Source organism: Gossypium arboreum, chromosome 4 (genome assembly GCF_025698485.1).
Source record: "Gossypium arboreum isolate Shixiya-1 chromosome 4, ASM2569848v2, whole genome shotgun sequence".
NCBI classification, from domain to species: Eukaryota; Viridiplantae; Streptophyta; class Magnoliopsida; order Malvales; family Malvaceae; genus Gossypium; species Gossypium arboreum.
The window spans coordinates 2,866,890-2,938,978 of NC_069073.1; the positions used below are offsets into that span (position 1 = coordinate 2,866,890).

Below are 72,089 nucleotides of genomic sequence, written 5' to 3' on the forward strand. Positions count from 1 at the left end.
CAAAATAGAGTCCCTTTCCCACTAAAATCCAAACTCTTACCGCCATTGAACAAGACGAGAATGTGACTGTTTTCTATCTTTCCCTGAATTTCTTTAAGCTACTCCTTTATGGAAAAAGTGATCAATAATACCACAAAGGTAACACACCAAAAGGACCCGCTCGTAATTGAAGGACACTTCGAAGAAATTATTTCATTGTCTTCTAATTTTTTTCTTCTTCATAGGGGGTTTCGAATATATAAAGAGAGACTTATCCTCATAAAATCACGGACAGAAGAGTTTCGACTAATTGTTAAATAGAAAGAGAGTAATTCTATACCGATTCTATTTGTGCAATAAATGTCAAATAAAAAGACAAATAATTCTATATAACTCCCCTATTTTGTGACTGTATTTTATTTCTTTAATAAATTTTTGTTGCTAATATCATAATTTAGAAATGTGCTCATGACATCACGCAAACTTTTGGTCAAGGATTTAGAAGCGAATCCCGAAAAATAGATCATATACGTGAGTTTCATATTCTCCCCTATGGGTAATTGGTGAACAAGGAGGCAATTATAGACCCCTGTCATCATCTTCTTGAGATCAAATAAGTGGAAGAATTGGATTAGATAAAGGCCACCCTCAGCAATTGGCTTGATGGATGCTCCATAGCGATGATAAAGTTCACTCCATCGCAGGGAAATTAATCACTCTGGAACTTCGCTACCAAACAGATCATAAATGACGTTGTGTGTTGGATTCTCTCCTAGCTCTTCTTCTTTGTCTTTAATTGACAGCTTTTGAGACATAATGCTTGGAAACAAGACCGCCAAAAACAAAGAAAGAAATGAGTAGCAATACCAAAGATCCACTACGGCATGACTAGAAACTTGGGGAAAATGAGGCAAGACATAAATTTTAGATTAGTTACTTTTAAATATATAAGTGGGCCAAAATAATTTGAAAACCTAGAAGCGCTCTTTCTCGGGACGGTTAAAATTTCCTCATTCGCCAATTTTAAGACCTACTTATATTACCAGCCCACTCCATTCCTTAGAGCCTGCTTTCATTCCCAACTGCAATGTCCGCATCTACGCTCTCCATTAGCGCCAACCCTGCCGTGTCCGCTCGTCGCCGGCCTGTCCTCCTTGCCGAAAATAAATCGAACTTCGAATCATTGCCCGCCGAACCTAACCCTAATGGCGTTAATGTTGGCGAAGATAAAGCCACCGGCGCCGCTAACAGCAGAGATCTGGGCCACCATTCGGTCCGGGCCGAGGCGTTGAAGGACTCTGGGCAAGCCAGAAAAGTCACTGTGGCTCAAAACTCAAACGTTCCGCTGCGGCGAACACGGAAGGGAGTGGTCAACAAGACGGAGAAACCCCGGTGGCAGACTGTGGTTAGTATTTTTATTAAGAATTTAGTGCTTTTACTTGTTTTGGCTGGGTTAGTTCAGATGGTTAGGAGATTGGCTTTGAAATCGGGGGAGGTTAGCAGGGCTGGGACAGAGGTCAGCTTAACCGAATTTGAAGGTAGAGTTGCTGAGGTTGAGAACTTTTTGAAAACTACTGCTAAAATGATACAGGTTCAGGTAGAGGTTGTTGATCGGAAACTTGAAAATGAAATTGGTGGGTTAAGGAGGGAGTTGAATGAGAGAATAGACGATCAAAGTGTGGCATTGGGGAATTCATTGAAAATATTGGAAGAAAAGAGCGAGGGATTGGATAAGTCCTTGCGTGAATTGAAGAGCGCGAATTTGTTGACCAAGGAAGAATTTGAGAATATGTATGAACAAATGTTAAAAGAGAAGGGTGGAAATGGTAAGACTGAAATGGCAGTGAGTTTGAGTGATATAGGAGCCTATGCAAGAGAGATTGTCAAGAATGAGATTGAGATGCATGCCTCAGATGGGCTTGCCAAGGCCGATTATGCGCTGTTTTCGGGTGGAGGAAAGGTTGTCAGGCATTCTGAGCCCTTTCTTGCTGGAAAGGGAAGCAACTGGTTTTCAAAAGGTAGTCAAAATGTGGTTCATCCCAATGCAGACAAGATGTTGAAGCCTAGTTTTGGGGAACCAGGACAGTGTTTTCCGTTAAAAGGAAGTAGCGGGTTTGTTCAGATCAAGCTGCGTACGGCTATTATCCCTGAGGCTATTACTTTGGAACATGTTGCCAAGGTAACCTTTTAGTTTCGCTTACATTGTTGTAAAGGTTTTTATTTTGCTAGTTCAACTTATGCATTTGTCTTGCTTTTAGGTTTTGGTTGGTAGGGTGGAAAAAAAATTGAAAAGGTAAAAAAATTGAAAATGTAGAAATATAAAAGGATAGAAAATATTTTTTTTTCATAGAAGTGCCGTGTAGGTCAGATGGAAAAATTGAAAGAAAAAGTAAATTTATTTCTATCATTATTTGATAGAGTTGAAAAATAAGATGAGAAAAAGTGAAGGACAAATGTAAACACCTTTCTCTCATATTCTCTCCTCTTATCTTTTCAACTTGAAAAGATTGGTTTTTATGCATTTGGATAGAAAATTGTCATCTCAACTTTCACTATTCTTTTCTATCAAGGACACTCAAAAATTATTTTCTTTCTGGTAATTATGCTATTAGTCCTTGTAGTTTTGCGAAAATTGTGAATTTAGTCTCTATACTTTAATTTGATCGATTTTAGTTCTTGTACTTTTTGAATTTTGAAATTTTAGTCTTGACATAAATGACAGTCATTAATCTATTGATTGGATTTTTAGTGAGTAATATGTGGAAATAACAAGCTGACATGACATTACACATATGATAATATGTTTGTTGCATTAGATTTTGGAAAATGGTAGAACTTTATTTAATAGCTATTGTCTGGTGAGAACTGAAATTTTAAAATTTGAAAAGTATAGGGAGTAAAAACGATGAATTTAAAGTACAATGACTAAATCACAACTTTTATAAGTAATGGGACTAATGGTAGAATTTAACATTTTCTTTCCACTTTTCTATTCAACCAAGCACACCCTGAAGACCATGTAGGTGTGACTAAATCACAATTTTCATAAGTAATGGGACTAATGGTAGAATTTAACATTTTCTTTCCACTTTTCTATTCAACCAAGCACACCCTGAAGACCATGAAGGTGCCACTTTTCATTTTGTTTGAAATACCTGTGTACAAGATATATTTAGACATAGGTGAGGGGATACAATACTCTAAGAACCCTCCAAATGTATGAAAAAAGTTAGAAAAAAATGAACATATCCATGTTGGATACAAAAAAAAATGAACATATCCATGTTGGACGCATTTGTACCCAATACTTGCACCTAAATCTGAGCAATATAGCTTAGAGGAATGAGTATATGAAATTCTTTTCTCATCTCATGTATGATCTAACTTGCCACCAGAGGAAACAACTATGCCATTTTTCTTTCCCTGTTTCCGAGTTCTACAAACGTCTACCATATACTTTTTGTGCGATAAAAACATATATTTTTCACTTGCTAAGCTGCGGCATTTTATGATTGAAATGAAAGGCAGTTCCATTTTATCTTTATTCTGTTGGCTTCATTTTTCATTTAAATTATGGCCGACAAAAATAAACTATATTAACTTGGACTTGGGTGTATGTGTCGGGTATGAGTATGTTTCCTACACAATTATGTTTAAAATTTTAAAGTTTTTCATGTATTTGGAGAGTACTTGAAGGATCATATTCTCATATTCATGTGTAGATATGCGTATGACTCAAATGTTAAAAGCATATACATTGAGAAAATGAAGAGTTGTAGTAGCATTGAAAATAAACCAAGGGCTGATTTAGGACTTAAAGGAGAGCGCTCGTTTTGTTTCAGCTACCTATCAACATTTTTTAAGTGCTAAATTTGTTGTTGTTGCACTATGAACAGAATGTGGCATATGATAGATCCAGTGCGCCCAAGGACTGCCGTATCTCTGGTTGGATGCAAGGTCGTGATCTGGATTTACCAATTGACCCCAATAAGATGTTTGTTTTAGCAGAATTCATGTACGACCTTGAGAAGAGTAGTGCTCAGACCTTCGATGTATCAGATGCGGGTGGTGTTGGCATTGTGGACACAGTTAGGCTAGATTTCTCTTCCAGCCATGGAAGCACTTCACATACCTGTATTTATCGATTGAGGGTGCACGGTCATGAGCCTGACTCTGTTTCAATGGTAAAAATGTAGCCTTGAGGTACATCCGGTCATGCATTTGCTATCTGCATTACTTGTGTAATTGTTATTCTGTGTCTCTGTATTTAGTTAAATAGTATGTAAGTTATTGGACTCACTAGACACAGATTCTCTTCTCCTATTCTTTGCGTAGCAAATGAGTGTGAATGTACTCGTAATTTTCCAGATAGGCACTACTTGAACTAAGAACAATGAGCGAAAATGAACCAGAACCAGAACCAGAGTGTTTTGTCTGATAGACTTCCACTGATCGTTTCGGGAATTCAAGGCTGCTCTTTCTTGATTAATTTTTCTTGTCAGCTATATTCATTTAGGCATGAATGTCTATTCTGTTCACAAATCAAGACCACATTTTTTTTTAATTAAATGACTTGGATAGTTGATAGCCCGAATTTTTTTTATTTTCTATTTTCATTTTACAAAATAAATTTCATTTTCTATTTTTTGAAAATTGGTAAACACTTCTGATAAATAAAAATAAATAATAGTTTTAACAATAAAAATGATTAGTATTTGGTACATTGGTGATATATATTTTTAAATTGTTATTTATTTTTTTAAAAATATTTTATTATATCTTTATAGACATTTGTCAGCTTCTTGATCCTACTTGTGGAGTTAGAAAAACTCCACTCATAGTCCATCAAATATGGATCACCAACTCCTTTTTAAAAGAAAGATTGAAAAAAGATTGAAAAAATTACTCCTTTGCAACATTTGCTATTTCTTTATTATTTGATATAAGCTGTCCATCACTTGTGTAGCCCCTGATATGATTTGTGTGTCATCTTTGAGAAGCAAATCTGTTAAAAGAAGTCATTTTCCGGTCACTCATTTTAAGTCAGTAGGCCATTTCTCGTTGCTCCCAATATAATTCTTCTTTTTCAATCTCTATGTTAAGGTGCAATTTAGTATTACTCAGCTCCCCAAGGGTCTCATCATTTCTTTCTTCATTTTTCAAGTGAGCAATTCGCTGATGAAGATCCCTCGATACACCATTCTTTTGTTTCTTTAATCAATATTCCCAACTTTGCAAACCTGCACATAGAAGTGTAAGACGAGTTGGGGCGTTACCATAACTACTATCCCACAAACGACGAATTTTTTATTTACAAGAATATTCCAAAGTCCACCATGTCTCAAATCGGAATCTACTATTTGTAAGTCTCTACTCTTCTTGATCAGTGATTAAAAATAAGGGACAATGATAGGAGAAGGAATGCAACAGATGTCTAAGAGAAAAATTAGAAAAAAGTAGCCACCAAGCCGAGTTAGCTACTCCACGATCTAATTGAAACTCAACCAAGGTAGTTCGAAAATCCCCCATTCCTCCTTCATCCTGTGGCAACCCTCATTTCTTCCCGAACGAATACAATATCTCATTGAAATCTCCGCAGACCAACCAAGATAATCTTTGATCTCGCCCCAAAGGTTTTAGAAGATTCCAGAACTCTTCTTTAAAGTACACATCAGGGGAACTGTAAAATCTAGTCAGCTGCCAGTTCATACTATTTTCATCGTCCTAAATCTCCACATATATATCATTTTTCAAAAAACTTCTAAGAGCTATTGTGCTCCCTGTATTCCATCCAAGGCTAAGACCTCCTCTTGTACTATCAGCCGACACATCAATACAATTATGGAAGCCACATCTCCTACACACTTTTTCAGCGTATGCTGAAGTCTTTTCATAGCCAGTGAACTCCCCAATCAACGAACATTCCAACACATGATATTCATTGCTTAAGTATGCTTAAAAACTTGATATTTGATTAAAATTGTATGTGACGATTTGAACTTTTTTTACTAGTGGAAGTGAATTAATCAAACTACATTGTACTCTTGTAGTTAAAAAACCTCTTTTAAATAGTTTTATTTTTTTTTGTTTTCTATGCACGCGTGCATGCGGTTAGCTGCACACAAAAAATAAACAAATTCGCACGTTGAACAAAAGAGCTCAATCTTGTTAACATAATATGAAAAAAATACATATCCAAATTAAACATATAATTTATAATTTCATATGTAACCATTCAATGTTAACAATCATTGTCTCATGTTTATTTCATTTATACTTTCTTATGAATTCTTCATTAGATTTAAGTTCTATATGACAATTTATTGATAGGTCATTCAAACTTTGCACTATCATATTTGGTTTCTACAATCGAAACAATCATAAACATCAATACAATCTCAATATAATTAATACATTATGATGTCCTGTAACATTCCGAAATAGGGCCTAAACGGAACAATGGTTGCGAAACCACAAATTCAGGGTAGAAAAAAAATTTATTTTATTATTATTCTGAGGTTCATGGTATGATTACATGATTGTACAAAAATTTCGTGATAAAATTCTATGCATAAAGTGCTTAAATTGAGGTTAGGGACTAAATCGAATAATTTGCAAAACTTGTATTCTAGAAGTTTTTAGTATGAAATTATTTTGGAATATTAATTAGGAGATCTTAAATGGTAATTTGACCAATTTTAAGTTCATGGACAAAATTAGGACATGGAAGGAATTTTTGAAAGTTTAGTAAGGAGGGGTGTTTTGGTCATTTGGTTATTAACATTAATAAAAAGATAAAAAGATGATAAAATTGTATCATCTTCTTCAAGTTACCAGCCGAACCTTACCTCTCTCCATAGCTGGGGTTTCTTCAACTTTCAAGCTTCATAATCAAGAAGAGCGAAATTCGGGAGTAGATCGAGGAAAAGAAAAAGTAAAGGACTAAATTGTAAAGTTTAGTCACATTTTGTATCGAGGTAAGTTTACAGTAAATAAATGAAATATTCTTTTATTTTACATTATTATTGTCAATTTCCAGCATTTATATATTTATGTTATGAAAATATTTAAAGTCGAATTTAAGGTGAAGTGACAGAGGAAAAGTGTTAGAAAGCCTCGGTTGAACCCTAGGAATGTTAGGATATTAGGGTTGTGAGACGAACGAAATGAGCCATGTAAGCCCATATTAGAAATATGGCTTTGGAGACATGATTGAGCCATGTAAGTCCATATTATATATGGCATTGGAGACAGGAATAATTCATGTAAGTCCATGTCAAAGACATGGCATTGGCGAGATAATATTGATGAGCGAGGAGCGACCTAGTATCCTTAGTATTCCGAGTGGTTCAACGAGTCAAGATCTGAGTTAAATTACAGTGAATTAACAGCAAAGGAAAGTAGATTATATTTATGAAAAAGGAAAGGTCAGGTAAGAAAGAAGGTAAGGGAATAAAGAAGAAGATAGAAATTGAGAAGTAAAGAAATTTATGATATTAGATGATATTATGCATAATTATCCATTATGTTGAATGTTGTGATTTATTTGCTTGTAAGCTTACTAAGCCTAGTGCTTAATCTCTTTATTTTCTTCTTCTTATAGTACTTATCTAGCCACTCGGGATCGAAGGAAGCGTCGGAGGCCGATCACACTATCAAAGAAATAACTCGGTATAATTAGATGTTTTGTTTTGTGTATGGCATGTATAGAAACTTAGCTACTTTTGGTATAATATGAACAATGAATGATGTGTAAATACTTTCTAGTGATTAGCTAATAAAAATGGCCGATGATATGCATGTTTATTAATATGTATGATTGAATGGTGATTATCACATGAAAATTATGAAAAATGTGAAAGTAACCTAAAAATAGATTCAAGTAACAGAAATGACGTAACTTTGAAAAATCACTAAAAATTGTAGAAACATAGTTTAAAGATGAATAATATATGAAATTAAAGCTTATTATGTATATTTTCTTATGGAATAAGAAAAACAGGTAAAGGTGTTATATTTTATGATATATTTGAGTTTTAGTAAAATAGGGTCAGAGCGATTTTTGGATCCCCTGTTTCAACTTTGGAAATTCACCATAAATTGTACAAAACTAATTAGAAGGTATACTTTATATGGTTATAATCCTTGTTGAGTCTAGTTTTAAGAAAAACAAACGACTTAGTGATATGAATTTTGTACAGGGAGAAACATGGTTCTTAATAAGAAGAGGTTAGTGTAGTCTAGTTTTGAAACAGGGGAAACTTTAACTAATAAACTGTACTAATTGGCCAAGTAAAAAATCTATGAAAAAAATTAATAGATAGATATATGAGTCTAGTTTCAGGAAAAATTTACGGATCTTAATTTCGAGTTTTGGAACTCAAGATATGAATTTTTAGGCGACTATGACGCAGAATGGCAGCACATTCCGAAATGCTTAAATAAACAATTTAAAACTATTTAAGTGATAGATTAAGTTTAGTAATGCCTCGTGCTCGATTCTGACAACAGTCTCGGGTAAGGAGTGTTACATTTATTAGTATCAGAGCAGGTTTAGTCGGTTCTCGGAACAGTTAGTGTGAGAAAAAGTCTAGCTATACATGCCATACTTGTATTTTGATAGTGTGACGACTCCTGACGATTTTTTTTTAAATATTTTGTTTTATAGTAATGGATCTGGGCGAGCGGTGATGATGATGTAGAAAGTAATGCTTTGCTTCTACAAAGGGCAGCGCCATCGAGAATAGGCCGATAATAGTTGATCGGGGAGGAGTGACTCGAGAAGCTCTCTTCCGAGCTTTGAGTGATTTGTTTGCCGAGTTCGTTAAATGCGAATCCGGCAGTTAGACCTCCACCCCTCATGATTCTCGGGCTACCCATGTAGCTCAAGCTTCCCGATCCACAGTGCAGTGGTAAGAGAAAAACCACCAGTTGATAGAATCAGGAAACAAGGGGCAGAAGAGTTCCGAGCAACAAAAGATGATGATGTAGAAAGAGCAGAATTTTGGTTAGAAAATACTATCAGAGTCTTTGACGAATTATCTTGTACACCTGAGGAATGTATGAAATGTGTAGTATCACTTCTTAGAGACTCAGCCTACTATTGGTGGAAGACACTTGTATCAGTTGTACCAAAAGAGAGGGTCACTTGGGATTTCTTTCAGGAAGAATTTCGTAAAAAGTACATCAGTCAGAGGTTTATTGACCAGAAGAGAAAGGAATTCCTGGAATTGAAACAAGGCAATATGACGATGACCGATTATGAGCGTGAATTTGTCAGGCTCAGTAAATATGCTCAAGAATGTGTGTCCACAGAGGCTATCATGCGTAAAAGGTTTGAGGATGGGTTAAATGATGATATCCGACTGTCAGTGGGTGTCTTAGAAATAAAAGAGTTCGTTATTTTAGTTGAGAGAGCACTGTAAGGCGAGGAGCTATTAAAAGAAAAGGCAAAGTTGAGACAGAGACACAAGATACAAAGAAGAGACAGATGAGCGAGATCATTTGGGCTACATCCAAGAGGCCCAGAGAGTTTTCTACGGATCTAGCTTTTCGGTAGGGCAATCTAGTCGAATAGAGGTAGCAGATTTAAGGATCCGAAGGCTCGGACCACCTCGACTACGAGTGTAGGTAATGTCGAGACGAGGTAGATCGAGGTGTCCACGATGTGGTAGACTTCATTATGGTCCTTGTCGGTGGTGAAAATGTTTGCTATAAATGTGGTGCTCGAGATCATTTTGTACGAGAATGTCCGAAGTGGCTAGCCGAGAGGTAACACAGAGTGCTAGATCCGAAATGCTCCTACTAGAGGCGAGATCACCGAGGCAACCGGGAGTAGGAGCAAGTGTGAGGTACCTCTAGAGATTGGTGTGAGACCGGATGTTAGAGCCCTGCAAGGACTTATGCTATTCGTGCACGCGAAGAGGCATCCTCCCCCGATGTGATTACGGGTACATTTTCTCTACATGATATTAATGTCATTGCTCTGATTGATCCGGGTTCGACTCATTCTTATGTTTGTATGAAATTGATGCCTAGTATAAGTATGCCTATAGAATCTACAGAATTTGTGATTAAAGTATCGAATCCATTAGGCAAGCATGTATTAGTAGATAAAGTATGTAGAAATTGTCCTTTAATGATTAGAGGCTACTGTTTTCCGGCCGATCTCATGCTATTGCCATTTGATGAGTTTGATGTGATTCTTGGTTTGGATTGGTTGACTACACATGATGTGATAGTGAATTTTGGAAAGAAATTCATTGAGTTGAAGTGTGAAAATGGTGAAATTCTTCGGGTTAATTCAGAAGAGTCAGATAGTTCATTTCCCATAATTTATGTTATGTCTGCTCAGAAATACTTGAGAAAAGGGTATGAAGCTTATCTTGCTTTTGTGTTGAACACTAAAGATCCAGAATTAAAAATTGAATCAGTGCCTGTGGTATGTGAGTTTCTCGATGTGTTTCCGGAAGAACTACCAGGTTTGCCTCTTGTTAGAGAAGTTGAGTTTGGTATTCAGTTGATTCCAGGTACCACGCCCATTTCTATTGCTCCTTATAGAATGGCTCTATTGGAATTGAAAGAATTGAAAGCTCGATTGCGAGAATTAACAGATAAAGGCTTTGTAAGACCCATAGTTCACCATGGGTGCACCAGTGCTATTTGTGAAAAAAAAGACGGATCAATGAGATTGTGCATAGATTATCGGCAACTTAACAAGGTAACGAAGAAAGAACAAGTATCCATTTCCTAGAATTGATGATTTGTTTGATCAATTGAAGGAGCTCTGTGTTTTCCAAGATAGATTTGAGATCCGGATACTATCAGTTGTGAGTTAAAGAGTCAGATGTCCGAAGACGCTTCCGGACTAGGTATGGTCATTATGAGTTCCTTGTGATGCCATTTGGCTTGACTAATGCTCCTGCCATTTTCATGGACTTAATGAACCGAATTTTTAGACCATACTTAGATAAGTTTGTAGTTGTGTTCATTGATGATATTTTGATTTATTCTCATGATGAGGCCGAGTATGCGAGCATTTAAAACGATTTACAAATTCGAGAGATAATCGGTTGTATGCCAAGTTCAGCAAAAGTGAGTTACAGTTACGAGAAGTTGGTTTTCTTGGACATATTGTCTCGGTGAAGGTATTAAGGTTGATACGAGTAAGATTTCAGCCATTGTTGATTGGAAGCCTCCTAGAAATGTATCAGAAGTTAGAAGTTTTCTTGGTCTTGCGGATATTATAGACGATTTGTGGAGGGATTTTCCATGATAGCTACCCGTTGACGAGGCGCTACGGAAGGATGTTAAGTTTGAATGGTGAGAAGTGCCAACAAAGTTTTGACAAGTTAAAGGTATTGTTGACGAAGCTCCTATCTTAGTACAGTAGGAACAGGGTAAAGAATTTGTGATTCTGATGATGCATCCTTGAATGGGCTTGGTTGTGTACTCATGCGGGAAGGAAAGGTAATTTCATATGCCTCTAGACAATTGAAGCCACATGAGAAAAATTATCCGACACATGATTTAGAGCTAGCTGCTATTGTATTTGCATTGAAGATTTGGAGACATTATTTGTATGGTGAAAGGTGTCGGATATTTACCGATCATAAAAGCTTGAAATACTTGATGACTCAAAAAGATTTGAATTTGAGGCAAAGAAGATGGTTGGAATTGCTTAAAGATTATGAGTTAGTGATTGATTATCACCCAGGTAAGGCAAATGTAGTTGCTGACGCTTTAAGCAGGAAACTTTTATTTACATTGCGAGCTTTGAATACCAATTTAGCCATGTCAGATGATGGTTCTATTTTAGCTGAATTTAGAGCTAAACCGGTATTTCTTGAAGAGATTTGTGAAGCTCAGAAAGATGATAATGAGTTACAAGCTAAAAGAGTTCAATGTGAGTCAGGCATAGAATCAGATTTCTGGATTGGTTCTGATGGTTGTTTGATGTTTAAAGACAGAATTTGTGTACCAAAGAATGATGAGCTTATTCGGAAGATTTTACAGGAAGCACATAGCAGTTCTTTATCTATTCATCCAGACAGTACAAAAATGTATAATGATTTGAAGAAATTGTATTGGTGGGTAGGAATGAAAAGAGATATTTCTGAGTTTGTTTCTAGATGCTTGATTTGTCAACGGTAAAGGCGAACATCGGTACCCTCGGGATTATTGCAACTTTGTGCTAGTTAGGAATGGAAATGGGACGAGTTACTATGGATTTTGTGACGAGATTGCCGTTAACACTGAAAAAGAAAGATGCAGTATGGGTTGTGATTGATAAGCTAACTAAGTCGGCTCATTTTATCCCAATTCGTATGGATTATTCACTTGACAAGTTGGCCGAGTTATACATTTCAGAGATAGTTAGACTACATGGAGTGCCATTATCGATCATTTCAGACAGAGATCCAAGATTTACTTCACGGTTCGGAAGAAGTTACAAGAGGCTTTAGGTGCGAAGTTGAGTTTTAGTACGCTTTTCACCCTCGGACCGATAGTCGATCGGAGAGACTTATTCAGGTACTTGAAGATATGCTTAGATGTTGTGTATTAGAATTTCAAGGCGGTTGGGAAAAATACTTACCATTGGTAGAGTTTGCCTACAATAATAGTTATCGATCAAGTTTGAAGATGGCACCTTATGAAGCTTTGTATGGACGTAAATGCCGCACACCTTTATATTGGAATGAGCTTAAAGAAAGCCGATTTCTGGGGTTGATCTAGTTAAAGAAAGAAGAAAAGTGAAAGTTATCGAAATTGTTTAAAAGCGACTTGAGACGAAGCGAAGTCGTATGCGATTTAAAAGAAAAGAGATCGAATATCAAGTTGGTGACAAAGTTTTTTAAAAGTATCCCGTGGAAGAAAGTTCTCAGATTTGGCAAGAAAGGCAAACTAAGTCCACGTTTTATTGGACCGTTTGAAGTGATTGAGAGAGTCGGACCATTAGCATATCGGTTAGCTTTGCCGATTGAGTTAGAGAAGATTCATAATGTATTTCTTGTGTCTATGCTACGTCGTTATCGTTCAGATCCGTCACATGTGATTTCTCGACGAGAGGTTGAGATTGACCAGACATGACTTACGGTGAAGAACCGGTAAAGATTCTAGCTCGAGAGGTAAAGCAACTAAGGAACAAAAGTATTGTACTTGTGAAAGTACTATGGAATAGACATGGGGTAGACGAGGCTACGTGGGAACCCGAAGAGGCTATGCGAAAATAGTACCCATATCTCTTCACAGGTAAGATTTTCGGGACGAAAATCCCTAAAGGGGGGGAGAAATGTAACATTCCGAAATAGGGCCTAAACGGAATAGTGGTTGCGAAACCACAAATTCAGGGTAGAAAAAAAATTTATTTTATTATTATTTTGAGGTTCATGGTATGATTACATGATTGTGCGAAAATTTCGTGATAAAATTCTATGCATAAAGTGCTTAAATTGAGGTTAGGGACTAAATCGAATAATTTGCAAAACTTACATTCTAGAAGTTTTTAGTATGAAATTATTTTGGAATATTAATTAGGAGATCTTAAATTGTAATTTGACCAATTTTAAGTTCATGGACAAAATTAGGACATGGAAGGAATTTTTGAAAGTTTAGTAAGGAGGGGTGTTTTGGTCATTTGGTTATTAACATTAATAAAAGATAAAAGATGATAAAATTGTATCATCTTCTTCAAGTTACCAGCCGAACCTTACCTCTCTCCATAGCTGGGGTTTCTTCAACTTTCAAGCTTCATAATCAAGAAGAGCGAAATTCGGGAGTAGATCGAGGAAAAGAAAAAGTAAAGGACTAAATTGTAAAGTTTAGTCACATTTTGTATCGAGGTAAGTTTACAGTAAATAAATGAAATATTCTTTTATTTTACATTATTATTGTCAATTTCAGCATTTATATATTTATGTTATGAAAATATTTAAAGTCGAATTTAAGGTGAAGTGATGAGAGGAAAAGTGTTAGAAAGCCCGATTGAACCCTAGGAATGTTAGGATATTAGGGTTGACATGACAGAACAAAAATGAGCCATGTAAGCCCATATTAGAAATATGGCTTTGGAGACAGGATTGAGCCATGTAAGTCCATATTATGTATGGCATTGGAGACAGGAATAATTCATGTAAGTCCATGTCAAAGACATGGCATTGGCAGGATAATATTGATAGACAGGAACGACCCTAGTATCCTTAGTATTCCGAGTGGTTCAACGGGTCAGGATACGAGTTAAATTACAGTGAATTAACAGCAAAGGAAAGTAGATTATATTTATGAAAAAGGAAAGGTCGGGTAAGAAAGAAGGTAAGGGAATAAAGAAGAAGATAGAAATTGAGAAGTAAAGAAATTTATGATATTAGATGATATTATGCATAATTATCCATTATGTTGAATGTTGTGATTTATTTGCTTGTAAGCTTACTAAGCCTAGTGCTTAATCTCTTTATTTTCTTCTTCTTATAGTACTTATCTAGCCACTCGGGGATCGAAGGAAACGTCGGAGGCCGATCACACTATCAAAGAAATAACTCGGTATAATTAGATGTTTTGTTTTGTGTATGGCATGTATAGAAACTTAGCTACTTTTGGTATAATATGAATAATGAATGATGTGTAAATACTTGCTAGTGATTAGCTAATAAAAATGGCCGATGATATGCATGTTTATTAATATGTATGATTGAATGGTGATTATCACATGAAAATTATGAAAAATGTGAAAGTAACCTAAAAACAGATTCAAGTAACAGAAATGACGTAACTTTGAAAAATCACTAAAAATTGTAGAAACATAGTTTAAAGATGAATAATATATGAAATTAAAGCTTATTATGTACATTTTCGTATGGAATAAGAAAAACAGGTAAAGGTGTTATATTTTATGATATATTTGAGTTTTAGTAAAACAGGGTTAGAGCAATTTTTGGATCCCCTGTTTCAACTTTGGAAATTCACCATAAATTGTACAAAACTAATTAGAAGGTATACTTTATATGGTTATAATCCTTGTTGAGTCTAGTTTTAAGAAAAATAAACAACTTAGTGATATGAATTTTGTACAGGGAGAAACATTGTTCGTAATAAGAAGAGGTTAGTGTAGTCGAGTTTTGAAATAGGGGAAACTTTAACTAATAAACTGTACTAATTGGCCAAGTCAAAAATCTATGAAAAAAATTAGTAGATAGATATATGAGTCTAGTTTCAGGAAAAATTTACGGATCTTAATTTCGAGTTTTGGAACTCAAGATATGAATTTTTAGGCGACTACGACGTAGAATGGCAGGACATTCCGAAATGCTTAAATAAACAATTTAAAACTATTTAAGTGATAGATTAAGTTTAGTAATGCCTCGTGCTCGATTCTGACAACAGTCTCGGGTTAGGAGTGTTACATGTCCTCAATTCAATATCTATTACTTAATTTCACCAAATCGAGTAGCTCAACTTGTTTTGTAGCATCACAAGCCCTCAAGGCTCCTATTATATGATTTATATGATTTTTCACAAGCTATGATTCACCACACTTGTATTCATTTCAATTACTCAAGTCAATCATAAGTTTTTATTTTCATTAGTCATCTAATATATATTCAATCATATAGTACACAATTTGAGGCCCCTATTAACTAAAAGCGGGCTTAAGACAAATACATGAACTTAAGCCCCTAACACTCTATGGTAAGCACCAAAGTGTTGATTAGGCATATATGCATTGATCCCTCTAACACTCCATAATAGTAGTCACACCGAAGTGCCAGTATGCTCCTACTAAAGATATACATGAATCCTATGGCATACCAACTATACTCGATTATATCCAAGATGTTTAATAAGGTATGCCATACTCGGTTTTCTTTAAGCCCAAAAATTAAAAATAATTGGAGGTTAAATTGAAAGAACCCATAAGTTGGCAGCTTCTACTAAAAAATCAAGAAAACTTAGTTGCTAATTTGGACATAGTTGAGTTCCAATTCTGGTTCGGTTGGATGAGCATATATCGTTCTTTAGTGGGAGATAATATGATTACCAATGGATGGATTTTATAAGGTTGATAACTGTGAACGGCTATAAATAATTGAGAAGTGAATTCCAGGGGTGAATTCTTCTCAATTTTGTTTTATTTTCTTCTCTTCTTCATCTTCTTCTTTGGTTGCTCCGAAGAAGAGATAATTACGAAAAGCTCTACATGAAGTGATGATCATGAGGTTTGAGTCAGAAAAATAGAAAATCCAATGAGCTAGTAAGGTTTTAAGTCATCGGTGTTCGTAAATTTAAGAAATGAAGTTAAGAATTTTTAGAACCTTTGAGGGGTTGTGCATGTTTCTGGAGACTAAGGTTTTAAGTTGGAATGCTAAGTTTAATTTATGACTTTGGTTGTCATGCTTAAATTCAAGGAGAATGGAAACTTTTGCATTCGAAAAAGCTAAATTAATGATGCAAAGAAGCATCAAATGAGTTTCTATACTCCATTCCTAGAATGTTGCATGTTTGGCATGAATCTGTGTTGAGTTCAAAGAGAGTTCTGTGATGCATGATCTCTACTGATTGAGAATGCTATGCATGTATAAGATTGTATAGGTGTATGAGTATCCACTATGATTCCATGCCTATATGTAGCATACTCCATGATAATATTTTATGAAATGCATGTATTATATGTTTATAACAGTGGAGTACGGAGGGAAAGTTATTGACGGATTAGATGAAGTTAGGATTTGGTGATGTGGAGGATTGGGCAGATGGTTTTGGGAAATGGAATTTTCTTTTACCGCAATCCAGAATTTGCTTGGTGCAAACTATGATGTGGGAAGCTCCGGGCCTTGTGGAGGTGACATTATGGTATTCGAGCATCAAGTTTAGAAGTAAGGTAGAATGGATGGGCTGTAAAGGGGTATAATGTATAAGACCATAGCTCGACTATGACAACATAGAGAGTCCATAGGACATTAAACATGAGGTATGGTGTGTAAGACCATAACTCGACTGTGACAACATTGAGAGTCCACCATGACATTAAACATGGGGTATAATGTGTAAGACCCTAGCTTCGTTATGGCAACATAGTGAGTCTACCAGTACATTAAAAATGGGGTATGATGTGTAAGACCATAGCTCGACTATGGTAACAAAGAAAGTATGCTAGATTATTAAACATTGGGTATGGTGTGTAAGAGCCTAGCTCGGCTATGACAAAATAGAGATCCTGCCAGGACATTAAACATAGGGTTTGATGTGTAAGACCATAGCTCGACTATGGCAACATAGAGAGTCCACCAGGACATTAAACATGGGGTATAATGTGTAAAACCCTAGCTCGAATGCAACAACATAGAAAGAATTGGGACAATAAAAACGGGGTAGTCCGTTGGGACTATAAACAAGGGTAGTCTGCCAAGACACTAGACATAGGATAAACCACCAAGATAGTAAAAAATGGAGTAGTTTGCCAGGACGGTAATCATGGAAAATCAAGCAAACAAGGTAGAAGAAAAACGCAAGTGTCGGAAGCGATAGATAGCCAATGGGTTGAGGAATCCGTCGAAAAAGACAAAGGTAATAAAAATGGGAAAAGTCTGCCAAAACAGTAGACATGGAAGTCGATAGGGCATATGGTGGTAACCAACATGTAACAACTCAATTTTAGTGGTGTCGGAAACAGTAGTTTCGAGACCACGACTTCGACAAGTGAGTAATTATTTTAATATTTATTTAATGTTTATATGGTTAATTTAAGGTAGTATTAAATTTCTATTACAACATTTTGAGGATTAAATGGTTAATTAAGTAAAAAAGACCAAATTGTGAAAGGTGCAAAAGTTGGCTTCTAATAATTAAATGGATTGAATGGCTATTGAAATACAAATTAATGGGCTTAGATGGTATTTATACCATATGAAAGGTTAATGGACAGTTATGAGTTTATTTTTGTCATTTTGTAAACTAATAAACTAAGGGTAAACTAGTAATTAATAAACAAATCTTAAACTAAATTAAGCAAATAGTGTCATCTCCCTAAAATTCTTCTCTTTCACCAAAATTGAAGAAATAAAACACCATTTTTATGGCTTTAAGGTTCGGCTAACATAGAAGCATTGCATGGTAAGATTTTGTGACTCGTTTTTAGTGATTTTTATGTTTTCAAGCTCGTTTTAGCTTAATCCACCTAACTTAGGGCTTAATTTGCAAAGTTGTTAAAGGTTGAGGGACTTGAAATGAATGAATTTGATGTTAGTGGATAGATTATTAATTTTAATGCTTAAATGAACATGATTTGTTATGTGAATTTTAGTAAATTTAGGGTTTAGGGATTAAATTGTTTAAATGGTAAATTCATGAATTTTGAGTGAAACGAGTAAAAATGTGGATTGATATAGTCAAGTAGCATGTTTTGGGTTAGAAAAATGGTGAATTTTCAAGTTATGGGCTTAAGGACTAAGTTGTATAAAAGTTAGAATATTAGGGATAATTTTGTAATTTTACATTAATATGAATTATAGATTGAATTGAAGTACTTAATTGAATGAAATTATCTATTTAAATCAAGATAAACAATAGCTGGACTTAAATCAAGGAAATACAAAAGCTTTGAATTAATCTCTAACTCTACTTTTACGGCTATAGTTATCGAGGTAAGTTCGTAGTGAATTATAATCTTATTAATGATAGTTTGATTGATTATTTGTTATATTATATTGGTTACAAATTGACTTGAACATATAAATAAATTGACATTTTGAGTAATTGACGGATTAATAATCTCGTTTGAACCTTAAGAATTCTTACGATACAAATGACATGTTATTAGGGATTTCATGTTTCGGGTGTTGGTTTTGAATGTCCTACAGATGGCTGAGGTCGTGTATTTATTGCGAATTCTCCACAGCTTGTATGAGCAGCATCGTGTAGCAATCATTCCAACCCACAGCTCATGTGAGCACTATTAAAAAGGAAAGGTTACGATTATATGGAAAGACACACTATATCTGAGCATTCCCGGGTATCCAATAAAATTCTAGATGGTTCAACAGGTAAGTAAAGATAATTGGCAAGGCATGTGTTCAAATGGATAATTTCCCATAAACTTATGAAAGGTAAATTTAGATGAATGCAAATTAATTGAAGGGAACTAAATGATTATGTGATGAATGTTATGTTCATGAAGATTAATTTTGTGAAATGGTTGGTTTTCTATATGCATACATGACTTTTAGTGAGTTTGGTGATGCTTATAGGATTGTATTAAACTTATGAACATGGTAAAGATGTTATGCACATTTTATAAATTGAGCTTAAGAATGGTAAGTTATGTTTGAGTTTATACGAGCTTACTAAGCACTAGTTGCTTATGTAGTTATTTTTCTTTGTTTCATAGATTATCAGAAACTCGACCGGTTGGAAGCTTGTTAGAGTACTATCACACTATCCAGCAATCACCTCGGTAGTTTTTTAGTCATTTTGGCCAATGTTATAAATGGCATGTATAGGACTTTATATAATGGTAGTTTCAATGTGTAAATGATCAATTTGGTATTAATATGCTTTTGGAGTATATATTTTATTTGGACTTTTAATGCGTTGGCAAGTTTATGACTTTTGGTTGTTTTTAAGTATTTTGTAATATATAATCCATTTGGTAGGTTTATTATGAAAAGTGAAAGCTTATAATTAATGTCATTAGGTAGCTAAATTGATTGTGTTTTGTGCTTGAGATGTGACATTATAACCTTGTTTTGATTAAAGTTGTTTTGGTATAAATGTGGTGCCTTTGAATGACATATTGGGTGAAATGGGTTGATTGAATTGGTATGTTTATATGAGTTTGAAAAGTGTTTAGGTCTATTGAATGTATACACAAATGGAGTGGATGATTAGGCAAGTTTTGGTCTTAAAATGACTTATTTTTAAGGTCAAATTATGGAGTACATGGCTTGGGATAAGGGTTGTCACACGGTCGTGTGACACACATCGGCTGTCACACGGTCGTGTGACACACATCGGCTGTCACACGGCCTGGCAACACGGTCGTGTGTCACTTATTAATTTAGGTGTTAGTGTCACACGGTCTAAGACACAGCCGTGTATGTCAAGTTAGTGAGTTATATGGTCTAGCATACGACCTATGACACAGCCGTGTGACACAAGTCAGAGAGTTATACGACCTGGCACATGATCTGTGACACGACTGTGTAACCTAACTCAGTGAGTTACACGATTTGAGACATGGGCTGGGACACGATCGTGTGTCCCTTTGTTCAAGCACCACATGGTTTGGGCTATGTCACACGGCCGTGTGACCCCTGTTTTTAAAGTTTTCAACTTTTTCCCAATTTTTTTGATTTGTTTCAAATTAGTCTCGAATTGTTTCTAAATAGCTTTTAGGGCCTTGAATGCTCGATTTCAGGCCCAAAGGTATATGTTTGCTAGGTTTATGATGAGTTTTATGTAATTATCATTAAATGACATTATTATTCTGATTGTACGGTAATGCTCTGAAACCCTAATCTGAAGACAGAGACGGGTTAGGGCTGTTACACAATAAGGATCAAATATGGGAATGATGTGATAGTAATGCCTTGTATATAGACAAACGAAAGAGGATTTATCCGAGGATTGTAGATAAGGATTCTCTATTAAGAATCGCTAGAAAGTGCTCAAGGAAACCTTGTGTGTTAATTGGAACCTATTGATAGAAAGAGGTACTATTAAGGGTTATTTGAGTGACAATTATGTTTGTCAAGACTATTCTTCTTTGAGGAGAATCTATTGCAAGTATACCCAACATAGAATTAGTTTCATAGGGAACCATCATATAAGGGAGATCGTAAACTCGAATGACCCATTAGGTAATAATCTGTTGGATACTGTAGGCCAAAACGTCCACTGCAAATGGACAAGTTACACCTTAAAAGCAAGGTATCGCAAATAGGGCAGATTATGACAGAGTAATCTAAACAACATTTAAACCCGAGTGTAGGCTAGAAGTAGAAAAGAGAAAATAGGGTTAAGTTGGCTAATGTGGCATGGGTTTTTACTAGTGGCCTTGTGAATGGTGATAAATACGCTAGAACTATTATGAAGTAAGAGAATCAGTTAAAAGGTACTATGAAATAGGGGTTCTATCAAGGATAGAGCGTATAATCGGACGTACATTCAAGGATGACGATGTGGGTAACAACTTGCCAAGTTTAGAAACTATGGATTTACGAGTCAAGATAAAGTTAAACAGTTGTTCATAACCAGAAAGGTGTGGAAAAGGAAAATAAGGTAAAATGTGCAAAGTGATAAGTAAGAATCCATATGTATGACGAAACATCTAGAAATCACAAAACCAGCCAACTGGTCATAAGCTCAATCAGGTACTGAACATTTAGTAATCTTTTTTTCCAATAAAGAAATGCAAAAGTTGTATCAGAGTCTGCCACTCCAGATAAGGCATGAGTGGCTAAGTAATATAGGGAGTTAGCATATCTGTTTCCTTTTTAGTTAATACCTTAGCAAGAAGGGGGCTTAGTTATATATAAATATCAGCAAAGAAACTCACTAAGTTCTTTTAGAACTTATGGGATTTTGGCCTATGTTTGTAAGACTCGTTGGGTGAATAAAGAAATTGATGAGGGGCCAAGCCAGACCTTGTAAAACCAAGGAACATTGTCAGTAAGATGTCATTCACATAAAAGGGGTACCTTCAAAGGCTTCACCTCAGGGTTAGATGTGTTGTAATTAAGTAATTTTCTTAGAAGTTGAAATTTTCAAGGTAGCCAAATTATGTTTGGTTTAAGGTTCTTGTTGTAAGAAATATATGTAATAAAGTAATAAAGTCTTTGGCGAATTTTTCTTATTAGAGTTTGTTGTTAGACCAAACCGGTTCAATTGTGACACCCCATACCCGAACTTAACAATTGGGGTGAGTAAGGGCATTATTGGTATTCATCTTTTCAATGTATACAAGTTACATAGAAATTACTAATTATATGAAATTTTCTTATCATTTGCAATTCATTATCATATTTAACATACTAATCATATATCATGTCACATTTCTACTTACCTTTGCAATTAACTAATTCTCATGTCTTTGCATTCAAAACATAATATGCAATCATTTATTCAAACATATTATCAATTAACATTTGTTTGTAACATGTATCTATCATGGTATTCATTATATTATAGCATGTACTCAATTTTATACAAGATCATAACATTGGAAAAATCAGTTAACAAAACGATTATTATTGGTACAACGGAAGTTTAAAAATTTTCTTAAAATCGAGTTCTTTTGTGATGCTTATAGTGATAAACCTAAACCGAAATTATACTTGTCCTTTCTGAAAGGTGGACTCAAGTCGACCATGACTTTCAACCTAACGGCCTTCTTCGCTATCCTCATACCACGAATCATGTCGAGTGTAGGCTCGAACAACACTAACCAAAACACTAAACAAAAACCAGTAGCAAAGTAGGTTCTCTCTATACATCGATAAAACTAGTAATTCCAAGAAAATAAAATTTATTATTAGTAAATAAATTACCATTACTTTCTAGAAGAATAACAGTATATAATTAACTTATCAAGCTGATTTTTTGGTCAATCGATGCTCTCTATTTATAGAGGGAAGTATAAAAGTTCTAGTTGAACAAGTCTTTGATAAATAATATTATTGAATAAAAAATATGACTCTTACTAGAACTAGAGGAGTGAGGGGCAACACCCTTTTTAGTTTTACTAGAGTTGCCGCCCTTGTGTTCACACAAGGCACAAGTTGGGTCTCTAATGTATTGGGTCCAATTATATGTGCTTCTTGGACTTTTGACCTAGCATTTTATAATTCGGTTCGACTCAATATTTATTTTCTATTTCCCAAAATAAATATTATTTAATCAATTTATTTAAATAATTAAATTTAATTAATTAATTTTTGAATTAAATAATTTTCTCAACCCAATTTTAATTCCGTTAAAGTGTAACAGCCTAACTTTCAGTGGTATCGAGAATAGAGATTTGAGATCACCAAATCCGACGGGTGAGTTAAAAATTTAATAAATTAATACCTATGAGTCAAATGAGAATATAAAAGCATTTTTGAATTAGTGAATTTGGTGATTTAAAAGAATTAATTAGGTAAATTGGGTCGAGAGTGAGGTATCGAGACCTCGACTTCATAAATCGAGCCATAAATATTTTTAGAAATATTTATGGAGTGTTGGTGAGGTAGTATTAAAATTTAGTCAGAAAATTTTGACGTTTGGGTGGTTAATTAAATAAAAAGGACTAAATTGAAAAGGGTGTAAAAGTTGCTAGAAGGATTAAATAGCTCAATTGTCAAATGAGGGATGATATAAAGTGCAAATAGTCCTAAAGGAGATATTTTTGGCGGCAATAGCTGAGAAAAAGAAATGGATGAAATAAGGGAAAAATTGGAAAATTGCCAAAATTGGCTAAATAAAAATGGGACTAACTTGGAATATATAGAATTCTCTTCATTTCTATTCATATTCATCAGCTGAAAAATAGCCATGGAGGAGGGCTCAAGCTGGTTTTCATACTCTAGCTTCATGTAAGTTTAATTCTTGCTTTCTCCTTGAAATTCTTATGTTTTTGTGACTTTTACAACTAGGTCCACTTGTTGAATTCATTAGTTTTTTATTCTATGAAAGAAATTGAAAGTTGCTATGAATATGTGCTAGAAGTATATGATGATTTGGCATGGAATTAGAGCTTTAAATTATTTATATGCTGATTTTATTGAAAGAATTGAATAGAAAGTGAATGTTTGGGACCTAATTGTAAAATAGTTTGAAGTTAGAGTTCCATATGGAAATTCTGAATTTCAATAGTTATGAAATAACTTATAATGTCTATAAAAAGTATTAATTGAGAAAATTATCTTAATTGAGGGGTTAATTGAGAAAGGACTGAATTGTATGAATTGTGAAATTTGGGGCAAAATAGAAATCAACATTTTGCACTAAAACTGTTTTAGACGGAAGCAGTAGTCTAACTTTGAAAAATCACCAAAAATTATATAAATCGAATTAGAGGATGAATAAAAATGAAATTAAAGCTTATTGAGTCTAGTTTCTTATAAAAGAAATTATGTAAGCAATGGAATTGTAAATCATGAGATACAATAACTTTTGTGAGACAAGGTCAGAATGATTTCGAGTTCCCCTGTTCTGATTTTGGAAAATCATCAAAAATTGGATAAAAATAATTAGGGGCTTAAATTTATATGTTTAGAATCCTGTATGAGTCTATTTTTAATATAAATAAACGAGGACATTATTCGAATCCTGTACAAGAAGATAATTAATTTTTAGTGAAGAAGGGTCGGAACTGTCAGATAGCAGAACAGGGGAGATTTTAATGAATAAACTGTATTAATTGGCCCAACCAAAAATTATGAAATTTTTATTGTAAGAAGGTATATGAGTCTAGTTTCAGGGAAAATCATCGGATCTTAATTTGGAGTTCTATAGCTCAAGATAAAAATAATTTAGTGACTATGACACAAATGAATAGCTTGAATATTCACATAAGTAGATAGTGAAAATTATGGATAATGTTACCTACAAGTGTGTTGTTTATACTAAGGATGTGGAATGGAGAGGAGGAGGAGGAAAAATATGTATGAATATTCAGCTAGTATGGCTAATTTGTATGTTTTAGGCTCAAGGACTAAATTGAATAAAAGTAAAACTTTATGGGTAATTTTGTAAAAATGTCGAAAATGACTAAATTGAAGGGAATGAATTGTTTTATTATCTAAATTAATAAATTGAATGAAATTATCAATTTAAGATTGGGTGAAATTTGGGAATATGGTAAAATACCAATATGCCCCTAAATCTTGTATTTCTGCAATTTAGTTAGGTAGGTTCGTATATCCTGCATGAGCATGTAAATATGAAAATTTAAGTATTGTATCGTATTTTATATGATATTTTGAATTGAATATATGAAAAGAATGTTACATGAAACATGAAAATGAATACTAAATAATATAAATTAATTGAAATTATTCTGAAAATCTCGGTAATGCCTCGTATCCTATCCCGGTCTCAGGTACGGGTATGGGGTATTACATTTAATGGTATCAGAGCGACGGTTTAGTCGGTTCTCGGATCAAACGTAGTATATGTGAAGTCTAAAAACGCATGTCATTAAAATATGTGATAGTGTGATATCTCTCGACTCTAATGAAATTTGTTTTACTTATAGAAAGAGATGTTTCATAACCAAGTTAATTCTGATAATGCTAAAAACGATACTCAAGTATACAAGTAGAAAGTTGATTATGATGAATCAGTAAAAAAAAAAAAAGGGCATGAATAAAAGTTTTATCATACATGCCGATGATGAATATTATGTTATATGTATTATTAAAAGTAAATTATATTACTATATGAAATATTGTCTTGATGACTAAATTACAAAATATATAAATGTGATATATGAAGTACATGATAAGGATTATTAGAGAATTATGAATGAATAGTGAATTTTGAAATATATTACATGTATTGAAGATACAGAAGATATAAGCATATAAATTATTGGTACAAGGATTAAATTGTAAAGCATGTAAAAATATTATGCGAAAGGTGTAAAAGTGATATGCATGTATGAAATAATTTGCCCAAGTAGACAAGATTAAAACTACTAGGATGTTAAGGGACTTCAGCATGCTCTCTGAATATTAGCACGCCAGTGCTCTCTGATTAGCACATTTGTGCTCTCTGATATTTAGCACGCCAGGAACAAACCTTTAAAATCTAGAAACAACACTAGTATGAAAGTGATTCCTTAACGGTGTAATTTCTCGAACCCAAATAAAACCTTGAAAATATGCCAATGAGACTCATATTCGATAGTTAGAAAAATTCACATTTGTTAAGGACCATCTTGATTAGGAACAAAATGGGGACCTTGACCTGAGGTGCTTGAAAGATCTAAGGAATCAAAGCTATAAAGAACTTGACCCACTTAAACTTAGCAAACTACCCGAACCTTGGTATAAGAATATTGTTATCGCCACACTCTAAAATGGGATGAGAAGGGGAGTGATAAGACAAGGTTGAACGCCACAAAATTGTTAAGTTTTGGTAAGTTCAAAAAATTTCGATAAAGAACGAGAAAGAAAATCTCACAAAGTTGTTTGTATTCATAAAACCATTGTTTAACCTTTTACAATGGCATGAGAAAACTATTTATAGACCTAGAAGACTAAGGGCCATATTCATCCATTAATGAGTTCATGCATGACAAGTTAATTACATTGATGAATAAATTAGATCCATCGAACACTTGAATGGTCACATTCTTCTCTCCTTGACCGTGCATGAATCCTTAATGTTGAATGTTTCTCATGTGCATTGAATGCTCATCAAAAGCTCCTTCCATTCCCCTTAGTCGTGCATATATATAAAAGTGTCATGCATACTGTAACGCCCCTTACCCGAGACCGTCGCCGGAGTCGAGCACAAGGCACTACTAAACTTATTTGAGCACTTAACCAAATTCAGATAATTTATATCATACTTTTCAGACAAGCTGTCCAACTGCGTCATAGTTGCTAAAAAATATCATATCTCGAGTTATAAAACTCGAAATCCAAATCCGTAAATTTTCCCCTAATTTAGACTCATATATCTACTTACCAATTTTTTTATATAATTTTTGGTTGGTCCAATTAGTACAGTTTATTAGTTAAATTCTCCCCTGTTTCAGGGTTTGACTACTTTGACCCCTGTGCACTACGAACCAAATTTCTCCATGTACAGAATTCAAATAACCATGCCGTTTGTTTCTCTTAAAAATAGACCCAATGAGGAATCCATACATATATAGTATGACTCATAATTATTTTTGTGTAATTTTTAATGATTTTTACAAATTAGAACAAGGGAACTCGAAGTCATTCAGACTCTGTCTCACAACAATTTAAATATCTCATAACATAAAATCAAATTGCATGCATCGTTTCCTCTATATGAAACTAGACTCATTAGGATTTAATCTCATTTTTTTCTCAGCCATTAACTCAATTTCCACAATTTATGGTGAATTTTCAAAGTCAAACTACTGCTACTTACCAAAAACTGTTTTAGTACAAATATTGTTAACTAGTTTATAACATCTTTACTTCAATTCATTCAAACTCTATACATGCCATATAAATCTTTAAACATAAAACAAAAACTACTGGAATTAATCTGAATAGTGTGCCTTGTTGTGTTGATCCGATCTACCAACTTCTCTTTAATTCAATCTACAAAAGAAATTATCAAACACACACAAGTAAGCTTATTGAAGCTTAGCAAGCTCATAGGCATAATAGCACAAATCTTATCAAATATTGTATACAATCATATATCTATTAGTTTAACTATTTCCTCCTCCAAATCACAATTTCATTAATAACTCATTTGAATAATTTCCATATGGCTACTCACAATTTAACTCCCTTAGGCCCATTTCTCATTTACTTCATTGTCAAATTAGGGAACAATAAGGGAATTGAGTGCTTCATTATCACATTGCCATAGTAAACTATGGACTTTCACATTGTTACGCATCACACACGAAGCCATAGCCTTGCCATGGTCTTACGGTTCACATATCATCCGAAGCCATATCCCGGACATGGTCTTATACGGAATCACATTATCACATTATACCGATGCCATAGCCCACTATGGTCTTATACGGAGTCACATTATCACATTGCACCGATGCCATAGCCCAGCTGTGGTCTTAAACGGGCGCACTTATCGCATATTTTCCGTCAATTCATCAGGGTCACAGAATGGAAGCACTCAAATCCATTGTTCCTACTAATTTGTACTTTTAGTTACACATTATTTATTAGTTAATGCAAATTGATAGTATTCATCAACAATAAAATACTTTAACAATCATAAGATTTTCATAACAAAACATTGAACTTTGCCATATGAACTTACCTGGGCTAATTTGCAAAAGTCGTAAAAATTCAGGGACTATTCTTGAATTTTTTCCTTTCCATGATTCGATTCGTTTTCTTGATCTATAATTATAAAATCATTCCTTCATTAGCATCCATTTCAATTCTATTCTATTTCACAATTTATGCCCTTAAAATTTTGAAATTACACAATTACCCTAAACTTTTCAATTTTTACAATTTAGTCCTTTTTATTTAATTGACTACCTAATCGTTAAAATTTCTCAACCAAACTTTAATAATAGCTAAATGAAACTTCATAAATATTTATAAAAATATTTATAGCTTGATTTTCAAATTCGAGGTCTCGATATCTCGTTTTTGACCCGTTTGACCTAATAAATTCTTTTAATTCACTAATTTCACCACTTCACAAATTCTTCTAAATTCTTACTTGACTCATAAATATTAAATTACTATCTTGTTCAATCTTATTTGTCGGATTTAGTGATCTCAAATCACCATTTCCGACACCACTGAAAATTAAGCCGTTACAACTCTCCCCCCTTAGGAAATTTCGTCCTCGAAATTTCGTACCTGAAAATAAATGCGGATATTGTGATCTCATAGATTCTTCCGTTTCCCAAGTTGCCTCCTCCAATCCATGTCGATGCCATAACACTTTTACTAACGGCACTCGTTTATTCCGTAGTTCTTTAACTTCCCGAGCTAATATTTTCACTGGTTCCTCCGAATAAGTCATATCTGATTGTAGTTCTATCTCAGTATGAGGAATCACATGTGAAGGGTCTGATCTATATCGTCTCAACATAGATACATGAAATACATTATGGATCTTCTCAAGTTCTGGAGGCAAGGCCAATCTATAAGCTACCGAACCGATCCTCTCAATGATTTCGTATGGTCCGATAAATCGTGGACTAAGCTTTCCTTTTCTACCAAACCGTAAAACTTTCTTCCACGGAGAAACTTTCAAGAACACACGATCACCCACATTGAACTCTATATCTCTTCTTTTCAAATCTGCATACGACTTTTGACGATCGGAAGCAGCTTTCAAACTTTCTCGAATAATCTGAACTTTTTCTTCAGTTTCCCGAATTAAATCCACTCCGACTAATTCGATTCACTTAATTCTGACCAATACAACGGGGTTCGCACTTCCTTCCATCTGAGCTTCAAGCGGTGCCATTTTGATACTAGCTTGATAACTGTTATTATAAGCAAATTCACTAAAGATAAGTACCTTTCCACCGCCACTTGAACTCGAATATCTGACACCTTAACATATCTTCCAAAATCTGAATCACTCGCTCTGATTGTCCATCTGTCTGAAGGTGAAAAGTTGTACTAAATTTTAACTTAGTACCTAAAGCTTCCTGTAGTTTATTCCAAAATCTCGAAGTAAACCTCGGATCTCGATCAGAAATAATTGATGTCGGCACCCCATGTAATCTCACAATTTCTAACACATATAATTCCGCTAACTTATCAAGCGAGAAATGCATTACGTAGGAATAAAATCGCCGACTTAGTTAATCATCTACTATCACCCAAATCGAATCTTTCTTCTTGAGTCCTTGGTAATCCGGATACAAAATCCATCGTCACATGTTCCCACTTCCATTCTAGAATCATTACGGGTTGTAACAAACACTGTAGGCACTTGATGTTCACTTTTACTGTTGATGATTAAACATTTTGCCACAAATTCACAAATTTCCGTTTCTTACCGGCCACCAATACATTTTTTCAAATCACAATACATCTTCGTACTACCGGATGAATCGAGTACATACTACTATGAGCCTCGATAAGATATCCTTCTTCAATTCTAGATTATTCAGGACACAAATTCTATTACGATGGTATAACATACCACTATTATCAATAGAGTAATCTAAGTTCAAATTATCCCGAACCATTTGTCGTTTCAACACCAACTTCGGATCTTCATCTTGCAATTCTCGAATTCGTTGAAAGAATACTGGTTTTGTCTTTAATTCAGCTAATATAGAACCATTTTCATTAACAGACAAATGAGCATTTAACGCCCGAAGAGCAAATAATGATGATTTCCAGCTAAGTGCATCTGCCACTACATTTGCCTTACCCGGATGATAATCAATGATAAGATCGTAATCTTTCAACAGCTCTAACCATCGCCTCTGTCTCAAATTTAGCTCTTTCTGCAACATTAAATATTTCAAACTTTTATGGCCTATATACACATAACATTTCTCTCCATATAGGTAGTGTCTCCAAATTTTTAAAGCAAATACTATGGCAGCTAATTCAAGATCATGTGTAGGGTAGTTCCTCTCATGTGGTTTCAACTGTCAAGAAGCATATGCTACAACTTTTCCTGACTGCATCAATACACAACCTAAACCATTCAGAGACGCATCACTATATACTACATATGGCACACCTGATTCAGGCTGAGTTAACACTGGAGCCTCTATCAACATTTTCTTTAATTGATCAAAACTTCGTTGGCACTCATCAGACCATACAAACTCAACATTCTTCTGTAATAATTTAGTTATCGGTGAAGCAACCAGTGAAAAGTCTTTCACAAATCGACGATAGTAACCACTAATCCAAGGAAACTTCGCACTTCCAGTAACATTCTTTGGAGTTTTCCAATTAATCACCGTGACACCTTACTCGGATCTACCAGTATACCATCAACTCGACACAATGTGACCCAAGAATCCCACTTCATGAAGCCAAAATTCGCATTTACTAAATTTTGCATATAACTATTTTTCCTTAATATCGTAGTACAATTCTCAAGTCTTTGAGCATGCTCGGATTACGTCTTTGAATAGATCGTTATATCGTCAATAAACACAACCACAAATCTATCCGGTAAGATGGAAAATTTGATTCATTAAATCCATAAAAGCGGCAGGAGTATTTGTCAAACCGAATGGCATAACTAAGAACTCATAATGACCATACCAAGTTCTAAAAGCATTTTCGCACATCACATTCCTTTACCTTTAGCGATAATACCGGATCGAGATCTATTTTTGAAAACACTGCAGTATCCTTAAGTGATCGAATAAATCATCAATACGAGGCAAAGGATATTTATTTTAATTGTTACCTTATTCATTTGCACTGTAATCTATACACGACCTCAATGAACCATCCTTCTTTTTCACAAATAAGACAGTGCACCCATGGCGACATACTCGATTCGATAAACCCTTTGTCTAATGACTCTTGCATTTGCGTTTTAACTCTCTTAATTCTGCTGGAGCCATTCTATACGGTGTCACCGATATGGGAGCTGTCCCGAAGCACATCTATCACGAACTCAACTTCTCTATCGGGTGGTAAACACGGTAATTCTTCTTGAAATACATCCATGAATTCATTTACAACAGATAGTTGCTCTAACTTTGATTCGAACTTGAGTATCAAGAATATAGGCTAAATAAGCCTCATTTCCTTTACTGTAACAATTTACGAAAGCGGACATAAAGGAAATCATTCTAACCATATCATCCAAATTTCCAGACTCAACCAAAATAATATCTCCTGTTTGACATTTCAAGCTAATTCGTTTTTCTCGACAATTCACTACCGCGTCATGTTTCATTAACCAGTCCATGCCCAAGATAATATCAAATTCACGAAAGGGTAGCAACATCAAATCAGCGGGGAAATCACAGCCCTTAACTTTCAGTGGACAGTTATGACATATTAAATTAACTACCACACTTTGACCTAACGGATTTGTAACTTGTACATCATAATCAATAGGCTCAACAAATAAATTCTTTTCAGATGCTAACATAGTGCAAATATATGAATGAGTAGACCCAGGGTCTATTAAAGCATACACAGGAACATCATAAAGATAGAAAGTACCAGCAATTACATCTGGAGCTGTTGCTTCTTCTCTTGCTTGAATGGCATAAACTGACGAGGGGCCCTAACTTCGATCGGCTAGCGGTATCTTTCATACCCGAACGAGTAGCCCCAGTAATCTTTGCTCGACGGGCGTATTCCTTTTGAGGAGGAATTTTCATTTCTCCCTCTGTTCCACTTCTTCTACTTGTAATTGGGGACAATCACGAATAAAGTGATCAGTGGCCTCACATTTATAACAAGCCCCTAACTTACTTCTACATTCACCGGGGTGACTTCTTCCACAATGTTGACACTTAGGCCTTTGGGTATTTTGTACACTACCCACACTATCAGCAAGTCTGTCAGATGCTTTGTAATTAGATTGTCTTGGCCTACTTTTTCCTGATCTTTCCGGTGCTGAAGTGGCTCGACTGAATTCCTCTTTAGATTTCTTCACTAGTAAAGCCGAAAATGACTTAGATGCGCTTCTTTTGAAAGATTCTTTACTTCTTCTATCCCGTTGCATCTTTCTACTATATACTTCTTCAAGCTTCTGAGCACGATCTGATAGAACAACAAATTCTCGTATCTCAATGCCCCCTATCATCATTTTAATCTCATCATTAAGCCCTTCTTCAAATCTGATACACATTTCTTCTTCAGTGGGTACTATATCTCGAGCATATTTGCTCAGATAGACAAATTCTCTTTCATATTCAGCCACTGACTTGTTTCCCTGTCGCAAGTCGAGAAATTCTCTTTTCTTCTTATCCAGATATCTTCTACCGACATATTTCTTCTTAAATTCATTTTGAAAAAATTCCCAAGTGATCTTCTCAGCCGGTACAATAGCTTTTATTGTTTCCCACCAGTTATAAGCTTCTTCTTTCAATAATGACACGGCACATATTAAGTAATCATCTGGTGAGCACGCCATTTGCTTAAAAACCCTCATTATACTTTGTAACCAATATTCAGCTTTAACGGGGTCATCATCTGTTCTTCCCCGAAATTCTTCAGCCCCATGTTTTCTAAGCTTTTCAAATGGAGAACGTTTTCCAGATTCAGTTGTCGGAGGAGGTGGAGGAGCAACCGGGGGTACTACCGATGTTGAGATAGGGGGAGGAGGTTGCGGAGTCTGATTTCTTTCTCGCACATTCTCATTATACCACTGATTCATGAATCCATAAATTATATTTTTGAGTTCTTGTTCTCACATCAATGAAATCGGAACTTCACTACTTGTTCCTTGTTCAGAGATTTGTACTCTACTGTTAACTTCTTCTTGCTCAGTTTGTTCTGGTCTATCTGAAATCTTTTCAAATCGAAGATAATCTATAATAAAAACAAGGATTAGATCGGATCATACACATCACACTATCACAGATTTATATGGCATGTAATCCTAGACACTTTTCACATCATACATATTCCGAGAATCGGCTAAACCGAAGCTCTGATACCAATAAATGTAACGCCCCTTACCCGAGACCGTCGCCGGAGTCGAGCACAAGGCACTACTAAACTTATTTGAGCACTTAACCAAATTCAGATAATTTATATCATCCTTTTCAGACAAGCTGTCCAACTGCATCATAGTTGCTAAAAAATATCATATCTCGAGTTATAAAACTCGAAATCCAAATCCGTAAATTTTTCCCGAATTTAGACTCATATATCTACTTACCAATTTTTTTATATAATTTTTGGTTGGTCCAATTAGTACAGTTTATTAGTTAAATTCTCCCCTGTTTCAGGGTTTGACTACTTTGACCCTTGTGCACTACGAACCAAATTTCTCCATGTACAGAATTCAAATAACCATGCCGTTTGTTTCTATTAAAAATAGACCCAATTAGGAATCCATATATATACACTATGACTCATAATTATTTTTGTGTAATTTTTAATGATTTTTACAAATTAGAACAAGGGAACTCGAAGTCATTCAGACTCTGTCTCACAACAATTTAAATATCTCATAACATAAAATCCAATTGCATGCATCGTTTCCTCTATATGAAACTAGACTCATTAGGATTTAATCTCATTTTTTCTCAGCCCCTAACTCAATTTCCACAATTTATGGTGAATTTTCAAAGTCAAACTACTGCTACTTACCAAAAACTGTTTTAGTACAAATATTGTTAACTAGTTTATAACATATTTACTTCAATTCATTCAAACTCTATACACGCCATATAAATCTTTAAACATAAAACAAAAACTACTGGAATTGATCTGAATAGTGTGCCTTGTTGTGTTGATCCGATCTACCAACTTCTCTTTAATTCAATCTACAAAAGAAATTATCAAACACACACAAGTAAGCTTATTGAAGCTTAGCAAGCTCATAGGCATAATAACACAAATCTTATCAAATATTGTACACAATCATATATCTATTAGTTTAACTATTTCCTCCTCCAAATCACAATTTCATTAATAACTCATTTGAATAATTTCCATATGGCTACTCACAATTTAACTCCCTTAGGCCCATTTCTCATTTACTTCATTGTCAAATTGGGGAACAATAAGGGAATTGAATGCTTCATTATCACATTGCCATAGTAAACTATGGACTTTCACATTGTTACGCATCACACACCGAAGCCATAGCCTTGCCATGTCTTACACGGTTCACATATCATACCGAAGCCATATCCCAGACATGGTCTTATACGGAATCACATTATCACATTATACCGATGCCATAGCCCAGCTATGGTCTTATACGGAGTCACATTATCACATTGCACCGATGCCATAGCCCAGCTATGGTCTTAAACGGGCGCACTTATCGCATATTTTCCGTCAATTCATCAGGGTCACAGAATGGAAGCACTCAAATCCATTGTTCCTACTAATTTGTACTTTTAGTTACACATTATTTATTAGTTAATGCAAATTGATAGTATTCATCAACAATAAAATACTTTAACAATCATAAGATTTTCATAACAAAACATTGAACTTTGCCATATGAACTTACCTGGGCTAATTTGCAAAAGTCATAGAAATTCAGGGACTATTCTTGAATTTTTTCCTTTCCACGATTCAGTTCGTTTTCTTGATCTATAATTATAAAATCATTCCTTCATTAGCATCCATTTCAATTCTATTCTATTTCACAATTTATGCCCTTAAAATTTTGAAATTACACAATTACCCTAAACTTTTCAATTTTTACAATTTAGTCCTTTTTATTTAATTGACTACCTAATCGTTAAAATTTCTCAACCAAACTTTAATACTAGCTAAATGAAACTTCATAAATATTTATAAAAATATTTATAGCTTGATTTTCAAATTCGAGGTCTCGATATCTCGTTTTTGACCCGTTTGACCTAATAAATTCTTTTAATTCACTAATTTCACCATTTCACAAATTCTTCTAAATTCTTACTTGACTCATAAATATTAAATTACTCTCTTATTCAATCTTATTTTTCGGATATAGTGATCTCAAATCACCATTTCCGACACCACTGAAAATTAGGCCGTTACACATACTTCATTAAGTCTTGCATTAATAAAGTTGTACGTGCATGAATGAATCAATTAATCTTCAAGTTCCTCCCCCAAGTTAATGCATGAATAACAACATTCAATGTGCAACATTTATATTATATCTTCTCCCTTGGACGTGCATACATATAAACCGTGCATAAATGACAACCAAATGGTCATATTAAACTCCTTTAGCTTCCACCGTTCATGCACATGATGAACCAGTTTATTCGGCCATAAATGAAGATTCAAGATGGACTTGAAGTGGCTAGCCGAATGGTCCTACAAAAACAAATATAAATAGATGGTTAGATCAATTCAAGCAAACCACAAATTGAATTAACACACATGACACAAAGAAATCAGACTTAGGACACTTTTAACATAAATAACATAAAGCATAATTGAACACACGAAATAAAAAAGTTGTAGATAAAATGACATGCAAGTTTATTGAAAAATAAAGATAAAATTATTCTAAAGGACTCAAGGTGGTCGAATGGATAGTTCAAGCCCACTAGAACATTCATCCTTCACTTGGATCACTTGAGTCAATGTTGGATTTGGGCCCAACCCATCTTGAACGTAACTATCTTGGACTTGGCTCCAAAACCCACACATCAACCCATTAAGGGCTTCCTTGAAACGTTTAGCTTGGGCCTTTGTAATAGGCCCAACAAGCACTTTTAAGGGATCTAACAAAACCTTTTGTGTTCCTTGAGCTAATGGATTTTGAAAACTCTGTCCATTACCATCCTTCAAAGGTCCATTAAAATTTGATATTACACTTGAGCCCACGATCACATCACTATGTCTATGTTGAAATCCCAACCGTAACGTAAAATCTGGGCTTCCACATGATTCACCCAGAAGATTTCGAACAGAAAAATCTCACAACTTTTCTAGAGAGAAAGAACTTTGCTAATAGTCAAAGTTTCGATTGCAATAACGCTAAAATTGGGATTAATTCTTCCATTTATTCAAGACTATTTTTTTAATGGAAATTTAAACCTAAGAGGAATATTAGGAATTATTGCCAAATGTGATGTACTCCTTTCTATAAGGAGATATTAGATGTGTTTAGTTATTATTTCTTTGCACATATTTTAGAATGTTTTAAGCAAAAAAATGAGTCATTTTAGTTTTAGTTTGAGTTTTTAGGTGTTTAAGTAATAAAAGTGTGACTTTTAGTAACTTAAATGTTAATATACATTTTTAGTATCTAAATAAGATTGTATGATTATATAAGACTTATTGGGAGCAAAAGATGCATTGTAAGGATTAAATTACAACTAAAGTCATGACCACCAACCAAGGGAGTCATGATAATGAAGAAATAAACAAAAAAGGGACTAAAGCAGACTCCACGTCCCGATGTTGCGACGTTACCTATGTGCGTTTATTTAAAAAAAGAATAGATACTTTTATAATTTATTGTTATTTTCAAAGAAAAGGATATTTTCCAAAACAATTGTTTCTTGGAAAAGAAATCAGTTGTGCGTTATTATATAAAAAGTACCTAGATCAACGAAGTACATATCGAATAAAGTAGGATAGGAAAAAAAAAATTTACCGAATATTCATTAGAACTTGTTGAAATAGGATAGCATACCTACCTATCCTTCTCTCCACCAAACCTAACAGCTCTCGTATCCATCATTGGTGTTGCTCCCACGTCTGCATGAGATTGAGCAACACTTGTTGTAACACATACTAATTCAATTGTATACTTGTTTTACTGTCTTACCAATACAATACATTCGTGGACAAATAAAACATGTTTACTTTGTTAGATAAAAGGATTGAAAAACTTTTCTCTTCCTTGCATTTCCTTAGTATTGTCTTATAGGTCTATTTATCTGAAATTTAAAGTTTACGTTATTGCATGTTTTGAGTACCATCTCCTTCATTCACTCGTACGTCCGTTTTAAGTGTGCATCTGTCTCAAATGCAACATGTTTGGAATTGTTTTATAGGACTTGTACATATTGTTCTTTAGAAAAACAAGTTGGTATTAAATCTCAAATTCACCGTATCATGATTTTAGCCTTGGAGATACTAATCCAAAAGCTTAGGAAATTCGATGGCATAAGCTTCAGAATTAATGAAGAAAAAGAAATGGTATACAAACCTCATGATAGTTTTTGTGAAGCCGAAAGATGAACTTTTTATAACCCTCACAATATCACACTAGTGTAGATAGTTAATCTAGATTGATAGTTCTTTTCTGCATTCAAAGGGATAATTTTTTGTTGGATTAAATAGTTAATAGGAATATTAATCTAAACCACTTTATTTTCTATTTTCATTACACCTAATTTTACTTCTACTCAAATGATAAGCCCCAAGTATTTAATTTGTATCCAAAAAACTTGAAATATTTATTTATACTCAAATGAACTTTTAACATAAATCAGCATTTCATTGGAAAATAAAAGGCTTACTGTCATAAAAACAAATTGGTTTGAGTTCAAAAAATGTATAGATATTATCTAGTAATTTGATCCTTTGTAATTCAAAATAATAAAGGACGTTGTCACAATTAACCAGCTATCATGCTTACTTTGAAAAAAGAAAATATATACAGAATCCAAGCATATGACTTATAGACAGGATGGATTAAAAACTAATGGAGGAAAATCCGACCTGATATGTTGAAATTTTGCTTCTTTCTAGGGGCCTAAAAGTCAAAACCATGTATTTGCTATTCACAACCAACAGAGGTTGAGATGTTGTTGACCATTAACTTGAAAGCAAGATTGGCCAAAACTATATGGCCAAACCAAGCCTTGGATGCAGTTACTCTTTCCTATACAAAACCAAAAACAGTCAACTCTATAAAAAGATTTCTGAAGTACCGGCAAATTTGTAAATCCAAGTCAAGCTGCTCCTTCGGATTCGAATGGCCATTACATCCACCAATCTTTGCAACAAAAACAAAGAAAAATGTAAAACGATGAGAATTTCTGATCTAGAGAAATAATTAGCAATCTTCGTAAGGCAATATAGAATTGACAGCAGTAAATTATTCGCATAAAAATTGGAATAACAACTACTACCTTGATGCAAGATAGAAAAAAAAAAAAAGCCTTACTACACAGGGCAAACAACAACGACAGGTTACAGGCTGATTATACGTCGGCAGCAAAATAAACTCATTATTCAAGGGATTCATTTTTGTACTTCACCCCAAAATGGCAAACTATGTGTCCACTTTCTCTCAACATTATCAACATCTATGTTGCTTGGATGCAGGTGTGAGTGCCGGATACAGATATGTGTCCAACATGGATGAGTTCAATTTTCTTTTAAAAGTTTTTCAATGCATTCAAAGGATCATATCTCCATACTCATCTCCGGATATATGTCCCAACATGAATGTTGAACACAGATACTTCAAGAAAAATGAAAAACAGAGCAACATACACCTACACGTGGACTCAGAAAAATGTCTAAAACAAGACTGCATCCTACATAGGTATATTTAATTTTTTTTCACACGAGGAAAGTCATACTCTCATACCCTATATACAAGCATGTGTTGAATGCAGGTGCTAGATACATTAAAAGAGGAATTATCTCCATAAGCCTTACTAAATAAATCTCAACACTAAAGTGCAGCAACAGTGCTCAAGATCTAGGCATAAACCAACTTAATCAAATTATAGGCAAATACTCAACAATTATTAATCATGCAAACTAACCTTCTGCATATGCACTCATTTTGGTATAGATGGTTCACGATGTTCTATGAACTTCCAAGAAGACGTCAAATTATTTGATAATGGCGTTCCGAAATCTAAGATGCGTTTAAGCCATTTAACCCGACAAACAAGTTCCTCCAAATCCAAAATTGCAGCTTCTATTGTGTCAGAGTAAGTAGAATTCAAGCAAACACTTTCTTCGGTTTTCATCTTCTTTAACCCACTACCATCATATTTGTCCACCATCCCTGGCACTTGTGTTGAGGCATATTGAATATGTGGACTTGAAACACCATATGAGCAATTTCTCTTTTTAGGGACATCATCCACAACATCAAGGCCTACGGTTTTCTTTGTAATGTTCGTATGTTTTTCATTCAAAGATTTCTTCACCGATTGCTTTCCTTTATAAGAGCCAGTTGAAATATGAGAAGATAAAGAACCCTTATGCTTGGTTGGTGCTTTCTCTGTTGATTGAACATCAATTTCCCTCTCCCTAACAATGCAATCTATCAAGTTTGGGGAGTCCCCTGCAACCACCATTTTCCATGTAAGCGTACAAGATAATTGTCACAGTCCAAACCAACTTAAAAGGCATTATCCCTTTGGTCCATTGGACCTAATGGTTTTGTCTACAGAAGGTGCCTCACAAGTTGAGGTGGTGTGAAGATTTATATCATAAGACCAACTTTAGTACACAACTGATGTGGAACTCATAGCTTCTATCAAGGACCATGACATCCTCTTGCAATCCAATAAAGGCTCATTGTCCTTAGTGGAAATCACTAGCGCCCCTAAGGTTAACTCTAGTACCAAATGTCACAATCCACACCAACTTGCAAGGTATTGTCCACTTTAACCCATGGATCTAACAGTTTTCTCCACAAAAGGCACACATTGATATCGTAAAACCAACTCTAGTAAACAATCTATGTGGGATTCATGGCTCCCTACTAGGACCATGACATCCCCCCAAACTCCAATAAAGGCCCACTATCTTTAGTGAGACATCGCTATTATCCCCAAAGTTAGCTCTGATACCAAATGTTGCAATTCACACCAACATACAAGGTATTATCCATTTTGATTAATTTAGCCTTACAATTGTCCAAAAAGGCGCTTCACTGGTCAAAGATGGTTTTAACACTTGTATTTCCATAACAACACTAGTACACAGCTAATGTGGGATTCATGGCTCCTTTCTAAGACCATGATACTAAGAAAAAGTCAACACACAAGGAATAAGAAGATCCAGGAAGCACTACTTTTCCCCTTACAAAAGAAGTCTTAATATACTATCATTTTGATGTGCAATAGAATGACAAAAATGGTTATCAAACAAAAATTAAGAGGTGAGACTAGTGTGTCAACAAGCACAAAGAACTACACTTTGCTATGATATCATGTATGATATCGAACATGGGCATCTAACACATGTATGGTTGAATTTTTTAAAAATTTTCATGTATTTGTAGGATCCTTAGATATCATGTCCCCATATCCATATGTTGGGATGAGTGCCAGACAAGAGTTGTTCAAGAAAACTATATAGTCAAAGCAACAGATGTGAATGATCTATCGGTCAGAGCATTAACAACTACATAGAGCTTCTTCTATGGTTTGATATAACTACCATACAACCAAGCTAGAGACTAGAAGGGATTTTATGCAAAAGTAATATACTTGAAGTTAAACCAACTAGATTGGACCTAATCAAAACAAAAAGACTAAAAAGAAATCAAAAGTGAAAGATCAATGAGAGCAAACACCAAACTCATGCCAGGAAATGCAAATGTGCAACAAAAAAAAATTGATAGAAAACCATTTTTGACCTTTCATGTGTTTTCACTAGGTTTGGAAGTAATCAAAATATTGAAAGAAAGTTTTAATGCAGCCACGGAAGAGTCACGATAGATTAGAAACGAGGGATAACATGTGCAATAAACATGTATTATGTCAAACAAAAAGCTTATAAAAATGACATTATCTGATAAACATAAATAAAATCTTTACATTAAAGAATGATTCTAATAACATTTAAATAATTATAATTATATAGTCAGTTACTCCTTTTCTAGATATACATTCTAGTGAAGTTATATGAAATCCTTGAATAGGGTTATCATTTTGATAAATTAGGAACTATTGTTTGTTCATACATGTGCGCGCGCGCAGGTGTAATGACTCTTAACAAAATACAATTATATAGAAGGTAACATGTTTAATACATAAAAATATAAATTAGTTTCAAAACTTAGAAGAAATATTCTCTTATATCAATTGAAAAAATATGCCAAGGCAACTTTCAAGGTTGCAATAAGGCAAAGTTAAGCTTACCATAAGTTTTGAGACAGATAAATCAGAATGAAAACAGAACATTCTTTTCATGCATACACATAATCATAAGTCAAAACACTTGAGCAGCCAAAAGAATGTTTAGATGCATTCTTACCTCGATAAAGAGGCTTAACTATTCGAGCACAATAAAGATGATATTTACCCCCCTACAACAACCAGATCGGAAAAAATTGATAAGCATTTAAGGATACAATAACCACTTTCCTGTTAACACATATTGCTTTAGACATAATTGGATAAAGTAGATCCACAGATGAAGAGACATATTGCACCAAAGAACTGCTTTCTAAATTCCAGATATAAAGAATACCTATTGTCCAAGTTGAAGAAACTTCATAAAAAGAATACCAAAGGTCATGGGTCAAATTACAGTGAAAATTGAGAAGTGCATACAAATCTATAACTTACTAAGTTCTCTAACTCCGTTTTCATTATTTTCTATCATGTCAAACTCGGTTTTTAGATTGTTCTAATATCAATTTGTTATACTTCATTGCATCAACAGATATTGGGTGTTGAACAAAATCAACACAAATACTAAGCCAGGAAATAGCCTAGATTAGATTAGATAAAATGCAAGAGAAAGAGTGTGGGGCAGTAACCTTGGGTAGCTTCCAGCCTTCATCCACAGACCAATCCAGTGATGGACGCAAGTCTTTGCAAGAAACATCATATAAACACCCTTCACCCTCAGGAGGAGGTGGCAACTCAATCTGTGTAAACAAGTGAAACCAAGAACATTAGAACAGAAACAACCACTAGATGTAATTCTCAATAAGAAAAGTGTTTAAATTGAAAGGAGAGTAACATGCTAAATAAACTGTTCATATGGATAGGCACTTGAGAACACCTACTATAGATAGATGGGATATATAATCACATTATTTCTCAAAAACATTACGAACTAATGCATAAGAAAAATGGTATCTCATAAGAGAATAATATTCAATTGAGATTTAAACCACCTAATACTAACTTCAAAGGATGTTTGGACATGCGACATAAGAGGTGTGGATACTAGGTAGAGTAGAAACGACAAATAGGCATTTAAGAATATATCTCATCCAACTATAATTGTACCACAACTTATATGATATGGGCCTACAGTTACAGGAAACAAATATAGATGCATCTTCCAAATGGCTTTTGAAATAAAATGCAAGGACAAGATATATTGAGAACTCTGCTCTATTAGAAAAATCATAGATAAAAAGATATTACCTTAAAATTTTCATCGTCCAACTTTTCAATTATTGTCCCAGTCCAAAAGCAATTATCAGTCCACCAATCTACCAAATCACCCACCTTCCAAGAATCATTGACTATAACAACCGTCTCTGAAATTGTATTGACGTCAGGCATCTGACTTTCATGGTAAACAGAAGGAAAGCAAGGGCGCACCATCAAGCTTCGCTTATTATCCTTTGGTTTACGAGACTTTTGATATAACTTTGTCCAACGTATTTCTGTAAAAGGAATACATTAACGAAATATTGAAATTTTATCAAAAGCAACACAATTTAATTTCTCACAATAAGGTTATTTTGTGCAAACTCATATATATATATATATATATATATGGAACTTTGAATTTTTAGGCAAATTCCTTTTTGAATGTATTGATTTTGTTTTCTTTAAAAAAATCACTTTTGGAGGGAGTTTTGTAATTCATATAGCATGCAAGTGTCTGCCTCCTGATACCGGTTCACTTGACCATTAGGTCAAGGAACAAATATTTTTTCCCCTACTTTTATTATTGACCTCTTATGAAATTATATTGAGTGGAATTCTAAAACAATGGCTTAGCTCGATAGAGAGTACTTACTCTCATCTGGAAAATCAACATATTCCAAGGCATGTCCTAGTTCCTTGTTCCTCCAACCAATTTCCTTTATCTAAAAAAAAAAACACAAATATAAAGAACAAGCAAATTGTTATCTCATTTGAAAATTAACAAAATACTAACAAGAATAACTTTAAAAATTTAAAGGGAAGAAAACATTCAAACTATAAAATCTTAATCTACTCAACAACACGTTCTTTATAAAACTAGACATAAAAGTTTGATGGCTTAAAATTAACATTTCAAAAAAGTTCAATTTCCAGAATATTAATTAACCATTTCTCTTTAAAGTACCTATTCATTTATCAATATGATTATCAATTTTAAGCATATTTTCCAAAACAATCATCACATGGGAGTCTTACTTACTTAACAAGAACATACAAAATGTAAAACTACAAACACAAGAAATTATATGAAAACCCAAGGCTTAGATAAATAATATAAAAGGTACCACGAAGCAAACATGGGGAAAAGAAGAATATTTAAAGAAAAGAAAGGAAATTCGAAGAACATGTGAATCGACTGGAGCAAAATACTTATGATGACATAAATAAGTGACCTAGTTGTGTCTCATTGACCCTTGTAAAGCTCAAGGCAACATTTCACTATGTGCAAGTATAAAGATGGGACTATTTTAAACTTTATAAGTAATCATGCACATTTGCAAGGATGGTATTATTTTCCAATACAATAACACAAGGCATTTAGATGAGAAACTATTAGAGTACTTCTAGTAATAGGTTTAACCCTATTTAAGTTACTTAAGTACATTATTAGTAATGTGATTTTTTCTTTTTTGACGGTTGAGAGTATAAGATAACCTTGTAGCACTTTTTACTAATTCATCATCCCAAATCAGGACTAAAAAAGCTATTAAGTTATGCCGAGAGGGAAAAGTGACTAATCATATAGAACATTAGTGGTAATCTTAAATCTTCTTGTTTGATTCAATTAGCTTGAATGTAAATTTATTTTATTTGGTTGAGAGGATATAAGATAACCTCATAGCACTTTTTACTAAATGATCCTTAATCACAAATAAAAACTAGAAAAGCTATCAAATTATACAAAGAGTAAAAGGTGACTAAGAAAAATATGAATAAAATGTAATATTTTCTCAATTTATAATAAATAAAATAATAGAAACCCTCATAATAATATTAAGGGTAAAGTACAGTAGAGGCCACCCAACTAACTTTTTTTCTTTTTTGATTATCCAACTATGAAAAGTTACAAAATAGTTACCCAAATATTAGCAAATTTCCTTTTCTTTTTTGAACTCATTATAGTTCTGATCATATTTGCCCTTTTTGACACAATGCCTAGAACTACCTATAGCCATTTCCCAACCCATAAATAGGAAGATAATGCACTTCAACGCACTCGAACTCACGTTCTACTGCATTGGCAACAAATACCCATGTCAATTGAGCTAAGACTCAATCGATGAGTATTAGTAAATTTCCTTTTTGGTCACTCGACTATTCAATTTTGTCATTTTTAGTCACCAGCTAGCTAACATAAAAATGAAAACACCAAAAAATCTAAGATTGTTGGGTGATCATTTTATAACTTTTCATAATTGTGTGACTACTAATGTAGTATACCCTAATAATAATTAATTAAAAATTAAGTTGATACAATAAACAAAATGTAATAAATCCATAAAACAATAAACTAATAGACAAAATGTCAAGTTTCCTCAACTTACGATAAAAGAATAATAATAACTCACATAACATAATAATTAACTAATTAAAAGTTAACATAATAGACAAAATGCAATAAAACCGAAAAATAAACCAAAAATACATGTTCTACTCGGGAAGAGAATACAATTGAATACGAAAGAAAGGATCCTATATGCAGCCAATAAAAGACTTTCATCCATGATGCAAAGCAAGAATGCAATGCAATGACTGGTAATTATGGTGATATTAAAGAGCTTTCACTTTTGGTAGGTGAATATAATCTAATGAATGGGGTGGAGAATGAGAGCAATGCCTCTTTCGAGATGGAAACTATTGAAATAACAACAGAGGATAAGGGAACTGATGTAGATTCAAAGCAGCCAAAAGCTGAAGAAAAAATGAAAATTGGAAGGCCAAGGTTGACAAGGAAAGAGAGAGAAAAAAAAAAAGAAGTGGAATAGAACTAGAAGATGAAAAATGAATTTACTAGAAAGTTTTTCTATATTTGGCCAATGAAGAGAGATTCCAAAACATGGTTAGGGTTAGAAGGTAGTAAAAATTAAAAAAATTAAAAAAATATATATTAGGTGGAAATTAGAAAGCCACTTAGTTTGACAATGTGGAAAAAAAAATCTACATTAGATAAAGGAATGCTATGGCAACATTCTGTTACACACTTAAAGAGTGAGTAAAAAAATCATTTTCCATAACGTTGGTGACGAAATTGAGAATTTTTCACTTTTTACGATTAAAACAAAAACACGCTAATAGTTAGGTGACTATAGGTAAAGTTTGCCCTAATAATAATGCACAAAACGCACTTATTATAATTAACAAATAAATACAATTGGAACGTTACTTGAGAAAATATATCAAAGAACAAAAAAGTTCGATTCATTTGTTTTTACTATTCAGAGAAAAATGGATCAAAATCATTAAAAATGAGGTCAATTTGTCACAAATTTTAGATTATGAATGTAATGTAAGATTTTACACCTCATCAGATCTAGTCACCTAATCCTTCTACTTTGAGTTGATTATCATAGCAAGAAACTTGCAAACAATTGTTAGCTTGTTTATAAAATACCACTGAACAACCAACTACATGGCTTAGAACATCTCAATAAAATACAAGCTTTATTTTACCTTATCATGCACTATTTAAGGCCACTTCTTCAATGAACTTCATACTAAGATGATGTTTTTCTAATTTCAACTGTGTCATCTGGTCTTCATGTATCTTTCTCCCCCATCTATTTGCAAAAACCCTTACACTACATCCTAAGGTAACACTTAACCTTTTTTCCCCCAAAGATGCATCTCCTACCATCATCTACATCTTAGCTCAAAATTTAAACATGTCATATGTCACATTCCAAAAGAGCAATGTCATACCCTACACCCAAATCTTCATGTTCCTTATCATTGGTAGCCCAATTAACTTCACCGCCAACGTCCTTTCTTCTTTTTTAACTGTTCACTCTTTCATCACCCTAGTTTCAATTTCCTTGGCTTTAACTCTCCAACTCTAAAATTTGCACTAGCTAATGCACACGTACTTTTCTTTTCTACTTTTTTGCACTTGTTTTCCGAACATGTTGCAAATTTTGTTATCATAATAAAGCGGAGTTTTATATTTGCTCATGTTATCTAATTAACAATTGATTTCTTTTCTCCTTTTTTGGTTGGAATTTGGTTGAAGTACTAAAATACTTTTTATCATATTTATTTGGTCACACAAGAATTTTATTTTTATTAGGATATTATATGTCAATTTTATTTTTATAATATTTATTTTAAGTATTTAAAGCTAAGGTTAGAATAAAACTTTATTTGCAAGAAAGCATATTAAGCTTACTTGCAAGAAAGAAAATCTATATAAACGAGTTGTATGCTTTAGAACCATTATTTTCTTTGAATTAATAGAAAACTAGAAGTGGTCTATAACCCTAAGTTTTCTAAAGTTTCATCTTACTAAATTGTTCAACCCTAATTCTTTCTATTTTACTGTTTTCTCACCTAAACCACATCAAATTTGGTTATCAAAACCTAAGTTTATATTACGGTGTGCTTTTAAGTCGTGGTTGGATGCATAAAAGTTTGAGGAAATCAAGATTAAAAAAAAAAAACAATTGGTTGCACTACGAAGAGCGATTGAAGATTTATGGCATGCAGTTATGCTTGGCTATAGTAGGAACAAAAAGGAACCTTAATGGAGATTTCAAGTGCTAACCACCATTTGGTCATACCAAAAGGTATTCTCGTTGATAAGTCTAATTTTGGTGTGGAAGAAAACCTTATTTATATTGGACCGCAAACCTTGTGGTACAAGGAGGAATGGAGCGATTAGAGCATGCCCTTGAATTAAACGAGGGTGGGATCAATGTTGAAGTTGCTGACTTATGGAAAGATGCACGTGGAAAAGCAAGATGATAATATGTTGGAACCTATCTATGATGAATATCATTAAGAAAGTGAAACAATTGATATGCATCCAGTTTAGAGTCTTTGGTTGTTCATACAATGATAGACACACCTTCAAAAAAAGGGGAGGATTGGAGGCAAGTTGAAAATCTCTAGGATATCTTAAGGGACACAATGTCGAGTGATGGTTCTAGGGTAAAAAGAGTTAATTCGATTTCAACATTGAAACAGGTTTTGAAGGGAAAGAATTCAAATATTGAACTAAGAAAAAGCAAGAATGCTTGATGAAGGAGTCTTGGCCAAAGAGGCATATGAGGACTTTCATTTAATAATTTTGCATGTTCATCTCCCTAGACATTCAGACTTGCTTCTTATTTTGGTGAGCACACCCATCAATGACGATATGTTCTCTAAACCTTCAAAAGTTGCTCCAACTATTCACATCTCTTGGCTGACTTTTCCAATGGCAAAGATATTTTTGGAGGGTGTGTTGCAAAACTAATTGTAGTATTGAATCTGAGTTTGACAATTTGAAAGGCAATCCACAAGAAAGGTAGAAGTTGGATTCCAAGAAAGATAACCGAGTTGCACTTACTGAGTGTATTAGCATTGATTTTGAACATACGAAGCACATTGCATCTACAAGACATTCACTTGAAGCATGGTTAGGTTCTCATATTGATTTAGGTATGGTGGAGAGGTTACAATTAAACATATTTGCTTTTATGGAGCTACTCCTGTTTCCTGAAAGGTTGGGATGACACTTCTAAGCTCCTTGAGAAGATTAATGCTCATAGGTTGCGATGACACTTCTAAGCTCTTTAATAAAATTAATGCAAAAATCATTCATGAGAATCTTAGCAAGTTTTTTTTCCTCTACGTGGTTTTATGCTAGCCACTAATCAATAAGGATTATTTGATTCTAAGTAACAACATAACAAATGATGTTGAAAATTTAAATGATATGCAACTTCCTAAAGCTAAAACAAAGATCGTTAAAGATGTGATTTGTGTTAAAGAAGCTTGGGTTAAATGGGTTATAGATATAAGAGATTTTTGCAAAAACAAATAGCAAAACAACTAGTGAAAGTTCTTAGACAGTGGAAGAAAAGTTGCAAAGAGCTTAATGAGAAAGTTACATTGAGGTGGTGAAATTTCACCAGAGTGAAGTTTCCCAAGCCAAAGAGAATACGAGCCTTTATTTTTATTATAATATTTTATTATATCAATTTTATTTTATAATATTTATTTTAGATATATCATAAATGACTAAGGTTATTAGTTATTTTAAGGGTTTAAACTAAAGGTTAGAATAAAACTTTATTTGCAAGAAAGTATAGTAACTTTACTTGCAAGAAAGAAAGTCTAAGTAAATAAGTTATAGGCTTTGGATGTTTAAAATTAGTAAAAGAAAATAAAGGAATTTACACAATCTTTGTTTGGTTAAACACTGGAAAAGAAATTAAATAACTTTAAGATTTTTCCGATTATAACCTTTACCTAAAATAATTTATGTAAAAGCTTAAAAGGGTAAGAAAGACATTTTACAAAGAACTTCTAAGGTGAGCTTTTAAAAAAAGCTTTCAATCACCTCCAACTAACACCACATTACCCAACCAAACAATCTTTTACAACTTCTAGGTTTTGTGTAACTATACAATTACACAATTTTTGTAATATTTTAGGTAATTATGCAAAACACTACCCAATAACATAAACTATTACAACATTTGTAATGTTTTGAATAATTACAACATAAAACATTATCCAATTATATAAATTATTACAAATCTTGTAATGTTTTATTTCACTCGAATTACACAAAAAATTATTCAAGTACACAAACTATTAAAACTTTTGTATTGTTTTGTGTAAAATTAAAACTGAAGGAAAACTCATTAAGAAACAATTACTAAAATTTTACCATTTTACATTTTAAAATAGATTTTACTTTCCTTTCCCCCAAATTGAGGTAAATTAAAAATCAATGTTTCAAGGGAAAGCAAGAGATACTCAACTTGCCTTTATTTCTCTTGCTTAATAAAAATTAATAAAATTATCAAAAATGACAAAGGTTCTCTTTTTTAGTTTTCTTTCTCTTCATTTACTCCAATCCAATCATGGCGTTTTAGAACCCAAACAAACCATTATCTTCTAATTTGTATCCAAACACTAATTTCAAATAAAAGATTGCCTTCTGTTACAACTCTCTTTGATTTTTTTGTCAACATAACAAATAACATGGCATGATGATGTGGCCCAAAGTTAAGGGGAAAAACTCTCTTTTTTTTTCAAAAATAATCACGTCCCCTTTTTTTCTATTCTTCCATTCTCTATCCTCCTAAAACTCGCTCTTGGTCCTATTCTTCCATTCTCTATCCTCCTAAAACTCGCTCTTGGTCCCTTCACCTAGATTCAATCCAAACATTATATCAAGCCAATACAGGCCATTATCCATGTGGGAATCTACGATTATTTTCCAAGGTTCTTAGCATTTAATAGGCTAAATTGAAGGTACTTGATAGATTGCATTATAAGAGACTATGTATAGCTGATCGACACTTAAGGGAGACTTTAGGTTGAATTATAGCTTACTTTTTGTGTATAAAAGGCTGATTATTCGTGATGTAAAATTCAAAATATAGAGAACAACTATTTCTTCATTCTAATTCCTCTTAGAATTCTACATGAGCTCTTCATAATATTTCTACCAAGGTATAAATGCCATTTGGGTTTTTTTTTTTTTGTTCAGATCTCAACCACGTTTGGCCTTTGTTTATCTATCTAAAACAATGGCATGATCCAAACCCTCATCGCATAAGAATCAAGCCATATTTCAAAAACCATGTCTCCTTAAGAAGCTTTGAGTACTGGTGGATCAAAGGGTTCAATCATGCTCATTACTTGTCACAAACTAAATGGCCAAAACTATCCACAATGGACCAAGTTAGTAATGATGTTTATCTCGGACAAAGGTAAAGATGATTACATCACTATTGCTGCCATCCCCCCAAAGATAAAATTATCAACGTTTCAAAATTTAGAGATCAAAAAATAATATGGTTATGTCCTAATTGATCAACATCATGGATAATGAGATGGGGCTCATTTTTCTCTTTTACAATACAACCTACAATTTGGACAACTGCTAAGAAAACATATTCTGACAATGAAACTTAATGCAAGAGCTTCTATTTTTATTATAATATTTTATTATCAATTTTGTTTGAAAATATTTTATTTTAAGTATTAGATATATTATAGCCGTTTAAGGTTATTAGTTATCTTTAGGTTTTAAACATATGGCTAGAGTAAAACTTTATTTGCAAGAAAAGATAGTAACTTTACTTGCAAGGAAGAACTAAAGGTTTTTTATAACCCTAAGTTTTCTAGAGTTTCATCTCTTTCCCTATTATAATTCTTTAAGTGCTATTAATTTCTCCCCTAAACCACATCAAAAATACTACCTAGGGCTAGTTTGGCAATGCTTTTGAAAAATGCTTTTCAGAAGTGCTTTTGAAAAATTTAGTTTAAAATTTGAGTGTTTAGCATTCTTTGTCAAAAAGTGCTTTTGAGAAATAAAATATCAATTTTAGACATGTTATTATTATAACTTCTTGTTAATATTTTAATATATAAAATATAAATTTTAAATATTTTTAAGCAAGAAATGTTAATTATTTATAAAATTTAATCGAATATATAAACTATATTTTAAATATTTAAGTATAACTATTAAATATTTGTAATTAGTATTTTAAAAACTATTTTTTATTTTTAATTAATGATTTTAACACATTTGTATTAAGTACTAAGAAAAAAAATGGGAAGTACTATGTTATTTGAGGGGTGAAAAAGTAATTAAACACTAAAAGTACTTTTGGGAGGGGAAAAACAAAAAATTTTAGCTTTTCCTTTTGAGAAGTGCTTTTCAAAAGCACTTCTGAAAAGCTAAAAATTTCAGCCAAAAGCAGCTTGTTCTGTGCAGCTTTTCTTCCAGAAGTGTTTTTGGAGCCAGAAGTGCTTTTAAAAAGCAATGCAGAACTGGCCCTTGTTGAATATTAAAGCTATCCTTCATGATTTACAAGGTGAGTTAAATGTAACTCAATATTATAACACTCTTAACCGTAATTAGTAAAAATTAGATATGCTTGAAAAAACCATAAAGAAGGAATCTTTAAGTCCCTGATAGGATTAAACAAGTCCCTTGGTAAAGTAAGGGGGAGAATTTTGAGAAGCAAGCTCCTTCCATTCTTCCAAGAAACTTTTTGAAACCCAAAGGGAAGAGAGGAAAAAAAAGCTCTCACTAAGGACTATGGTATCAACTATGCCTAAGAGTTCAACCCTTGCTACTTGAGGAATCAATTTAGTCTATGATGCAAAGCAAAAGAAAATAAGCCTTGATGTGACCATTGTCGCAAACCCGAACATACTCGAGAAAAAAGGATAAGTGCCACGGTTCACACATGAGCAAGGCATCCAAAGGTGCAGGGCAGCCCACCCACGTAGACGAAGACCCCTCCAGGTGCAAACAAGGGCCGCACAAGACCTAGGGAGGCTCTTTTGAGTGTTGTAGGCCCAAAACAGTGCACTTTCGAAAAGAAGAATCTAAAGGCTCTCAAAATGTCAACTAACTAAATAACATGTAAGAAGCCTCAAGAGAGTCTGAAATTTACAGGTAAAGACCGAAACCTTGTGAAACCAAGTAAAATGTTCCAAAAGCTCTAGAAGAGCTAGCCTTATATAAAATTGTATAGACTTGTGTAGAACATTCTAGATACACAATATTGATCTTAGGAGCTGACCTATATAAAAGAAACACCCTCCTCATTTGTACACAGCTTAGCACTTGAACAATAAAGCTTCTAGCATTCTCCCGAATCCCTTACCTCCTCTTAAGTGCTCTCTTGTTGTAAAACCCATTCTTAAGGCTACACTTTATAGATTTGATAGCCTAAATTGAAGGATTTGATAGATTAAATTATAGGTGAAAGAGAGACTTTAGGTGGAATTTTCTTACTTAATTTCCGTATATAAAAAGCTACTTATTCATGCAATTAAATTTAGAATACAGTGAACTTTTATTTCTTCATTTTAGTTCCTATAAGCCATGTAAAAAGTTATTTGTATAAAATCAAAGGATAAAAGCTTTTCCAAAAAATCGATTAAACAAGGCAAAAAGTTAATACAAGGAAAACAAAAGAAATAAATAAATAAAAAATGCAAAATGTCTTTTTACTTTCATCTTCTATATATTTTTTAAAAAGGGTTTTAATTGTAAAAATTATGATAATGAATCATTTTGTTTCTTTTCCACAGTTTAGTCAAAACATATATTGTTAGAATTACTTTTATCTTCCTTTCATTTATTAATTTTAAACATCCACATAATATAATATGTAATCATTACCTTTCATTAATCTTCCTTTTTTTACTTTCATTTATTTCCTTTCCTAATGTTAATACATAGTATAAACCACGATTATGACATGAAAAAAAAAATAACATGAATGCATCATGAACATGAATTACCAAGTCTAAAATCCATTAAGACTCATAAAGCTCCTATCAAGCATAACAATTGTTTTCTATCATCTTCGAAGAATTTGTTGCATCTTAGTTCAAAATTCAATGTTTCAAAGCTATTTTCCTCAAACCAACATGCAATGACACATAAATTTTTAAGAATAAAAAACACGTTTATATTGCATAATCATATACCTTGCACCTAAACCATGCACCACGATACCCTGGCAAAAAAGATCTCGTCTCGACTAGTTGACCAACTTCAAATGGAAGGTTATGGAGATCCATTACAGCAATTTCAAGAGCATGAAGCTACACAACAAATACTTCAACAATTAGTAGGAACTTCTAAAGATGTATCTATAACTTTTTGAACAACAAAAATGATATAAGCATTCCATAATAACAAGTATATGAAAGAGACCATTGGGAATAACATAGCAAGAAAAGATTGATATCCTTTTAGATTGATACAATTTAAACCTATACTTCTAATTTGGAGAAATTTTGAACAACAAATTTTGTTGACCTATATATATGATGCTTTGTGTTTTTAAAATGTTAAAATTTTATCATTTTCTCAAATAAGCATGATAAAAAAAAAATTAAACACAATTTGAGTACATAAAAAGTCAACATCATTTGGTCTTACCACTCACTCCCAAATAAAATTCTCTCTTAATTAGTTTATTGATTATGTTTAGATGAAGTCATCTCTAATTAGTTTGTTGTTTATGATTAGATGAAGCTAAAACCAAGGTTTTCAAAATAGAACTGATGGTCAAACCACCAATTTTTAGTCTGATCGATTCAATCGATCCGACCACCAATCCAATCGGTTTACTATTTAATAAAACTTATTAAAAAACACTTAAAAATAAAACAAGATACAAATTTTGGACCAGACTTTTAAAGTTCTAATTTATAAATCATCCCATCTATTTTAGGCCCATAACCAAAATAAAATAAGAAAAACTAAAAAATCTTATCATCATTAACTTTCACTTTCAATTTCTCATTTGTCCTCTGTCGCCTAGCCTCCCTCTCCTTTTTTACCCTCATTTTTCAACAGGAACAACAAAAGAAGTTGATGGTTAAAGGCGGTTAAAGGCGGCTAAACACGGAATCAAATGCAGAGGTTGAAGGCCAAATGGAGGGAGATTGGAGAGAGGCTGAGAGAGCCAAAGAGGACAAATGGATAAGTGAGGATAGTGGTGATTACCTAGGTGGGGATGGGTCTAGGGTTAATAGGTTTCTTTAATTATTTATTTCATTTAATTTTAATTTTCTTTTTCTCTACTTGGGGTTGAATTCTTTCAAAGAACTAGGGTTTTGTATTGTTGGGCCAATTGGACCATTTTTCCAATTTGACCCAACCTCAAGGAGCCCAAAATTTCCAAAGAACGGTTCAATTTGGTCTTTTTTACCAATTTTCCGGATCGCAACCCCGATTTTGCTCAATTAATGATCCAAACAATTTTTTACTATTGTCTAGACCGACTACCCAATTGGGTTCCCGATTCAACCGACCGATCCAATTTTTAAGACCTTAGCTAAAACCCATAAAAAATTCTCTCTCTATGTTTAGATAAGCTAAAACCCAAATTTTTCTTTGGCTAAAATAAAAAAATTTAAAAGAAAATTCACTTCTCCAAGTAAACTCCTATGTTTTTTTTATTGTAACTAAAGATTTATTGTCCATATGTAAGCTCTTGTGGCTTAACAATTTCTTTCAATTTTTTTTTTTTTATAAATCAAGTAACATCAGCTTCCATATTGACAAAAGAATCCAGTAAACAACAATAACAAAAGTTGGCCTTTTGCTTGAAATAAGAACTTAGGTACAAATTGAAGGTAAATGAAATTTTGATTACAATGAAAACACAATAGATTTCTTACCCTTACTTGGCAATTTCGGGTGCAGTACCCTGTCGACACGGGACGGGTCAGATAAAAACACAGCAAACACGGAGGTAGATGAGAACTGAGATGAGAAGAGAAGAAAAAGAAACTGATTTGCAGGGACAAGAAAGAGAAGAGATGGACGATGGTAAGGAAAAAGACTTACCAAATAAATGCACAAAAAAATCGTAAAGTTAACACAAAACACTCGAGAAAATCGTTAAGGTTTGAAAAATTACCTTGATTAATTTCCTGGCCTCTGGTTTGCTCCTTCGGAAACTTGCAAGTGACGGCCTGGGTTAGGGACAGGAGAAGGAAGAGGGAGAGGGGAAAATAGGAGAAATAGAAAGAGAGGGCAGAAGACGATGATGGTGGGGAGAGGATTGTTTGGTTTTTATTTGGGCAAACATACAGATTTTGAATTTATGTAAACCCTAAATCACTTTGTCTAATTTTTTTTATTTTATTTTTTATATATTTCACTTACTAAAATTAAGTAATTTTACATTATTTTATAAGTCTTTTAACTTATTAATATTTTAATAATTTAACCATCATATTTTATACTTTATTCATATAAATTATGCATGTTAAATTTAATATAAATTAATAAATTAATTTTTTAATTATTCGTTTTATATAAAAAATTTAATCGTTAAATATATGTTAATATAAACAATATTTTATATCAACATGATAGAAATATCAAATCGGTTCAAATTTTTAAATGTATGAAAAGTATAAATATATTAATAAATACAACGGTTGGATTGTTAAAATATCAATAATATAAAAAATTATAGAATAGTGTAAAATTCCTTAAATTTTACAGGTATAAGTAGATCTCTCCTCTTTAAATTATACTATGCTATTTATTTTACCAAAAATGTTACTACTATTAATAAAAAATTCCACAAATCACATCTTCCCAGGTAGATTCTTTTTTTTTTTGCAAAATATTTTTAAAATTTTGATATATAGCAATATTTGTCGGCCCTAGTTTTTTACATGTTTTGATATAATAAAGTCAAAATTGCAACCAATTGATAAAAAGCTCTTGACATTTTTTTCGAAGTATTTAGTAACTTAAATTACAAAATCCTCTGAAAAATCGTGATTTAAAACAAATTTTACAATTTTGGGAGACTTTTACCAATAAATAGTCACACAAGTATTGATAGAACCAAGTCAGTGAGCATCCCAATAATTATTCCAGACTTCTATCGATACTTAGGAATCCATCTATTGATACAACTTTGGTTGAGTTCTACCAATAGAAGTAATTTAGAGAACATTTCAAGCCAAACATCACACTTTTAATGATACTAAGGGGACTTCTACCAATACAACAAAATCAATGAGCACTTACCAATATAACTATCAGTATAAGTCTGAACCCTTGAAACCCTCAAACTTTTACCCATACTTGCTGCTCCAACAGTTATATTTTTCATGACTTCTACGGGCACAAGTCTAGTTATATTGATAGAAGTGGTCTATAGTATGCGTTTAATACTCGAGTTACTTGTAGTAATGACTCTAATTTACTCTTAATGTCTCCAAAAAGCTTCAAAATCATTAGAAAGCATAAATACAAGTCAATAGTTCTACATTGAAGACAAGAAATAAGTGATGTGAGCATGGGAATGAAATATATTTTTTAGAGATATCTCTTAAGTTCTTGAGAACATTTTTACCTGAACTTATCAAGACTTTTCTTGTGGCATTCATTATTGTGTTTATACCTTCGATTCTTGTTTCCATACAAAAAATAAGTTAGGGTCTTTTTCATCTAACTCTTGGTTCACGAGTTTATCAAATAAAAAATGGGTCAGGCTCAGTCATAACGTTGGTTTTTTTTTCATATAAACTTTTAGGCCGGAGTCCAATATTGTTATCTATCCTTTTTAATTATCATCATTATTTTCTTGTCTTTCTTTTGTTTTCATTACCTGTTAGAAATGATCAGGCACACAAGTGGTCTTGTAATTCTCCTAACGAATATTGCAACAACCCGATTTTGGGTTGAGTCAGAATAGTAGTTTCGAGACCACAAATTCGACACAATAAAATTTATTTTTATTATATTTTTATGGTCTACTATTTTATGGAATGATTTTATGAAAATTTCATTCAAAAATTTTAGCGTTTGAGCACTCAATTTAGTCAAAAGGACTAAATTGTAAAAAGTGCAAAATTTCAGTTCTAGATGTTAAAGGTGTCAATTGCTATAAGCTTTTAAATTAGAGGTCCTTAGATGATAATTAGATCATTGATTTAGTTGGTGGAGAAAAAAAGACATGGTTAGGTAAAATTTTAAAGTTTGGCAAAAAGGGCATTTTGGTCATTTGGTAAATAAATGAATTAATAAGCCAAAATAAAGTCAAAATTTGTTATTCATCTTCATCCTTGTGCCGAAATTTCAAGGGTCACCATAGCTAAGGTTTTTTCATCTTTCAAGCTTGATTGTAAGTCCATTCTTGCCCCGTTTTTAGTGCTCTTTACATTTTTAAAGTCGTTATCACTTGATCTACCTATTTCTGCCACTAATTTGAGATATGGTTGAGGTTTATGGTTTGAAACATGTTATACATGTGTGTATTTTGATGTTAAATGGTAGATTATGCATGTTTGATATTAGATAAACAACTTTTACTAAGTGATTTTTTATGAAAATACCTAAAAAGGACCTATTTGTAAAAAATTATAAAATGGGTGGTAAAAATATGATTTGATAAAACATGTGGACTGCTATGAGTATGTATGAGGTTCGACTAGGCTTGGGTGACAAAGAAATTGAACACATTTCATTTTACGAGCCTAGGGACTAAAGTGTAAAATGTTGAAAAGTTAGAGGTAAAAAGATAATTTCACCATAATGTGATGTTTGTACTAAATTGAGCAATGTGATAATCAAATGAGCTAAATTTGATATTATAGATCAAGAAGAATGAAGCTCGGACCTTAAACGAGAGAAAAACAAGGTATTTGGCAATTAGGTCATTTTCTACTATTTTGTACCAAGGTAAGTTCGTATGTAAATAATGCAATGTTATAATTATATTTTAATGCTTTAATATTGTATGAATTGTATGTTTGATTCTATGGGCACAATTGACAAAGTTTTGGCAAGTGAGAAAATCTCGTTTGAACCATAAGAATAGATTAGGATACGAGTGACATGTCACTAGGAACTCATATGTGTATGTGATTATGTGATCCAAGTGCTGGTCTTGTACGTCCTACCAATGGCTAGGTAGTCCGGCATGTGTTCCGAATACCTGATAGCTTGTGTAAACAACCCGTGTAGTTACGTCTTGACTGACAGCTTGTGTAAACAGACCCGTGATTAGCTCAAAAGTGAGCATTTATGTGTTATGAGATATGAGGTAGCATTAGCTACATTTGTGGCACTTATGTGCAAGTTTTCCGTGTATCCAATTAGTATTCCAAGTGTTCAACAGTTATGTCAAAAATGACGAATAATGTAAATATGTTTCGAGTTGGTACAGGTATGTACGTAAAACTCATAAGTAATAAGCTCGGTATGTGATGATCTTTTGGTAAGATGTGAATGAGTAAGTTATGCTTATGTGATAACAATGTCATTTATGTTTATTTATATCATGTTAGTAGTATATATATATATATATATGGTAAATGTTTCTTATTATTTGCATATGAGCTTACTAAGTTATATAACTTACTCTTATTTCTTTCCCTTGTCTTATAGTGTTACTAAGCCAGCTCGGGATCAGAGATCATCGAAGATCATTGGAGATTCACTCACACCATCAACACTTATTGTGGGTACCAATGATTTCAAGTATTTTGAGTTATGGCATGTATAAGGACTTGGTCTTTTTGTTATATGTCATATTTTATTTGGTCAATTGAATTGCCTTGTAATTGGTTAAAGGTTCATTTTGTATATGGTCATTGGAAGTTAGCCAATGTTGGTTATATTGGTCATTGATATATTCATTTGATGATGCCTTTCATGAATGTGGAATTGGCATGAATATAAATGAAATATGTGATGTTTATGTATGATAGATGTTAGTATGTGCATGATATGATAATGCCTTGGTGTGATGGTTTTGGTTGCTTGTATATGCCTGGATTGGTGTTATTTGATCTTGTATAGGTCGGTACAAGTAAAGGTGGCAAAATGGCTTGATAAATAGCCTTATTTTTGTCTACATAGGTGTGTCTAAGCCGTGTGCGACACACGTCTTACCCCATGGGTGTGTGATCCGACTGTGTGTCCCCTGCATCTTTAACTTTTGCTTCAAATTGGCTACATAGGTAGAGACACGGCCGTATGTCTCAGCCGTGTGAAGGATACAGCCCCGGGACATGGGCTTATGTCCAGGGCGTGTGAAGTCTGCACCTATCTTTTGAAAATTAAATTCGCCACACAGCCTAGCACACGGGCCTGTGACTTGCCGTGTGACTTTCATTTGTTCATGAGTTAACAAACAAAGAGTTACACGGGTTAGGGACACGAGCATGTGTGATCACACGGCCTGCCCATACGGGCGTATCCCAAGCCATATGGGCGTGTGACTCCTGTTTCATGGAAAAATTTTCTAAATTTTGTAAAATTTTCCAAAGTTCCCGATCTAGTCCCGATCCACTTCCTATGTATATTTTGGGCCTCCTAGGCTCATATTAGGGACAATATAAATGAATGTGAACGATTTGAATTTAGATGTATTTTTTGACTCATAATTTATATGTTTGCTTGTGTATAAGTCCAGTAATGCCCCAAACTCTATTCCGGCGTTGAATTAGGGTAAAGGGTGTTACAAATATAAGCTCATACCATTTGGTATCAGAGCTGGTATTCCAATCAAGTATTGTATTTGTTCTTGGTATTATTGTCAAAAAAGAAAAAACTCTTGAAAAAAGAAAAAGAAGAGATGAGTTGAAATTCCAAAAAAAAAAAGAGTATGGAAACTAGTCAAAAAAATTTCAATGAATTAGTGTTTTTAAAGTTTTCTTTCACATTTTGGTAAGATTTGGTGAGAGCAAAAAACTTTTGTGTCAAATTTTTCAGTTTATCCGAATTATCCAAATTATATTCTATTCATCATTTTGAGTATTTTGAGTTTATTTTTGTCAAGATAGTATAAGTTTTTTTCGTATTCTTATCTCTCATTCAAATTTGGGTAATTTGAGTCATTTGCACCTATTCTCACCATTTTGCTTCTTTTTCCTCGTTGGCTACAACCTATCAACGCTTATAAGATTACGGTTTTGTTAAGTTCTTTCCAATCAGTTCTTAAGGAGCTTAAGAGATTTGAGAGGTAAAAGGCAATAGTGGCGAGCGCATTAGAGCGAGTAAAAGCCAATACTGAGTGCAAACATGAAAGGAATAATTCAACTAATTAAGGGAAATTATGAGGGAGGGAAGCGTGAGGTTTAATTTCATTTATTATTTTTTTCTTGTTTTATAGCAATTATGTCACAAAACGAGTATGAAGAATGAAAAAAAGGTGTACCAAATTTGCAAACACAATCTTTGATACATGAAATTCGAAGGTTGTTGGATGAAAAACTTGAAACAATCAGCGAAAGGTTAGAACGTGTGAAGGTAAGAACTCGATAAGAAATATCACTAAGAACCCCAAGTGTTTGAGAAGGTGAAGCATCCAATAGATCTAATAACAATAGATACTATGGAAACGAAGATGAAGGAAATAAGAGAAATTTCGTGGTTAGCACAATGCAGAATGAAAGAAGGCCTAAAGAACGGTGATGACAAGAACAGGTTGATGACAATCTTGTAGCATCAAGTTAAAAATCCCTTATTTTCATGGAAGAAATGATCCAACGGCATACCTTGAATAGGAAAAGAAGATTGAACTAGTGTTCGATTATCAAAATTACTCCGAATTAAAGAAGGTAAAATTAGTCACCATTGAGTTTACCAATTACGCTATAATTTGGTGGGACCAACTAACCTTGTCTGAGAGGGGAAATGAAGAGCACCTGGTAAAGACGTGAGCTAAAATGAAAGCTACCATGAGAAGAAGGTTCATTTCAAACCATTACTAAAGGGACCTCTATCAAAAGCTTCAAACTCTCACACAAGGAATTAAAAGTGTGAAGGACTATCACAAAGATATAGAAATTGAGATGATCCACGCCAACGTCGAGGAGGATCATGATACCACATTGGCGAGGTTTTTGACGGGATTAAATAAAGAAATTTCCAACATCGTCAAATTGCATTATTATGTTGAACTCACCCACATGGTTCACAAGGCGATCCAAGTAGAACGTGAATTGAAGAAGAAGGTTCATCTAGAGTGGGAAATAAATCTGGTTCTTTCTCAACATGGAACCAAAATGAAAAAAAAAGGGATGTGTGGCCTATAGTGAAAGGTAAATTTGAAACTTTTAAAGATAAAAAAAAAATACTATATTTCATATAAGAGCAAGGTAGAAGCATCAATGGGTCAATCTTGAGATATCAAGTGCTTTAAGTGTTTAGGGAGATGGCACATTGTAAGTCAATTCTTAACCGAGACGTAATGATCCTTAAAGATAACAGAGAGATAGAATTTACGAGAGAATTTGAATACGACAATATGCACTCATTGGAATATGCGAGTGCAGTTGAGTATCCAGTCAAAGGTGAACTATTTGTAACTAAACGAGCATTAAGCACTCAAGTTAGATAGGGGAAGCAATAAACAGAGAACATTTTCTATATTAGTTTCCAAATCAAGGGAAAAGTATGCAGCATGATCATCAGTGGAGGTAGCTGCACGAATGTAACAAGCTTGACTTTCACGAAAAACCTAGATTGACCATGACTAAGCACCCACAACCATATAAATTACAATGGTTGAATGATAGAGGTGATATCAAGGTGGTAAAACAAGTTATGGTGTCATTTACCATCAAATGGTACAATGATGATATGTTATGTGATGTTGTTCTCGTACATGCGGGGTACATCCTACTCGGACGTCTATGGCAATACAATCGGAGAGTTAATCACGATGGTTTCACCAATCACTACTCCTTTAAGTTTAACAGGAAACCCATCACACTTGTTCCTATAACTCCCAAACAAGTGTATGAAGACCAAGTACGTTTGAAGGAAGAAAGTGGGAAAATAAAAATAAAAGAAAGTGAGAAAAATCAAAAGAAAAAGAGGGGAAAATAAGAGAATTCGAGAAAACACAAAAAGAAAATAAACAAGAGGGAAAAGAAATGAGAGTGAGAAAGAAAAAGTAAAAGAAAAAAAGAGAGGCTGTGGTAAGAAAAGGGAGTAAATGACTGCCTCTGGATGTACCAACGTCTAAAGTATGAATACTGTAACTAAATATATGGAATTGAGGTGGTATCCGTAAGTATACTGCTCAGGTTGTAATATAGTTTTACAGCAATATAGGTAAGTACTCCGAGAATCGTACCCAAGGGAGGTGAGTATTAAATTAAAGTTAACCTAAACGCAAATAGAATTAATTAGTAATTTAAATAAATTATATTACAATAAAATATAGATAAAGGGTTTTTAGATTTTTATAAACAAAGAAATAAATAAAATATCATAAATAAAATAGACTTTGGATCACTAATTTCTAAACTTAATCAAATTTCAACACGGGTGATTATCTTACTTCGGTGGTCATAACTAATTCTTATTTCAGGTTTCTATTTAATCAACTAGTCGTTACCCTAGAAAGATCTCTCGATCTTCCACTAAACGAACAAGTTGACAAGAACTATTTATATCTCAACCTCACGAATAGACCATACCAATTTTGGGTTAATTCCCACCTAAGTGTCAAGCCTAGGGTTTAAGTTCTTCCTCTCCTAAATAGTTGATCAGTTAAAAACCCTACATAGCAAATAATTAATCACACCCCCACTCATTAAATCCCTATATGAGGATTAATTCCTCATGGATCTTATAAACATAATGAACTTGATAAATAAGATAAACATTAAAAACAGTTCAAGAAAAGAGTTTAAAAAGAATATTGAGATATACAAATGAAGCAAGAAATCCACAATAGTCTAATCGTGGTTACAAATCACGTTCTCCAAAGAACACTAATGAAAAGAACTGTAAAATAAATTTAAAGCCTAAGAGAAAGAAAAACTAAAACTAAAATTACAGAGAAAAAACTTAGAATATGAAAGCTGGCCTCCACCAGTGCTAATTAAGCTTATTTATAGATTTAGGGTAACTGTCATCCTCAACCCTAGGTTAGCTAAGGTTTTTGTATTTAATTTCTATTGTACGGACCAAAATGCCCCTAGCTCGTAATTCATCGAATGCAGGGCCAGTGTCGTGACACCCTAGTGTCTGTGTCGTAGCATTGAAGGCAATATATTCTAGTTTAAGGGTGCCTTCAAGGGTGTGTTGTGACATCCCATGGCTATGTCGTGACACTAAAGACAGACATGAGATTCTTGTAGTCTACTCTCTATGTTGCGACATTGAACTTCCCGTGTTGTAACAAAACAACCGGCCTTATGTTCCTATGCCTTTGAATTGTCTCTTACATACTCACTAAGTATGTTAGATCACCTTTAGGCTCATTCGGCCCCTAAAGTCATTAAAAGACTCAAAATACACTTTTTATTGAATTTAAAGCAAAATACAAAAACTTAATTAAAACATAATAAAAATGTTCGTATTCAAACTCCTAAAGTATGAAAACTAGTTTAATCTACTACACCATATTACAGAAGATCAATAAATAAAAAAAAGTTTAATTTTTATGTAAAGAGTAGAAAGGTTGAGAAAGCTTTTTTGACTCACCAACCACTACTTATACTTTTGTACAAGGAAGCATATTTAAGCACTAATGAACTTAATGAGAACCTTCCTAGTACGATTGTTTCTTTCTTGTAGGAATTCTAAGATGTTTTTCCCAAAAAGATTCTCAGTAGACTACTGCCACTTAAGGGAATCGAACATCAAATCGATTTCATTCCTAGAGCTACAACTCTAAATTGACTTGCTTATTGAAACAACCCAAAGGAAACTAATGAGTTATAATAGCAAATCAATGAACTTATGGTTAAAGGCTATGTTAGAGAAAGCCTAAATCCATTCGCAATCCATATTCTCCTTGTTCCAAAGAATGATGAACCTTGGAAATTTTGTATTGACTGTCGAGCCATTAATAAGATTACAGTAAAATATCGACATCCCATCCCTTGATTAGAAAATATGCTCGATGAACTGCATGGATCAAATGCGTTTACTGAAATTAATCTTAAAAGTGGATATCCTCAAATCCAAATGCAAGAAAGTGATGAGTGGAAGACTACTTTTAAACCAAATAATATTTGTATGAATGGTTAGTGATACGATTTGGTTTAACTAATGCCCCCATCACCTTTATGCGACTCATGAACCATGTTTTGCGAGTGCTCATTGATAGGTTTTATGTAGTTTATTTCGGTGACATCCTGATCTATTGTAAGCATATTGATGAGCATGCTAATCATTTAAGACTTGTTTTAGAAGTACTGTGAAATAAGAGATTGTTTTCTAATTTTAAGAAATGTTCTTTTTGTATCGATGAACTTGTGTCTTTAAGTTTCATTGTTAGCTCAAAAGGAATTAAAGTAGACAACGAGAAGATCTGTTCCATCTGGGATTGGCCAAAACCTATAAGTGTAAGTGTAACATCCTGATTTTTGGGTTTTTCGCGATTCTTGATATTTTATATAAAGTTTCTAAAATTTGGTATGTGATTGTGAAATTCATAATTTGAGTATGTAAATGGGCTTATGGAAGGCCCATGTGTTGGCCAAAACCCGGTAGAATTTTCAAATTTTGGACTTAAGAGTTAGGAGTCCTGGCTAGGTGACCTTATGTAAAGTTGTGGGAGAAATGTATCACAAAAAGAGCTTTGGTAAAGTGGTAAGGGTGACACCACTAAGCTCCTAAAAAGGTGGCGTGTGGAGCTTAAGGGAAGACATGGGATCGATTCCCTGTGTTGGCAAATAAGGGTATTTATTTTTATGTGCAGGAAGGGTAAGTGTTGGAACCCAAGTGGATTCTGTTAGAGGAGAGTTTGAATCAGTCAAATGCATGGATTAAGGAGGGATAAGGGGAGAGATTTTAGGGATTTGTTATGGAGATAGAGCTGGCCGAATAAGGGAGATTGGAGAGGGGATTTTCGGCAGAGGGGTTTAGTTAGGGATTTTCGGCACTTAGGTACTTGTGTGCCGTTTTCTCCCTTTAGGTTAGTCTTTTCTCTCTTTTTCTGTTTGCAGCCGAATCTACCATCTCTCTTTTCATCTTTTTCCTTTCTTCTCCTTCTTTCAAACCAGTCTACTATTTCCCTCCATTCATCCATTGTTTCTTTCCTTTATCTCCACTTCTGCCGAAATACCGCAAAAGCCGAAATCAGTGAAGCTAGGGGTGCCGAATCTTTGTTGACCAGTAACTCTCTTTTCCCTTTTTAGTTGTTGATATTCAATTCCTTAAACTTTTAGGCATAACGGATTCAAGAGGAGAAAGTCTGTGGTAAGTGCTCGAACTCTAAATGATTCCTAGAGTAACTATTTGCCAAAAGCCGAAACCCCTCTAGTTTAGGGAGGTGGCCGAATATGGGTTTAGGCCTTATGGGGTTTTCTTTTAATATTTTTATAGTTTATATAGTAGAGAAGCAGCAAGGCGTAGTGTCGACTTGGATTAGCTTGGATCACCGGAGTGGCTAGATCTAGTCATCAATCTCGGCAAAGGTAAGGTTCCTAAGGCCATTATGGATGGTGGCCGAATGTGTAAATATTAATGGAAAATGGAAATCTATTAAATTGCATGTTAAGACTGTTAAAACCGTTATGGAATATAGGCTAAATGGGCCTAGATGACAAAATCGACTAAGTAGGGCCCATTAGGGGTTTTAGGCTCAATAACTCGGTTTCGCTAAGAATAGGCCAGAATCACTGTTTGCACACATGAACTGTCAGTAACCGTTAATGAACATGGAAAAACCCTAATTTTGGTAAAATTACAAAATTACCCTTATAATATGAAAATGATTGTTTTGCCCTAGGTAAAAATGACCATTATACCCCTAGGGTTTATATATGAATTTGATACATGGAATTTTGATAGACATGGTATGTATGATACGTACATGACATGTATGATATGCACATGATATGTATGATATGCACATGATGTATTCATAAATGCATTGGGTTGGGTTTTTATATGGAAGGAGGAAGTGCAAAAGGGCTTATGCCCCAGTTATTAAAAGGGCTTATGCCCCAGTTATTAAAAGGGGCTTACGCCCCAGATATCAAAAGGGTTTATGCCCCAGTTATTAAAAGGGCTTTTGCCCCAGTTATATAAAGAGGCTAGGCCTCCAGTTATATGATAAAGCAGCTATGTTGCTAGTGGAGAGTTATGGTTGGGTGGGTTGAGTTATTCCCCAAATGGTGTGTTGGTTGGTACGGGTGGAGGGTAGCGGAAGGTGGGTCGAGTAGTCTCCCCAAATAGGCTTGCATTCATTTTTTCATTGATGATACATGTGATATTGAAATGGGCCTATGGGCCATACTGTTTACAGTAAAAGGCTTCAGCCCAGTATTATAATGTATGAAAAGGCTACGGCCCAGTATATATATTGAGATTAGACTTGGGCTAAGGCCCAGCAGGCTGATATTGTTTTGGGCTCTGAAAGGGGCTTGTTGCACACTGAGTTTCCAAACTCACCCCTTTCCTTAACCTTGCAGGTGAGCCTTGATGTGGAGACTTGGAGCCGGAGGGGATTCAGAGTGGCCACGGTGATCGCCTTTGGGCTTTTAAATTAGCGTTGGTTTTCTTTAAATTTCCTTTAATTATTATTTATTTTTGGGTTGTAATAATGCCATTTTAACTTTTCTTTTATTTCTTTTCGAGATTATTTTATTATTATTATTTATTTTTGGGTTGTAATAAGGCCATTTTAACTTTTCTTTTATTTCTTTTCGTGATTATTTTATTTTTAATAACTTTAAAACTGGTTGATAGGTATTGAAATGGGCTAGACTTAGGACGTGTTTTCAAAATGATACTTGATTTCAAAATATCTCAACGCCACGATTAATCGGTTTATCAAAGACGTCCACTTAAGAAAATTTAAACTCGATATAACAAAGTGTGGCAATGGTCGTGGGCATGTCTAGGATTGGATCCACCCGAAGAGCTTGGTACTTAAGCAGCCTTTATGGCTCACCTCCTCTGTTTCGGATACCTACCTGGTGCCCAGCTTCCATTCACTTTGTCAACTCAACAAAATATATGGTTTTTAAACACTAAAACGGAACGTGGGTTTTCAACTCCAATGTGGCACGCCAGATTCGGCTATAACGTCTGAGCCGGGTTTGGGGTGTTACAGTAAATAATGTTAGGAGCTTACAGAGTCTTGCTAGCTTTTATCGAAGGTTTGTTAAAAACTTTAGTAGTACAACTGCTCATTTGATAGAAATCATTAAGAAAAATGTGGGGTTTAAATAGAAAGAGGAAGAGAATGCTTTTAGGTTAATTAAGGAAATTTTGATTGACGCACCATTACTTACTTTACCTGATTTTTATAAAACCTTTGAAATTGAATGTAATGCCTCAAGGGTAGGTATTGTATCAGTTTTGATGCAAAAAGGATGACTAATTGCTTATTTTAGAAGAATTTGAGTGGTGCCATATTAAACTATCCCACTTATGAAAAGAAATTATATGCCTTGGTTAGAGCATTAGAGGCTTCGCAGCACTACTTGTGGCTGAGGGAATTTGTGATCCACACTGATCATGAATCGCTTAAGCATTTGAAAACCCAACACAAACTTAACAATCGGCATGCCAAGTGAGTAAAGTGCATCGAAACTTTTCCTAATGCCATAAATTCAAACAAGGTAAGGAAAACATAGTGGCTGATGCATTATCTTGAAGGCATGTTTTGCTTTCTACCTTAGACGCTAGTTGTTTGGATTTGAGTACATAAATGAATTCTATGAACACGACTTTGATTTTGGAAATGTCTTTAAAGCTTGTGAAAAAGAAGCTTTTGGTAAGTTTTTCAAGTACGACGGATTTCTCTTTCTACAAAATAAGCTTTGTTTACCAAGGAGTTTTGTCTGAGAGCTACTTGTAAAAAAAGCCCACAGGGGTGGACTAATGGGCCATTTCAGAGCTGCAAAAACTCTAGATGTAATGCATGAGCATTTTCTGCCATATATGAGACAAAACATTGAGCGTCTTTGTCAAAATTGTATTACTTGTAAGAAAGCTAAATTGCGAGTAACTCTCTATAGTTCGTACACCCCATTGTCTATATCTACGAAACCTTGGACAGATATTTCAATGGATTTTGTGTTAGGATTATCTCGGTCTAGTAGCGGAAAGGATTCCATTTATGTTGTTGTGGATCATTTTTCCAAAATGGCTCATTTTATACACTGTCATAAAATTGATGATGCTAAGAATATTGCAAACTTGTTTTTCAGGGAAGTTGTTAGGCTACATGGTCTACCGAGAAACATTATGTTTGACAGAGATGCCAAGTTTTTTAGCTACTTCTGGAAAAATTTATGGGGTAATTTAGGCACTAATTTATTATTTTCCACCATATGTCATCCCAATCTAACAATCAAATTGAAGTATTAAATTAAACTTTGCCAACTCTACTTCGAGTTATCATTAAGCAAAATTCGATGACAAAGGAGAAGTGTTTGCCACATGTTAAATTTACGTACAACTGGAGTGTGCATCCTACTACTCGATTTTCTCATTTTGAGATAGTGTATGGCTTCAATTAACTTACTCCTGAAGATTTAATTCCTTTACATTTTAATGAGCTTGTAAATCTTATGGAAAAAAATAAGGTTGAATTTGTTCATCGACTTCTTAAGAAGGTTCGAAATAATATTGAAAAGAGGATGGAACAATATGTAAACCAAGCCAACAATGGTTAAAAAAAAGTTGTATTTGAACCAGGAGATTAGGTTTGGGTACATATGTGAAAGGAACAGTTTCCAACCTAACGGAGGTATAAATTACTTCCAAGAGGAGATGGTCCTTTTCAAGTTTTGGAGAAAATTAATGATAATTATTACAAGATTGATCTTCCAAGTGAGTATAATGTCAGTAAAAGTTGTAACATGCTTGATTTATTTTAATTTTATGCAAATGACAATTTGAGGATAAATCTTTTCGAAGAAGGAGGGGATGATATGAGCATGGGAATGAAATATATTTTTGAGAGATATCTCTTAAGTTCTTGAGAACATCATTACTCGAACTTATCAAGACTTGTCTTGTAGCATTCATCCTTATTTTTATACCTTCAGTTCTTATTTCTGTATAAAAATGGGTCAGGGTTTTTTTATCTAACTATTGGTTCACGAGTTTATCAAATATAAAATAGGTCATATTCGGTCATAACGTTGGTTATTTTCTTGTATAAACTTTTAGGTTTGAGTCCAATATTATTATTTATCCTTTTTAATTATTGTCACTATTTTCTTATCTTTCTTTTGTTATCATTACCTATTAGAAATGATCGGGCACTCAAGTGATCTTGTAATTCTCCTAACAATTACGAGCTCACATCAATAAGTTTGTAAAGTTAATCGCACAAAAATCCAATCCTTTCATTCATATTCTCTTTTTTCTTCATACACACACTTGGGTAGCTATGGTTTTTATTCTTTTCAAGTGTTATATCATTATGTGAGTTTTATCATTGTAATATCTTCCTTTGATAGGTATCTTTAATTATTGTTCTTATATCTCATCTTTATAAAAGGTTGCTTAACATTTTTGGGAAGAAAATATTAAGAGAACTAGCTCTATCTGGTCAAGTGAAAAAATAGTTTTTGGTAAATGTTAGACCTTGTCCTCAAAAGGTTCAAATGTAGTAAATTTGAGAAGTCCTTAGTTGTAGTAAGCTAAGGTAGTGGAGGTAGGCAATTAGGTTTGAACCACTATAAATTCACGAGTCTTCTCTTTTGCCATATTCCTTTAAAGTTTTTAAAATAGTAATTCACCCTCCTCTTGGTGATAATCGAGCTTAATAATTGGTATTAGAGCTTGATAACTAATGCCAGTATAACAAACAAGAGAAAATATTATCACAAGTTCAAGATGGAAGCAAGAAACTAAGAAGTTTGTATCATGGCATTAGAGTAAAATTCTACCATATTGGGACAAGGCCATTCTACTGTAAGACATCAATTATTCAGTGGCACCTATTACTCATATTGGAGGACAATTTGCTATACTTGTATTTTTTTAACAAATTGTTTTAATAAAATATCTATTAATTATATTAATACCCTTTTATATTGTCCTTAGTGGATTTTGCATACAAAGCAAAATGAAAGCAAATATTGGCTAACTAATTATCTAACGTTTAACTAATTGTAACACCCCGAATCCAACGAGAAGGGTCAGCCCAAATCCAGTGAGCTACATTAGCCACTGAAGTGACTCTCCGTTAACTCTCAACCTATCTCCCAACATACCACTTACTAACAACAAATAATGTTTTAAGTTAAAACACATCAGCAAATACAAATCCACATAAGAGGTAACATGTGAGCTTTCAAAACCGTAAAGGAAAAGTTCGCATGTCTTCAAAATAATCCAAGTATGCATGATAAAAGACAACATAAGTTCATATAACACATACAAAATGAGTTCACATAAAATTACGGGTTCGCAATCAATATAGGTTCACACATAACAACCTAGACTAAGTTCGCCCAACAAATATACGAGTTCACGATACAGCCTAAACATGTATTCACTTAAGTCATAAGTTCAGCTTACAGTAGTTTGCATACAAACAGGCTTCGTAACTAAGGGTTAATCATGCAAAGTTTCGCAAATAGAGAATTCACATACAACAGTTCGCATACTTATATCAGGTTCACTAATTTTAAGATAATGGTACAGAGGGGTTTGCATGCATATGGCATCACAAACCTATTAAGATCACCAAAAAATAAAAAAGACTTCATAAATAAGCTGGCGTGCATCAGATATTAACATATACTTTTAGCAAATTTAAAAAAAGACAACATGGTACACATGAGTATATAAATAAGTATTAAACTTTATTCATACTAAGATGAAATTAATAACAAAGGTCCAACTTAATGGTTAGAAAATTTTAAAACTTAAACTTACAAGAAATTTTTTCAACAATAGAGTCAGTTTGTAATAAGACTAAGTCTGCATAAAAATAAACCCCATCATATTTTTCTCAAGTTTGCCAATATCTAATCAGGGGTGAGCCTCGTCAAGTTTTCTACCTTGCCACTTTCATCCGCGACCTACTTACCTACGAAGTAAGAGAGGAGTGGGTGAGTTCATTGCAAACTCAATGAATAATCAAGAACCAATAGAGTATGCTTAAAAAAGAGTATAAAACAAAAAGAAGACTTAGTTTGGAAATTGTTTTACATGTTGGGTTAATGGTGAGGTTGCGAGACTCAATTTGCAGGCCTATATGCCAGAAAACATAAGTTTGTGAAAATAATTTCACATGTGCTTAAAATCATACTTAAAAACTTAACTTGTGCCATGTTTGAGAATAGAACTTATATAGCATGAAACATGCTCACATACTTGTCTTATCAGAATGACAGAGAAAAATAGAATATGTAACACCTCAGAATGACTCATAGCGTCTTTATAACATGTCCCATAAGTGTAGTGTGACACTCTATTGTACACCAACATGTCCTAGTGAATGAAGCATAGCTCGACATTCCCTTATCTCTCCACATGTCCTAGACCCTTAATGCCCAAAATCAAATATACTTATGGGTGAGTACTCTCCATCCTTTGGTATACCAACATATCCAACATAAGGCTCACAAAAGGAGCTCGTGCTGAGACATATCACAGAGAGCTCACATAGGGAGCTTACTTGAAAGCACTTATATAGAGCTCGTACAAAAGCTCGTGAAAACACAGTTTATAAAAATATACTTTTAAAAGTATTCATAAAAACATAGGCTCACATAGAAGTTTTGCATAAAACTTTAGCTTTAAATAAATATTTCAAAATCGTATTTTAAAGTCAGAGCTTCGGAGCTTGAAAATAGGGTTTTGCAGAAAAACTTAGTTTTAAAAATTATTTTCTTGAAAATCATATTGATAAACCGTAATTTATACATATTTTTACCCCATGTTTAATGCATTTTATGGATGATTTCCCATTAAAATTGGTGAATTCGATGCTCCTAATGCTTTAAGTTCATGTTTTATACTTAGGAGAGCATAGGAGAGCGAAAGGAACAAGAAACGAGCCAAAAATGGAGAAAATAGGCTAAAGTACGAAATCAA

At 33.7% G+C, this 72,089-nt stretch overlaps 2 protein-coding genes and 2 long non-coding RNA genes across 7 annotated transcripts; 2 read left to right on the forward strand and 2 right to left on the reverse strand.

Moving 5' to 3' along the window:
* Positions 1 to 472: 472 nt before the first annotated feature.
* On the forward strand, positions 473 to 4,468 carry LOC108460989 (SUN domain-containing protein 2). The gene is made up of 2 exons (XM_017760729.2): positions 473 to 2,158; positions 3,876 to 4,468. Exons 1-2 carry the CDS (start codon positions 1,067 to 1,069, stop codon positions 4,173 to 4,175), a joined length of 1,392 nt encoding a protein of 463 aa, XP_017616218.1. The 5' UTR covers positions 473 to 1,066; the 3' UTR covers positions 4,176 to 4,468.
* A 9,192-nt stretch (positions 4,469 to 13,660) lies between these two features.
* Positions 13,661 to 14,656, forward strand: LOC128291625 (uncharacterized). The gene is made up of 2 exons (XR_008281411.1): positions 13,661 to 13,820; positions 14,449 to 14,656. It is a non-coding gene; the product is annotated as an uncharacterized LOC128291625 (long non-coding RNA).
* A 20,656-nt stretch (positions 14,657 to 35,312) lies between these two features.
* Positions 35,313 to 36,965, reverse strand: LOC128291752 (uncharacterized). The gene is made up of 2 exons (XR_008281592.1): positions 36,929 to 36,965; positions 35,313 to 35,594 (listed from the first exon to the last, which is right to left on the reverse strand). It is a non-coding gene; the product is annotated as an uncharacterized LOC128291752 (long non-coding RNA).
* An 835-nt stretch (positions 36,966 to 37,800) lies between these two features.
* LOC108460287 (uncharacterized) lies at positions 37,801 to 55,232 on the reverse strand. 4 transcript variants are annotated; one of them, XM_017759728.2, is made up of 9 exons: positions 55,003 to 55,232; positions 54,761 to 54,789; positions 53,057 to 53,173; positions 43,200 to 43,269; positions 42,596 to 42,840; positions 41,977 to 42,087; positions 41,469 to 41,520; positions 39,017 to 39,546; positions 37,801 to 38,235 (listed from the first exon to the last, which is right to left on the reverse strand). In XM_017759728.2, the coding sequence occupies exons 3-8, from the start codon at positions 53,147 to 53,149 to the stop codon at positions 39,032 to 39,034; spliced, it is 1,086 nt and encodes a 361-aa protein (XP_017615217.1). In that variant the 5' UTR covers positions 53,150 to 53,173; positions 54,761 to 54,789; positions 55,003 to 55,232; the 3' UTR covers positions 37,801 to 38,235; positions 39,017 to 39,031. The 4 variants fall into 4 exon arrangements, with proteins under 4 accessions (XP_017615217.1, XP_017615215.1, XP_052882948.1 ...); XM_017759726.2 differs by having other exon boundaries at positions 54,761 to 54,845; XM_053026988.1 differs by having other exon boundaries at positions 54,761 to 54,872.
* Positions 55,233 to 72,089: the final 16,857 nt, after the last annotated feature.

What these genes read in the sequence shown, in the direction of transcription:
- LOC108460989 (XM_017760729.2), top strand. Translation starts at nt 1,067, where the DNA reads ATGTCCGCATCTACGCTCTCCATTAGCGCCAACCCTGCCGTGTCCGCT. An exon ending in CTTTGGAACATGTTGCCAAG is followed by an intron (nt 2,159 to 3,875) that starts GTAACCTTTTAG and finishes CACTATGAACAG; the next exon opens with AATGTGGCATATGATAGATC.
- LOC108460287 (XM_017759728.2), bottom strand. Translation starts at nt 53,149, where the DNA reads ATGGATCTCCATAACCTTCCATTTGAAGTTGGTCAACTAGTCGAGACG. An exon ending in TGTTGATTTTCCAGATGAGA is followed by an intron (nt 42,841 to 43,199) that starts GTAAGTACTCTC and finishes TTCCTTTTACAG; the next exon opens with AAATACGTTGGACAAAGTTA. An exon ending in AAGGCTGGAAGCTACCCAAG is followed by an intron (nt 41,521 to 41,976) that starts GTTACTGCCCCA and finishes TGGTTGTTGTAG; the next exon opens with GGGGGTAAATATCATCTTTA.